This window comes from Mesoplodon bidens, assembly GCF_964165515.1.
Source record: "Mesoplodon bidens genome assembly, contig: HAP1_SCAFFOLD_848, whole genome shotgun sequence".
Lineage (NCBI taxonomy): Eukaryota > Metazoa > Chordata > Mammalia > Artiodactyla > Ziphiidae > Mesoplodon > Mesoplodon bidens.
Window position 1 is genome coordinate 52,185 of NW_027671247.1, and position 72,089 is coordinate 124,273.

Here is a 72,089-nt window from a genome sequence, read left to right on the forward strand (position 1 = left end):
GGTTGTTGCTATGTAGAGTGGCCATGTGGGAGGTATATAGCATTTCCTTCTGAAGGTAGCTGGTCATACAGTGGTAACCAGGGTAGCTAAAGGTCATGCCCAGGGGCCTTGTCCAGAGTCTGTTGTCTTAATTATTTATTTCTAGGAGTGCATCCTTCTGCTTTCCCCAAGGAGGTGATCAACTCTTGCACAGGAAGAGCCAGAGCATTCCATTCCCTAAAGGTGTAGCATAGAGGAGATACTCAGCATTGCTAATTGGGTTGTGAAAAATTGATGTTTGTGATAGACCAAAGAATTCCCAGGGCTCTTAGCAGCTCTCTCTGGGTTTCCTGGCATACCTACTGTATGATTTTTATCTGGCCTGTCACGTGATTGTAAAAACTTACAGAAGTGCTCTATGTTGTTATTCTGGCAGTGCAAGGCCTCTGCCCAAACTGGCTGAAGGTTCAAGAATTTTAGACAGTTGACTCTGATGACGGCTAGAGGTTATAAAATTTCCCTGTCACCCCAAATCTGTCTTCAACACCTTGGTATTGTCCTACCCTAGATTCTCTTAGGAAATCACAAGAAGGAAAATTAGAGTCCTGGACCTCAGTAGAATGCGCTTTCAGGTCTTTAGAGCCTGTTCCTCCCCCCACAACATACACACACACACACACACACACTCATCTGCGAGTGGCAGAGTCAACTCCTCCCCTCCTTGCTATTTCATTCAGTTTAACTTAATAGGAACTTATGCTTAGACAGCAAATGATGCTCACCAACAATAATGGCTCACATTGAGCTTTGTAGATCTAGTCTCTTTGAGATTCAGAGTCACCAGAACATGTCAGATGAACTAGAGGGGTCCTGACAAGGCTCAATGACAGACAGTTGTGACAAGGCCACTGAAATGACCTTCACCGTAAGACAGTAGTGACCTAGGGCCTGGAGCCCATCATAGGGGTGAGTTGGCTCTGGGAAGGGCATGAGGCTGATGCTGAAGCCTCCTTCCAACCCACCTGCCTTGACACTATGGGTGTGCCAAGGGAAATGGCCATGCACTCATCAAGTGAAGAACTCGGCCCCTAAAGAGCTATACCACTGGGAGCTAGTGGCATGCCTGAGACTGAGTATAACAAATTGGGGGGAGTTGGGGAGGGCACAGGGAGGGCTGGGGAGAATGTCTGCTCTTGCCCCCTGGAGCACAGCCAGGCTTCAGCAGTGACTGCTGATGAATGTAACCAGGACTGACCCTTTGGACTGGGTCAACATCATTGAGAGACTTGGCCAAACCAGATGGAAGACTGAACTCCTTGCTAATCTACTCATGGAGAAACTTGGTGTCTTAGTCCATTTGGGATGCTATAACAAAGTACCATAGACTGGGTGGCTTATAAACAACAGATATTTATTTCTCACCGTTATGGAGGCTGGGAATTCCAAGAAGATTTGGTGCCTGGTGAAGACCAACTTCTAAGTTCTTAGAAGGCCATCTTCTTGCTGTGCTCTCCCATGGTGGAAGAGACGAGGTTGCTCTCTGGAGTCCTTTTCATAAAGGCACTAATCCCATTCATGAGGGCTCCACCCTCATGACCGAATCACTTTCCAGAGGCCCCAGCTCCTGCTACCATCACATTGGGGGTTAGGATTTCAACATATGAATTTGGCAGTGGGGCGTGGGGACACAAATATTCAGTCCATTGTCCTCAGTGTCATTGGGATTCCAACTTTAAAAGAGACTTGGTCCCTTTAGTTAAAGGCTGAAGTACAGGGACAACTTTGAAGAGCAGTTATTCTTCAAATAATATATACCCTTCGAGGGAAATAAACCTTCACTATCTTTTCTAAGAGAAAAAGCTAGTGTTTTCTTCATTTTTGAATCAGGGCTACACACTTATCTAATGTTATTTTCTTTTAATGAGTCTTCATGGTCTTTTTGTTTTGGGAAGAACAAACACTGGTTCCTGGGTATATTCCTGGCTGGTTGAAGAGAATGTCCTCCTTGGATCCCAGCTGACAGTGCTCAACACTTAGCCATGATGCCCTCATCTCTTTTCCTGCCTTGTCCCAGATACATTCACTGTCATCCACCCCAGCCATCAAAGAGACTACAGTACAGTTACTTTAGGATTGGAGGACACAATGATCCAAACATTCATCTGGCTCCAAAATCCCCTCTTCAGGCAGAGCTGGAGGAGTTCTAAGTCTGCAGAATGAAGGTAGTCCGCCTTCAACACTGACTTACAAGCAGCTTTGCAATCTGCCTTTGTGGAATTTTCAGTGCAAGAATTTATGGTAAACTCACGAAGGACATCTTTAGCTGCAAACTTTATTTCTAAAATTTTTACTTCTAGTCAGAATAAATGCACAGAGAGGAAAACAAGGAGAAATAAAAACCACCAGAAGATGCTAGAAATCTTCTTCATGAGAAATGTATGGTTGTTCAATATGGGAAAGGCTGACATTCTTGGGGCTTCACTATCTGAATAAGAAAAGCTGCCCCCAAAATGCAAGGTAAATCAGCGCCCAAGGAAAAAGATTAAGATCACTGAAGCCTCCCACAGCAGATGTAACAGGCTGGGCAGTTAAGCCTGTGATGGGAGAACCACACCAGGGAGTGATTTGCTAACAGTCAAAAGTGGGAGAACATAGCAGCTGCTGTCAATGTGAGCTAAGAGGCAATTATAGATTCACTTTCATTCAAGATGGTAATTCTTAACTTCATTTTTTTAAATGTAGGACCGTAGTCTATATCCTGAGGATTTTTTCCCCCACTTCTTTCCTCCTAAAGAAAAGCATTCTCATAAACTGTCATGTAGGTTAACTGGTGGTGCTCAGAAAAGTCATAAATCTTATGGGCAAAGTGGCATGTAAAAGGTGAATGAGAAAAAAAAAAAACCCATCACATTTAAGTCTGGCCATCGCAGGCTGGATTAATCACTCAACCTCTGTTCTCTCGGTGCATGGCTCTTACTTTCATTCAGGAATTTATCATGTTGTGATGTCATGGACAATCATCGGCTTCTAGGACTCCTCCTTGCCTCAGGACTCTGAGCTACCTGAGGCCAGGGCCTCTGTTTTATTCTTTCTCATAAACTCCCTTGCCACTCAATATATGCCCAGTGTACAGTAATGCGCAATCAGTGACTACTGAACAAATACCCTCCAGGTCCTATACTAGTTCCAGTGGCATATATGAAGTGTAAACTCATTTTGTACTTACTGTGATGGAGATTTGAATCCAGATCCAACTGAGTCGAATACCCTCAGTCTTAAGCCCTTTGTAAACCTGCCTTTCCTGAGATGGATTGATCAGTAAATGGGAGAAGATATCAGCTTTCCTGCTCCCCAAATGGCTTCTCCTTCTCCATCACCCTGCTGGTTCTTCCTCATCCCCCACCCCCCGCCCCTGAAATTTACAAGCCCCCAGGGTTCAGTTCTCAGGCTCCTTCTCTGTATTTACACGTCGTGATCTCATTCAGTCTCATTCATATGCTGACCACTCCCATTTGGGCATCCTGGACTCTCCCCTGAATCCCAGATGTGCATGCATATTTGACTGCCTCCAGGACCTCTTCACTTAGATGTCTAATAGAAACCTCAAATTTAATGTGTGATTTGAATGATCTTGACATTATTTTTTTTTGATATACCAAAGTGATAAATGCTGTTTATGACTTCTTTAAGTTTACATAGTGCTCCAACATATTAATACCCTCTGAGCTTCAGAAAACCAAGTACATTTACAGTAGTATTATCAGTCATCAAAATGACAGGTAAGGAAAATTTACCTTGTGAGAATGCACAAATGTCCTCATTAAGGCAGCTTTGACCCACACGAATATTTATTTATTACTGCCATAATAGACAAAATCAGCTGCCACTTGACATGTAAAAGTATTGTCTTCAATTGGCAATATGTTCAAAGCAAATATTGCTGGTAATTTATTGCTGGTAATTTCTGTATTGCTTCCACTACTCGAAAGAAGCACTTGTCTTTTCATTGGCAATGGAGTCACTAGTACATTCAAGCTCAAAACCTTATTCCAGAGTCCCATCTTGAGCATCTTTTTCCTGGGATTACTCATGCAGGACAGGAAATCTGCTTCAGGAAGTTTAGAAAGTAGTTTTTAGTAAAAGGAGCTTGTTTCAAAAGTTATAAAAGCTGGAGTCAAATGAAATAGGAAGGCAACCTAGAGTTTGGAAAGACTGAATCCCCTAAGCAGAACTGTAATGAATGTAGAGACTGCTGGTGGGTGCTGGGAACATGGAGGGAGAAGCCCTTGAGCAGGAGGAATTGGACGCATGAGGGAGACGAAGCCTCAGTTGTATGTACAACTCAAAGAAAGAGGTCATTCTGGGTTCTCCCCTATCCCCTTCTTCCAAACTCTCACCAGTCCTTCCTTTACTCAAAATTAATTGGAAGCTAGTTGTCAGTGAATCCTGGGAAACCGAGATTTCAGGAGTCAGTCCTCTAAAATAAAAATCAGAGCTGGAAAAAGAGAAATAGTCTTTAAAAATTATTAACACAAATATGCCATCCCTTTTCAATAACTTCTCACATTCCAGTTCACTTGTTCAAATACCCCACCACTATGATAGTACTTTGAAGCAGGTCTGTTTACTCCCTTGCTTTCTCCTGATACTGCCTTTGTATCTCTCCTTACTCTCTTACATTCCAATGTCCATTATCTAATAGTGTGTTTGTCCCTACCCCGTTCCAGTGTCTTTTAATTATGCTGGACCAACCCAAACCATTGCTTTCTCTTTTCTTGATCTCCAGCTTTCAAAGTCTTCCCAAGTAAAGTGTATAATAGTTTAGATTGTTTCCTTTATAAATTCATGATCACTAACCTAAAAGATCCTTTAATATTGCCCTTTAATTCTGCTACATTAATCTGGACCCATCATTTCCCACTCTCTACAGTGCGTTCTCTCTCTCTGCACTATTCTTTTTTTTAAAACATCTTTATTGGAGTGTAATTGCTTTACAATGTTGTGTTAGTTTCTGCTGTATAACAAAGTGATTCAGCTATTGCACTGTTCTTAAATGGCCATGTCCCCACCATTTGCTATAATAGCAGGAGATAATCTCTTTTAATTCACAGAAAAGAAAAGAAAAGACATTAGGAGAACTTTCCTCTTAATTAATATAATAGAATTACTACATCTGCTCCCATCTTTGTCTCCTTTGGTAATTTAACAGAACAGAAGCTGTATTCCTACTGAACCCAATTCCCTTACTCGTGATTTGGATTGTGTCACCTTCCACTCTCTAAGGATCCTTATTTTGTTCAATACCTTCTCTAATCTGGATCTTTTCCACTATCTTTTTTAAACATTCTAAAATCTTCCAAATTGGGAAAAATAATAAAGAAGAGTAAAGCAAAAAAGAAAAGCAAAACCAAACTCACCTTTCTCCACCTGACTTCTGTTTCTAATTACCACACTATCTCTTCTTCAAAGGCACAGTTTTTAAAATAATTCTTGAAAATGTTTTTCTATATCTTGGCAATTGTGAATAATGCTTCAGTGAACATGAGAGTGCAATTTTGAGATCCTGATTTCAGTTCTCTTATACATATATATATACACACACACATGCATATATATACATATATATATATATATATATATATATATATATATACATAAATCCATTCAGAGGTAGGATTGCTAAATCATATGATAGTTCTATTTTTAATTTTTTGAGAAGCCTCCATACTGTTTTCCATAGTGACTATATACCATTTTGTATTCCCACCAACAGTGTACAAGAGATCCAATTTCTCCATATTCTCCCCAGTACTTGTTACCTTTGTATTTTTGACACTAACCATCCTAACAGGTGTGAGGTGATATCTCTTTGTGATTTTGATTTGCATTGCCCTGATGCTTAGTGATGCTGAGTACCTTTTCATATACGTTTTGGCCGTTCGTATGTGTTCTTTGGAAAATGTATATTCAAGTCCTTTGCCCATTTCTTAATCGAGTTATTTGGTTTTTTTGCTACTTAGTTGTGGGAATTCCTTACAAATTTTGGATATTTACCCCTTACCAGATACATGATTTGCAGATATTTTCTCCCATTCCATTAGTTGCCTTTCCATTCTGTTGGTTGTTTCCTTTGCTGTGCAGGAGCTTTTTATTTTGATGTAGATCTACTTGTCTATTTTTGCTTCTGTGGTCTGTGCTTTTGGTGTCATAGCCAATAAATCGTTGCCAAGATCAATGTCAAGAAGCTTTTCCCAAAATGTCCATCGACAGATGCATGGTTCAAAAAATGTAGTATATATTTACAATGGAATATTTCCAACTTTAAAAGAAGAGGGAGGTTCTACCATTGTGGCAACAGGGATGAGCCTGGAGGACAATACGCTGAGTAAATAAGCCAGTCACAGAAGGACAAATACTGCATAATTCCATTTATATGAGGTATCTAAAATAATCAGACTTCACGGAAGCAGAGAATAGAATGTTGGTTGCCAGGGGCTGGGGAAAGGGAGAAATGGGGAGCTGTTGTTCAACAGGTATGAATTTTCAGCTATACAAGATGAATAAATTCGATAAATCTGCTGTACAAAGAGTGTCTGTAGTTAACAATAGTGTTAAGCACTTAAAATTAGTTAAGAGGGTCGATTTCGTGTTAAGTGTTCTTACCACACACAGAAAAAATGGGACACAAGGAAGCTTTTGGAGGGGACAGATATGTCTGTGACCTTGATTGTGTTAATTGTCTCATGGGTTTATGCATATGTCCAAACTCATCAAATAGTATACATTAAACATGTGCCATTTTTTGTGCATCAGTTGTACCTCCATAAAGCTGTTTATAAATGTTTATCTATATTTGATATCTTCACTTTATTACTTCCTTCTCATGCTTCAACCCACTCCCAAATTACTCCAATAAAAAGGTACTTCATCGGGACTTCCTTGGTGGTAAAGTGGATAAGACTCTGTGCTCCCAATGCAGGGGACACAGGTTCGATCCCTGGTCAGGGAACTAGATCATCCCACATGCATGCTGCAACTAAGAGTTCGCATGCCACAACTAAGGAACCCGCCTGCCGCAAATAAGACCTGGTGAAACCAAATAAATAAATTTAAAAAAAAAGGTACTTCATAAGTTATTTCCAAATCCATGGATGCGATGTGAAAATTTTATCTCCTAGTTACTTGACCTGTAAGTAGGATTTGCTTCTGTCTTTGAGACTTGATTTTCCTTGACCCCAAAACTCCTCTGGTTTTCCTCTAATCTCTGTGGCAGTTCATTCTCTATCTTCTTTGCAGGTACATATCCTTCTCCTCAGACATTAAATGTTGAAATTCTTCAAAATTCGGTTCTAGGCCATTATGTCCTCTCACTCTAGAACTCGTAATATGATTTCACAGAAACACACAGCTTCAGTTACCAACTCCATAAAGTTTGGACATTTGTGTACCTGAGACCTCTAATCTGAATTCTGTAAATCCAGTTGCCTATTTAACATCTAAATCTGTTCATTAAAAATATACATAAAGCTAAATACTCATGGTCTCCCTAAACTGCCGAATCTCTCCTCCTTCATTTTCATTTGTCTTAGCGTGTAGTGACACCATTCACCCAGTTGTATAAACCAGGCACCTAACAATAATCCTTGAGTTCAAGCTCTCACATCAGCCTATCCTATCCATTATCAGTCTTATCCATTTTACCTCCTAGATACTTCCTTAATCTATCTAATGTTCTCTATCTACTCATCATTGTAAGTGGTAAATTAATGCATGAATATAAATTTCCCTGATTGCTTTGCTTGGTACCTATAGTTTTTATGGCATAAAAATTTATATAAAAAAACCCCGTTCATCTTCCCAATTTCTTCCCTTCTGTTCCTCCATCCTCCTGTCCCCATGTCAAGCAAGTATACAGGACTCCCTAGAAACCTCTTCCTCAGGAAATATGCCATTTCTAAGCATCCAGGTGTGAAGGAGGAGATTACAAGGCAGTTGGAGGATTAAAAGCCAGTGAGTACAACAAGCACTGCCTGACACTACCTTGTTACTGGATAGAGCCTTGGAGCTGCACCAACTCATTAGAGGGATGTAGTTGAGAGAGATATGGGGAAGGCATATAATACGCATGGTGTATCTATCTCATGAAATATTTCAGCATCCCAAACATTATACAGGAACATTTATAAATGGGACATGAAGGTACGGGTGTCCCGGTCTCAGAAGACCAGAAGGACCTCCACAACACTTTCATGTTACAGGGTTTTTATACCACTGTGGCTGTATAAGGTATATCTAATAATGGTTGAGTCTAAATTCTCTACCTGCTCAGTTATTTAAAGAATTAAATTCATTTAAATCAAGGGAAGAAACAGTAGGTTTATAGCAGCTCATAACTGCTTACTTTTTAAAAAAATTTTATTTATTATTTTTGGCTGTGTGTTGGGTCTTCGTTGCTGCACGTGAGCTTTCTCTAGTTGCGGAGAGTGGGGGCTACTCTTCGTTGCAGTGTGCGGGCTTCTCATTGCGGTGGCTTCTCGTTGCGGAGCATGGGCTCTAGGTGCGCAGGCTTCAGTAGTTGTGGCGCATGGGCTCTAGAGCGCAGGCTCAATAGTTGTGGCACACGGACTCTAGATTGCAGGCTCAGTAGTTGTGGCGCATGGGCTTAGTTGCTACGCGGCATGTGGGATCTTCCGGAACCAGGGCTGGAACCCGTGTCCCCTGCATTGGCAGGTGGATTCTTAACCACTGCGCCACCAGGGAAGCCCCTTAACTGCTTACTTTATGTAGAAAAGCTGTCACCAGTATGTGGCAAGAACTTTGCTTGTATAATTTTCACTAACTGGTATAATACACCTTCTACAAGAAAACTGAAAAAGAATGAATTAGGGAGCAAAACATTTTTATCCTTTGAGCCATTCTGTTTTTAAGGGTTCTTGTAAGTTCCGATGTTTTATCTCTGGGAGAAAGAAAAAAATTTTTTAATTGGAAATTTAGAAATTTTTATTTAAACCTAAAATGAAAGATCTTGGTAGTAACTGAGTGTATAGTATTGTGTCATATGCTTTATCATTCAATTTATAGAACTAATTGCCCATGGGTTCCTATGACAAGGGAGGAAAAATAACGGTTTTAGTCCCATTATAGATAGTGCATGATAAAAGGGGAATGATGACCATCTCCATTTCCAAAGGGAGAACAGGGATTCAAAACATGCTATGCCATAAAACGTTTAATTCAGCATTTTAAAATATTTTGAGCATTTTGAACTCAGTGTTTTTGTAACTTCTAAAAAAGTATAATGTATATACATAATTTCCACACATTTAAAGTGAGTCGTTAAATTGTTAAGACCTGACTTCTTTCTCAAAATTAAGGTATGGTAGTCAGACCTGAGAATAGCCTCCAGAGGGCGACCAAGTTTCATCCCTGCAAACAACTGCATCAAAATTTAACATTGCTTCCAACAAAAGCAAGGACTTTCTAAAGTTAAAATTTGAAAAGCCAGTGATAGTAGTTAATCCTTGAAAAAATACCATGACCCAAAGTCTGAATAGCTCTGCAAATATTGGTTGTTTAAGAAGGAGACCACCGATAGTTTGATGGTTTAGGAGAGCAAGGGCCTTTGAATCTAGACAAATCTCACAAAGCTACTAGATCAGCAGAACTTGTCATCAGTTCACGCATGCTCTAATTTTCCTGCTCACTGAAGTCTACCTATTCTAAGCACCTTGTATTAGCAGGGTTTGGCTCTTGCATTTCAACAGACGTAAGGCCTTAAACTCAAGGGTCAGCTCTACAATTGGTTGATATATTACTTTGTAAACAGAGTTTCATCTACGGAATGGGATAAATATCTTCCTTATGTCTCATTGTTTTGTGAGTATTAAATTAGATAAATATATGAAAACACTTGACACAATGACTGGTAGGTCAACTTACTTTCTGCCCATTTCTTTTGCCCTTCCTTTTTTTCTCCTTAAATTGAGAGAGATAGGATCTTATTATGACATTCACTTCAATGTTTTAGTGCTATATCACTCTTCCGTTACTTTTCCCCAAAGTATATTTTTAAAAATCTCACAGAAATAAAGTAGTGATTAGGTTTAAAAAATTATTTCTCAATCCCTAGACAGAAGTATATCTAATAAAAGTAGGTTTGTTAATCCTTGACTGATAATGACTAGAAAATAAAGAAGTATTTCTAATTGGGCAATCCATCCAATTGGCTCTCACCGTGTACCAATGGATTATTTTTTTTCTACGTGTTTCATCTTTATTAAAGCTACAACACAGAGAACATTAGTTGAGTTTACCTTGTAACTGCCCTTTCTCATTATTCCTGACCTGTATCTACCTAGCAGACAATTACTTTTGATTCTTCTGATAAAGTTTCTAAAGCATTGCTTTTCTTTACTCCTATAGATCATGCCTTTATAAAATAACCTTCCTGAAGGTAATGTTAATTTTAACTACTGATCAAGATGGCCTTAATGTTTCCCTCAGTTTGGCTAAACTTCAGACAGGTTTTTTCTTTACCATAGGCCCTTAACCTCCCTTTTCTGAAAACATTTACTTTAAGAGACTTGAAATTGTAAATTCTTTCTCTGCCCCTTTGAGATGTAAATTTTCTCCTAGTCACTTGATAATTTTCCAACCCAGAAGTGTCTTTCTCAAGGACCTGGGAGTCAGCTCTTTGAAATATAACCTTCAAGAAAGGTACGGCCCCTAGTTCCCAGTCTCTGTGGGGAGTATAGGAGCCTAACTTTGATAAGAGCCAAAGCAAACAGAGATGGTCTAATTATATTGACCAACCTCTTCCCCAGCATCCTCTACTATTTTTCCTACAGCTCATCCTGGCATCTAAAAACTTCTGTGCCTTTTGTTTCAGCAGAACGGAGTTTAGTCTCTCTCCCCTATTACAGAATCATCTTGAGTAAAGTACTCCTTGCCTGTTTAACCATCTGGTGCAATTTTTCTTTGACATCACTCCATCACATACTCCAAACTGCCTACCACTTTCAGATTAATCTTATAAAACTTTGTATATGTGCTGCTGAAGTGAGCACAATCTTTATAGAACTTTGACTCACTCCCTATTTCCTGTGGCATGAAGCCCACCGTTCAAACTTCTCCACAGTCTTATACCTTCCAAACTCATTACTGTTATCTTCCAATTCCTGAATTCTCTCCTCCAATAATATTAGTACATTTTCTTCCTAAACGTGGCTAATATTTCCCCATTTTGAGATTTCATGTCTATTCTAATTTTTTTAATATTTGGAAATTTTATTATACTGTATTTGCCTATAACAAATAAAATAGAAATTGTTTCAAATCTTTGCAAATAAATTTAGTACAGGGTATTAAGAACACCAGTGATGAAACTTCTGAGAAGTAAAGAAGGGCCACCTAGATAATGAAGTGATTAGTAGGAACAGGAATTTACTTTTACCCCTATGCTGGAAAGGCAAAGTTAAGGAGAGGGTTGTAAAGGAGTCCAGGGCCAGGTTAAATGATCATCAATGGCAGACCATACCAGTTCTGTCTCATTGGAGTTGGAGCCGTGGAAGTTACACAGTTGCTGCTGGAGAATCTTCACAAAGTAGAGGAAGAAAGGGAGAAATCTCGTAGCTTATCCCTAAACTCCCATATACCATCAGTTGCTTCTTTTTGGCTGCGCCTGATCAGAAGTAAGCTGCCTGTATGAGTCTGCTATCATGTGATACAAAACAGATTCAAGAAGGAACAACGACTACATTCAAGAAAAAGCAGTCCAAAACTAGTATTTTTGCTTGAATGTTGTGCAACAGTCTGTTTTCTGTATTTTTTCTAACTTTATTGAGATGTAATTGACATATGGCATTGTGTAAGTTTAAGGTGTACAACTTGTTGGTATGTTACATGTTGTGAAATGATTACCACAGCGGAGCTAGTTAACACAACTCCATTACCTCACATAAATACCATTTCTTTTTTTCCATGAGAACATTTAAGATCTACTCTCTTAGCAACTTTAAAGTATATAATACAGTTCTGTTAACTGCAATCACCATGCTGTAGATTAGATTCCCAGAAATTCATCTGCTAACTGGATATTTTACCCTTTGGTCAACATCTCCCCATTTCCCCCAACCCCAACCCCTGGCAACAACCATTCTATTCTCTGTTTCTCTGGGTTTGGCTGTTTTAGAGTCTACAATTTAGTTATATCATACAGTATTTATTTTTCTCTCTCTCACTTATTTCACTCATCATAATGCCCCAAGGATCCATAAATGTTGCAAGTGGCAGGATTTTCTTCTTTTTCATGGCTGAATAATATTCCATCTATGTACATACCACATCTTCTATATCCATTTATCCATGTATGGACACTTTGGTTGTTTCCATTTCTTGGCAATTGTGAATAATGCTGCAATGAACGTGCAAGTGCAGATATCTCTTTGAAATAGTGATTTCATTTTCTTTGGATATATATATACCCAAAGCAGGATTGCTAATATATGCTAGTTTTCTTTTTAATTTTTTGAGGAGACTCTATATTGTTTACCATAGCGGCTGTACCAATTTACACGCCCACCAACAGTGCACAAGGGTTTCCTTTTCTGCACCTTGTCAACATTTGTTACCTCTTAGTCTCTTTGAGGTGATATCTTGTTGTAGTTTTGATTTGCATTTCCCTGGTGATTAGTGATGTAGATCATCTTTTCATGAACCTGTTTGTGATTTGGATGTCTTCATTGGAAAAAATTTTATTCAGTTCTTCTGCCCAAGTTTTAATTGAATTGTTTGAAAATCTATCTATATCTATATCTATATCTATATCTATATCTATATATCTATATATCTATATATATAGCCATTGTATGAGTTCCTTATATATTTTGGATATTAACACCTTATCACATACATGATTTGCAAATATTTTCTCCCATTCTGTAGCTTGCCCTTTCATTTTGTTGATTGTTTATTTTTTCTGTGTAGAAGCTTTTTAGGTTGATGTCGTTATATAACAAGTTGTATAACAAGTTGTATATAACAGGTTATATAACAAGTTGTATTTCTCTTGGTGATTTTAAGATTCCCTTGTTATCTTTAACGTTGACATTTTAATTTTGATATTTCTTGGTATGGATCTCTTTAGGTTGATCTGCTTTGGAGCTCTCTGGGCTTCCTGTATCTGGATGTCTGTTTCTTTCCCCAGGTTAGGAAAAGTTTTCAGATATTATTTCTACGAATGTTTTCTGCCCCCTTTTCTCTTCTCCTTCTGGAGTTCCTATAAGGTGAATGTTATTCCATTTGATGTGCCATAAATCCCTTAAGCTATATTCATTATTTTCATTCTTTTTTCTTCCTTATTCTCTGATTGGATGAGTTCCTCTGACCTGTCTTTGAGTTCACCTATTCTTTCTTGTGCTTCATCTACTATATTTCTAAGTTCAGTTATTGCATTCTCCAGTTCTGTGACTTCTATTTGGACCTTTCTTATATCTTCTGTTTCTTCGTTGAAGTTCTCACTGTTTTCATCCATTTTCTTCTGAGTTCAGTGAGCATTTTTATGACCATAACTCGGAACTCTTTATCAAGTAAATTACTTATGTTCATTTCATTAAGATTTTTTCCTGAGGTTTTATTTTGTTCTTTTTTTGGAGTATAGTCCTCTCTTTCTTCATTTTGCTTGACTCTCTGTGTTGGTTTCTATGCATTAAGTGAAATAGCCACATCTCCCAGTCTTGAAGAGCTGTGTGACAGATGAACCTTGTCATTTAACCCTGTCTACTCTTGGTTGCCTTTCAAACCTTTGTGATTGTCTAAGCAGTTTATTTTTTTTTTTTTTTTTTTTTTTTTTCTTTTTGCGGTATGCGGGCCTCTCACTGCTGTGGCCCCTCCCGCTGCGGAGCACAGGCTCCGGACGCGCAGGCCCAGCGGCCACGGCCCACGGGCCCAGCCGCTCCGCGGCATATGGGATCCTCCCAGACCGGGGCACGAACCCGTATCCCCTGCACCGGCAGGCGGACTCCCAACCACCGCGCCACCAGGGAGGCCCTAAGCAGTTTATTTTTAATAGACATGGCACACCATCCCAGCAGTTGAGGGTGTGCCAAGACAAATAAGCATCCCAAAGGGGAGGATCTCAGGCAGCACCCAGATTCAGGTTGATAGGAAGCCAGAAAATTTGGTAACAGCTTTTAAAGAATGCAAATATATTCAGTCTTGTGAGATTGCAAGTGTAAGCCCTGCTGGGCCCCAGAAGCAAGCAAGCTGAAGGTGTTCCCTGGGGAGCAGTCACAAGAAAACAGCGCTTCAGATAAGTGTACATGCTCCATTCTGGGAGATACCAGTGAACTGTAGTAAGGCAGAGTGAGGGTGGAAAGATGGTACCCCCAGGCTACCTTCCCTGAGAGCACATCCGTAGCCCCTAGATGTGTGCTGAACCTGAAGCCTGCTCTTAAGTCTTGTCCCTACTAGCAAATAGGCCTTTTTCATGTAAAGGCTGGGGCTGTGTCTCAGTCTAATTTGTAATGGTACATCCTGGGGTGGTATCCTGCAAAGAACTGTCTCTTCAATTGTTACAGTCCCATGGGACCCAGAAAAGAAATCCCTGCTGGCCTCCAGAGCCAGGTGATCAAGGAGCATCCCCTGAGTGGAGGCCACAAAAACGGGATCTCCCGTCTTGGAGATTCTGGCTCTCTGGAGCACATCAGAAGGAAAGTGTGAAGATGATGCTTACTGGCTGGAGTGAGGCGGTGGGAAGAGTGCAAAGATGACACCATTTGAATAAAGGGAAAGAGGGAAAAGAAAAAAAGAAAAAGAAGAAGGAAAAAAATATATATATAGCAAGACAGAGGAAGAGCAGGGAAGAAGGAGCCAGATGGCTGGAGCACAAAGTTGTCACCTGCAGGAAAGGAAAAAGGGGAAGAAAGATGGCACCTTTCAGTTTTATCAAGGCAGAGAGAGCGCAGGAAGATGGCACCCGCCAGCCTCTGTCCCTGGGGAGTATTCCAGCAGGCCCCTGTTTCTCAGATTAATGCTTGAAAATTGGGAAGTGAATCTCTTTCACAAAAAGTCAGAGTGCTTTTCAAAGGGCTGCTTCTGCACTTGGCCCTCGGGCAGGTGAGTCTGTGCACAGGCCCTTTAAGAGCTGTTCCTCAGTTCACCACAGCCCTGTGGGTCTCATGGGATGTGCCTTGTTGGTCTTCAAAGTCACATGTTTTGGCCGTCTATCTCTCAGGTGCCAGCCTTAAAATTTGGAGTGCCCAATGTGGGGTCCAAACCCTTCACCTCTCAGGAAGAAGCTCCAGGTTTTGAGTTCCTTCCTAATTGTGTGTCTCCACACCAAGGATGGGGTTTATGGCAAAATTGTGTCTCAGCCTTTCCTACCTGTTCTGATGTGGTTTCCCTCTGGTTTTCCTGATGTGAAGGGGTTGCTCCACCATCTTTTAGTTTTCTTCAGAGGAAATTTTTCCATATGTAGCTGTAGATTTGGTGTGTTTGTGGGAGGAGGTGGGTTCAGGATCTTCGTCTGTTGCCATCTTGAACTGGAACCTATTTAATATGTTTTAAATTTTGGTTTTCAATCGTTCAGTTTGTTACTAGTATATGGAAATATGATCAATGTTGTGTATTAATGTTTATGTATTGATTTTATATTCTGAGATCCTGCTAAAGCAAGTGACTATAATTTATTATGAGTCTACTTATACATTCCTTGGAATTCTCTATGTAGACAATTATGTCATCTGTAAAGAATGACAGTTATATTTCTTCTTTTCTAATATGTATGCCTCTTTTTTTCCTTTTCTTGCTGTACTACACTAACTAGAATCTAAAGTGCTAAGTTGAAAACTAAGATAAGAGTGGACATTCTAACCTTGTTTTTGAACTCAGGGAAAAGCATTCATTCTTTCACCATTTCATGTGATGTTAGAAGTAGGTTTTTTGTAGATGTGCTTTATTAGGTTGAGGTAGTGCCCTTCTAATCCTAGTTTCCTGAGCACTTTTAATATGAAGGGGCGTTGACTCTCGTTCAGTGCCTGTTCTGTGTTAACACTTGTGACAGTACGTGTTTCTTCTTTAGACTCAATCTGGTAGATTACATTGATGAGTGTTTACCATTGAACAAGGCTTGCGTCCCTGGAATCAATTCCACTTGGTCATAGTCTGTTATTCATGTGGATTCTGATGGTAGGTATTCTTGTGGATTTCTTCTTGTAGGGTAAATTATGGTTCCTCAAAAACGTCCGTGTTTAACCCCTCCTATAACGATATGTGAACGTTACCTTGTATGGAAAAATGGACTTTGCAGCTGTGACTAAGTAAAAAATCTTGAGATGAAGAGATGATCATAAATTTTTTGGGTGGGCTATATATAAACACAAAGAGCTGTATAGGAGGGCCACAGGAAGAGTCAGAGTTGGAGAGACTATGTGATGAGGGAAGCAGAGATTAAAGTGATGCACTTTGAAGATGGAAGAAGGGACTAATTCCAAGGAATGCAGGCAGCTTCTAGAAGACAGAAAGGGAAAGGAAACAGATTCTCCTGTAGGGCTTCAAAAGGAACAAGCCCTGAGACACCTTGACTAATATCAGACTACTAAGCTGCAAAAACTTTCTTTCACAAAGGGTCAAGGAGGGCTGGGAGCACATATGTGCTGCCCACCTGGACAGAGAAGGACCTGTGAGGCTGACCTACAGATTCTGTGGAGGTGGAGAGACATGAGCCCCTTTCTTCTCCAAGCTCTTTGCAGGGTCCAGCAGAGAGTCAGGCCACCTGTGAAAGCCTGCGGCCCCAGTATTGCATGCTGGTGGTGTAGGGGTCATGTTCAGGGAGTCTCTGTTGTCCTAACACCTGCCTGGGTCCTGGGGAAGGAATCAGAACTCAGAAGCAGGAGAAGAGCCTTTGGCCAGCAGGGAAGGGGGGGTGAGGCCCAGGGCAGGTCCATAAAAGATCAGAGCATCTCAGTGCTTTAGGAGGAAGGGGCTTCAGAGGTGGGCCAGCACAGGCTGTGACAGAGGCTAAGCAGACTGGGAAGGGAGGCACTTCTGGGAGACAGCAGGGGTCTACTCCCTGCCCCTCATTGTTTGCTCGTCTCACTCTAATGAGGGGGCCAGTTCCCCTGCTCTGATGATTCGAAGTCTCTGCCGGCACCCACAGGACGGTGACTGAGGCCTCCACACTCCTCAGCATGGATCCCAGCTCCCACTCAGATCTGGGGCCACAGACACCTCTCCCACCCCCTGCTGCCCCTGTGAGCAAGCTGTTCTTGTGAAACGTGGTCATAGTTTGTTAGGAGGATCTGTTTTCTATGGGGATACAAACCAGTGTTGATACCGATACACACACACGTCCAGCCATGGGTGGAAAGGGAAGGGACAGTAGTTCTGGGGTGTCTTTGCAGACCCGGAGGCCCCGAACGCCAGTCCCCACAGCCACAGCCACATGGGTCCTCCTCCCTCAGTTGAACGAGATGCTGCTGCACAGAAATCCCACAACTTCCACAAAGGGGCCCAACTGTCCTTTCCCTTATACACACCTTTAACGGGTGCCCCATGAATCTCCCCACACCCATTCCCCTTGTAGCACCCTCATTAAGATTAAGAGGTAGCGGCCTCCACCACTCTCCACATTGCAATAATCCCAGTGGGACTAGAGGATGCTCCCGCTACGATGAGGCAGACAGTCCTGTCCCCGTGGCCAAGACTTTTCCTCTCTGGTCAGGCCACCCACACAGGAAACCCTGGATGAGCGGAGGGTCATCCCAGCGCCGTCGCCTGGCCACTTCAGGGAAGCAGAGAGAAGCTCCATAATGACAAGGGCTGTCTCCAGGCTCCATCCTAGAAACTGGTGAGTGTCCAGAGGGCGGAAAGGCACAAAAGCAGCTCTGCCTCCCCAGAAGGTTCAGGGATGCAGCAGATGGTACAGGTGCCCCAGAAGGGCCCTAGCCAAGCAGGCGTTAGAGAAGGGCATGATGAGGGGATCCCTGGGGCAAGTGAGAGCTGTGCGTTCCCAGGAGCAGCCTGAGGAGTCCTTGTCTATGTGGAGGAAAGGTGTGGCCACCTGTAGATCCAGAGGTCCTGTGACCTCCCTCATCCTTCCTTCCTCTCAGGATCGCTCTCTGTGGAGCAGCTCAACACCAACAAGATGACAGTGGCCTGAGAGCATTTCCCACGAAAACGATCTTTGTTCACAATTTACATACATCACTCCAAAGGTCCCCCTCCCACCCACACCTGGCCACACCCACCTCCCCCACCTCCCTAACCCCCCACAATCCCGCTCCCCCTCCCCACCCTGGTGGTCCTGCCCACCCTCCCTTCCCCCCACATCATCCAGGATCAGCACTGGGAGGAGGAAGAGCCCTAGGCTCCCCTGGAGGGCTGGCCCAGCTGTTCCCTACTGGCTGCAGTGCTTCTTCTTCCTCCACCCACGCTTCTCTGTGACAAACGGGTCACGTTTTCTCTTTCTGGGCTGTGAGGGGCGAGCCAGCCCCAGAGCCAAGGCTGGCCTCCCAGAGACGCCGAGGCCAGCCCCGGGGATGGGCAGCTTCTCAGCAGCGGCTGGGTGTCCACACAGAGCCCACTTCCTCGACTTGGGAGCGGCTGGTGGAGCTGGGCTGAGGCCTCTTCTCTGAGAGGAGGGGGCCTAAGGAGCACTCTGGGCCCCCCAACCTCCAGGGGAGGCCAGGCCTGAGGCACGCACAGGACTCTGCGACAGCCAGAAAGGCAGCAGGCTCTGCAGAGAGCCAGAGAGGAAGGCCAGGCTGGAGAGCTCCTCCTCGTCCTCACTGGACCCGTCCCTGGGCCCTCGGGCCTCCCGAACAGGAGAGGCCTCTCTGAGAAGAGATGCATCCCTGGGTCCCAGTAGAGGGCCAGTGCGCCTTTGATCCTGGGGAGGGGAGGGCCGTCCGGCCCGGAATGGAGAGACCTCCTGATGTCCTCGACAGGGAACAAAGACTTTGGGCCTACAAAGGTCAGTGTCTGTTTCGATGAGCCTATGAAGAGCCTCAGAATCAATCTCTGGTGGGCAGGCTTCATCACTGACCCCTAGATGGGGGTCTTGGTCGTGCCTGTGGGCACCTTGGCCGGCGTCAGACTCAGAAGGACTTGAGCGCATTCCGGGTGCACTGTGACTCGGGGCTGCCCGCACACCGTCGTCCTCTTTCAAGGCCAGGAGTCGTTTCTGCACCAGCTGGTAGGAGGGAGGAGGACAGTGACGGCTCCACACACACGTGTGAGAGGAGGAGCACTGGGCAGTGGGACAATGGCCCTGGGGGGGAGGAGGGGACGGGCGACCCCAGGACTCGAATCCAAATACAGACACTGTGGCAGTCCTGCCATCCTCCTGCACCTTATTCCCAGCTTTGTGTCTTTCCCACCCCTCCCGGATCCCCATCCTCTCCTTCCTTTCACCCTGCACTGCACCCACCCCAGAACGGGCCCTTCCCCATGCCAGGCGTCCCAGGCAGGGGAGGGATGGACAGTGCTATGTGGCCCTCCTGTTCTGGGGCCCTACCTCTCCCCTGTTCACTGGGGTCCCTCTGTGCCCTGGTCTTCCTGGGTGTCCCTTGTGTCCCCTGTTCTACCGGGGATCCCTCCCTCCTCTGGCTCCCCTGGGTCATCTGGGTTCCCCTGTCCCCTGGATCACCTGGGGCCCCCCTCCCATGGGGTCCCCTGGCTCCCTGAGTGTCCCTCTCCCTCCCCTGACTCACTTCTTCCGGGGTGAGCCCTTCCTCCTGCTCCAGCTCCTTCTCTAGGGCCAAGAGATCCAGCTGTGGGTCTGGGGAAAGCAAATATGCCAGGAATCCAGGGTGAATGACTGCCTCCACCTAGAACAGAAAGAAGAGGCTGTGAGCATCCTTGGCCAGGAGTGGCCTGTGAGGCAAGAAGACCAGGAGGGAAAGTGAAAAGCAGAGACCCACCCCACTCTCCTCCACAAGGCAGGGATGGTCAGCACACACACACACACACACACACGCAAACATGCACATACACAGTCACACACAAAAGAGCACATATACAGAGGCACAAACACAGACACAAAGGCATACACACAGATAGACACAAACATATACACACAAACATCTGCGTAAACCTCCCCTAACACCAGGCTCAGGAACAAGGAGCTGAGCTTAAGTCCCAACGGCCTGAGCAGAACCCAGATCTTGGGTGCTGAGTGTTCCATGCCCTGGCATCTTGTAGACCCCAGTCTCCAGGCCTAGCCTACTTTGGTGACAAAGTCCTCCTGGGAACACAGCTTGTCAATGTAGCTTAAGAGATCCGGGTCCGAGTAGGTGCCGTCCTCTTCCTGCTGCAGCTCATTTCCGTCCTCTCCCCATTCTCCATCTGAGTCGCCTGTGGCTGAGTGGACGGGCCCCACCAGCGCCTCCATGATGTCCATATACTCCCTCACAGCCTCAGGTGGGATCTCCTCGGGTGCCTTGGGCTCCGGGGGTCGCTGGGACCTGTGTGGCTTCGGGCGGGAGGGCTGGGCGCTGGGGCCGGACATCCTGGGAGCACAGGCTGAGGCAGAGCAGGAGGAAGGGAAGGAAGGTGAGGGGCTCCCGGTCCACCTCCTGACCACCGAGCGCACGCTGGTGAGGGCATTGTTGGGGGACATTGATGTGGGTGTGGGGGTTCAGGGCCACCTGAAACCTCATGCACAGTTGGAGGGGGGAGGTAAGGGGGGGCATCTAAGAGAGTCACATGTGAGGAAGTGGGGAACCTCCAATTTTCCAGGGGTGTCCCCATCAAGCCCACTTCTTAGGCAGACTTGGTGTGCAGTCCTTTGACAGGGAGGTGTGAGAGAAGTTACAAAATTGACCAAGTCAATACCCCGTAGTGACAAAGGGCATCTGAGACCCCACCCCCGCACCCCCCGCCTCGGTGGCTGTTTTGCTTGAAAGACCAGTGCCCCTGTCTTGAAGGAAAATGATCCACATGGGAACAGTGGCCAACCCTAGGCCCCTGTTACCTGTGCGTTCAACTCCAGTGGGAACCTGGGTGGCTGGCTGAAGGCCCACTTTCGGGGCTGGGGGCCCCCGAGGATCCAGCTTCGGTGGGGCTGGAGGAGGCAGGCCCTGCGCGCACTGCATCCACTGCAACTGCTGAATCTGCATCTCCTCCTCTGCCTCAAATTGCATGAACCTGGGGGGTGACGGAGGCACAGGCCAGCCTGAGAAAATGGCCTGGGTTCTGGAGCCCAACAAAGGCAGCCAAGAATGAGGGATTGGGAGAGGATGTGCCTTGGCGCTGTCAAGGCCCTGCGAGGTGCTGTCCACAGCAGAGAGCTGCTCCTGGAACTGATACAAGACCTGGGACCCTTCCTGCCTCACCAGCACTGGAGAGCATTCAACAGCATAGACCCAGGTCGCTGCACTGAACCAGGTCACCGGGACACATGGCTGACCCAGGGGGTACCCTCCTCATGCCCCCCTGTACCCATCCAGAACCACATGAAGGGCTGACAGCCAGAGGCTGGAACAGGCATGTGTTCCCCACAGGGGTCCTTGCCCGAATCCAGGACCCTGGGTTGGGACTGAGAGTCCTGGAACATAGACCTGGAGACAGGGCTCAGGACAAGCTGGACGATGTGGATGCTGAGCTTAGAGGACAGGCCTTCCTTTCCTCTGAGAGGCGCTTGTTTGTTTGGTTTTGTTTCTTAAACCAAGGGGATTACCGTGGAGCAAACACTGGAAGGGCCAGAGACCTTTGGGCTGACGACAGCTGGCTTCCCCAGCCCCTTCAGGGATGCCAGGGTACCCACTCAGGCCACTTTTCATGAGGAGAGGGGGTCCCAAATCTATGTCAGTGGCCGCCGTCAGCCACCATTAAGGAAGCAGCAGGCTGGCGGGTGGAGCTCTTTCCCCGGCCCAGCCCATATGGCCGGAGTTGGACCCCTACTGGACTCACAGCTTCACCCTGCCCCGTCCTGAGACCTTCATGTCAGGGCAAGGGTAGGTCAAACTCAGGGGAGGGCAGAGCTCCTGGTGGAGGAAGGACAGAAGACCCAAACTCTCAAGGTGAGGGAGGGGTTTCTGGAGGACTGTAGGGCCTCTGGGCTGCGGGGTCCCTGTTCCGAGCGACAGCCCTTCTCCTTTGTCCTCTCTGATGAGCACCCCCACGGCCAGACCCTGCCCTCACCCACTCGCCTCACCCTCCACGCAGCCCCTGGGCCCAGGACGCTGACTCACTTTTGCGCCATCTCGTAGTAGATCATCCGGGCAGAGTTGCTAATGTGCTGCCATTCCTGCACGGCCCTGCACAGTCCCTCCTCCAGTGTCATGGTGGGCTTCAGGCGGGCCAGGGATCGAAGCGCTGGGCTGTAAGCACTCGGGGTCAGTCTCTGTGCCCAGCCCAGTCCCCACCTGCCTGACCCCACCCGCCAATGTGGACCACACGTCGCTCAACACAGCATGACTGAGCCACAGGAGGGTGAGAGGCAGGTGTCTGGGATGTGGCAGAGACAAGCCTTCCCGGCTACTGCCGTCACCGCCTCACACTCCCTCGAGGATGACCATCCACTCCCAGGCTAGAGCTGGGACACTCTGCCTTGGGGAGCTCTTTTCCTCTTCAAGGCTGCCTTTTCATAATAAAAATCACCATCATCAGTGAGGCGTGGCATGTGCCAGGCAATCTGCTCACACTTCATAGATTAGCCCAAGGAGTCTTCTGCACGGTCCTCTGAGTGAAGTGTGATTGTCCCCTTTTTACGAGGGACCGCAGGTTTAGGATGGAAATGCCTGCCAGGCTCACAACTCTAGCGGGAGAGAGCCCACGCCCTTAGGAGAGCTCTACCATCACCCAGTTCTTACTGGAATTCTCCACAACAACGAAGTCCAGGCGTGCATGAAGCACATACCTGGGCCCCGCCCTCCTCCCCCTCCTCCGAAGTGACCTCCCCCGGCCACGTACACTCAAGTCCTGTATGAAAGGAGACGTCAGCACAGGAGAGTGTGGCATCCACTCCTTGGCTCCTCAACTTACACCACGACCCTCTCTGACTGCAAGTCTTCAGGCCATATTACATTGAGAATCATGGAAGAGCAAGCTGGCTAGACTCACAGGGGGGTGGGGTCAGTCGAGATAAGGCACATGTCAGTCATGATGTCAGGGACTGGCAGGCTCGCCCGTATGGCCGACAATGTGCCTTCCCATGGCATGGACATCGCCCTCACACCTTGCTTCCAGGATCCCTAGAAACCTAAGCTGCGAGTCCATCCCCAGTTCCTCTTTATGTAAGAGCTCCGATAAGCTCACGACCCCCTGAGCGTTCACTCACATGAGAAAGCAGGAAAGAGCTTCTGCATCAGGACTCTGGGGAAGGTGTCTCCGGGCCAGTGGCTTGAGGCGCTGCCAACGTCGGAAGTTACTGTACACGCTCTGGTGGTTAGAGCAGTCCTCCTGCGAGGCGTAGGGCTGGTTGGTGTCCAGGCTGCCCTCCCTGGAAGTGCCATGTGGCCATGGCCCAGAGTTCACTGGGCGAAGGTTAGGGGCCATCTGGGCAGCTGGTGGTGGAGCTTGAGGAGGAAAGCCTGGGGTCCAGCCTCCCCTGCCAGCCTGAGTAACTCCAACAGCTGGAGCAGTCACAATGGTCTCCATCGCAGGGGTGGCTAAGAATATGGGTGCAGGACATGCAGCACTCACTCTGAGGGCCCCTGGAGTGCTCAAGTTGAGGGGGCCCTGAGGAACGATAAAGGTCTGAGTCTGGGGGGCCTGCACTGGCCTCCCTTGTGACCTGACTTGTACAGTGAAGTTGCAAGCCCCAGGGGCACTGGGGCCACAGCCACCGTTAGCCACCAAAGGCATCCTGGGGAAAGCTGGCAGCCGCAGGCTGCTGCCAGGAGGGAATGCGGGGGCGATGAGAGGTGGCAGGTGCTGCTCCCAGGGTGGCCGGTGCTGGGCGCCAGGAATGGGTGGAGGAAAGGACACTGCCATGAAAGTAGACAAGGAGGCACCGGGGTTCATGGTGACATCCGTTCCCAGCACTGCAGATGCTGTTGAGGCAAAGGAAAGGAGTGAATGGAGGAGGAGAATGCGCAAGTGGGACTGAGGCTTTCTGCGGCATCAGAGTGTAAATCACAGATGAGAGACACTTGGACAGGGGAAACTGCAGCGGGCAAATGTCTTCAAGTGATTTTCATGCCCTGACCTCCAGTTGAGAATTATTCCACTGGTGACCCCACGCCCATCCACCAAGCTCCCTGACCCCTGCCTGCCGAGAAGAAATTGCCTCAGCAAGCACTCACTTGGAGAGCCTCCCTAAGGCACACCCTGGCACCTAAGCCTCACAGGCTGTCTCCCAAGACCTGGAGCTGTGTGGACATCCGCTCTGTGAGAAATGCCCCTCAGCCGGCATACTAGCAGGTAGGGGCCTTCTGCAAGGTAAGTTCTAGGCCCCCAAAGGCCCTTTGTGGACAGGCACTGTGTAAAATATTAGGGCCCCACCTCCTCCTCAGTCCTCCTTTTCCTGATGCTCAGTATAAATCCCCTCTTTCTTTCCTAGCCTCACAAAACAAAATGCTGGAAAATATCTCTAATGGAATCCTGATACAAACCCATGACACTGGCCCAGAAAGCACCTGCATCTCAGAGCAACTCACAGCAGATACGTAACATGGGCCAGGTCCTGCCACCCCCTCCCCAGTGCCCAGAGTCACTGTCATCAGTCAGGAGTTCTGTTCCTAGGGGCTTGGGGTGGTCTCAGAAGTAGGCGCGTGTCCCTTAGATTCTGTCATTTCACAGCCAGTGATGGCTGCAGAGGATTAAACAAGGGCTAGGGAATTGTCATGTTACATTGGTCGTGGGAGTACAGACCGCCTGTGGTCCTTTCCCTTCCAGCTCCCAATAACGGAGAGACAATCTGAGATGCAGGCATAAGCCAGATGCCATGGCGATCAAGTTGTCTGAAACACATCCCCGTTCAGGAGAACAAGGTACACACCACGGTGCACCTAACGAACCAGAACAGATGTCATAGGACGTTTAACAGTAACACAGAAGATCATCTTCCTGATGCTGGGCTACATTCCTTCCCCCTTTAAAAGAGGAAGCAGACTTCATAGACATTCCACCCGAACCAACCCCACTCCACATCTGTTCCCTGTCCATGAAGGAGTGACATGAAATAGGAACAAACTCTTCCTCTCAAGGCAGCCTGAGGGTCCACCATGAGATACTGGACAAGATGAAGTAGGTCTGAAGTACTGCCATTCCACAAAAGGAAGAACAATTCAGAGCAACTCAGAACCTGAGCCCTCTGTTGCCTGAAGTTACACGTAACGGTTGCCCATCCCCTGTTGAATCCAAGGCAACAGTTACCTGAACTGAGAAGTGAGCTCTGGGCTGGGAGGAGTGGACGAGGTGTGGGCTGCGGCAGTTAGAGTAACCCCCTGCCTAGCTCTCGGAGAGGACACTTCACTGCAGCTGTGGCCACACACAGCCCCATTGAATAGTTTTCTCACCAAGACCATCTCTCCCCACGGCCCCCTGAGATACGGTATGCTCCTGTTTAAATCCCTTTGAAAGATATGGTGAGGCAAGCTTCAGGTGCCTCAGGAACACAATACAGCTCTAGGCTTTCCTCATGACCCTCCCTGTGTCACCACCAGGACATCACACACATCCTTACACACACGTTTCAAAGTGGCTTGTCTCCCTTCTAGAAAGAATCAAACTGTCTGCTGCCATCCTTTCTCCATAGCCAGGGCAATTCCTCTTGATCCACCTCCAACGACCCCTCCTCCCCAGGGCAGTCTCAGGTTTCTTCAGGCTCCCCAGTCTCCCCAGGTGAAATGTCCTTTGTGCGTCCAGTGCTCTCTTCTCCCTCTACTTCAGTCCAACTATGTGCCCACAGTTAAGTGTAACGTGTGAACCCGAAGGATGTGAGGATGGCAGGGTCTCTGAGAACACACCCCCAGCCTATAGGCTTACCTCCTATTGAAGCCATCCTGCAGGCTTGGGCACGGACTACTGCTGCCTGGAAGCCTCAATGAGCAAAGTCAAGACCAGGAGCCAGAGAGCGACCTGCTTCAGCAAACGCTCGGGATCCAAGTCAACGAGGGACACGTTTGAAAGTAAACAGGAAGATGCGGGCTGAACCGTTCTGCGGTGGGGGAGGGGCAGAGGGCACGTGGGTCGGGGTGGCGTGCTCTGGGGGGACATTCCACGAGGGATCTGGCAGGTAGGCAAGAACCGGAAGTTCCTTCCACCTCCCACAGTGGCAACACAATTGGCGTGTGCCTCTTTAGGCAGTTTATAAACTGTGGTTTTGATTCACGGCACCGAGGTTGAACATGACAGTCCCTTCCTTTCACGTCTTTATCCATCAACCTAGGTTTTTTGTTTTTTGTTTTGGTTTTTTTTTTTGGCGGTACGCGGGCCTCTCACTGTTGTGGCCTCTCCCGTTGCGGAGCACAGGCTCCGGACGCGCAGGCTCAGCGGCCATGGCTCACGGGCCCAGCTGCTCCGCGGCATGGGGGATCTTCCCAGACCGGGGCACGAACCCGTGTCCCCTGCATCGGCAGGCGGACTCTCAACCACTGCGCCACCAGGGAAGCCCTGGAGCTTTTATAATGAAGGAAAACTTAAATGATTTGCAACCAGTAACTTCATACTAGAGGAATGGTGAGGCAAAATATTGTACCCAGGCACTCGAGAAAGGCAGGCTTCCTTGTTGTTTCCTCCCTTTGTTCAGTCATTCAACCAATTATTTACAAGATTCTCACTCATAATTCTGATACAGTATTTGAAGGACTCTTCTCAAGGTCACTGATACAAAAATTGCACCGTGCAAAAATTAGCCAGTCCCAATTCTGCAATCACTTTTGTAATACTTCAAAATCCTACACCCCACAGACAGAGATAATCAAATTAGACCAAATCTAATTTGGGAAGACCAGTCACAGAAGGGAGTATCTAAAAGTCCTTTGGATCATGATCTCTGACTATTCCTGCACAGAATTTGGGGGCGGGCATTGACTACTGAGAAAAAACATCTCTGGACATGCATCACAAAACTTAGAAGACAGTTCATTTCCACTCAATCACGAAACATTAAAGAAATGAAGAGATACCATGTTTGTGTCTTGTGGAGTTTTCAAGTCTGCACCTGGAGGCGCTTAGTGCTGTTACAGGTGAGGGGTCTTCAGAGGCATCCTGTTGAGTGAGAAATGCTCTAATCTTGCATTTGACCAGAAAGCGGATCTGATGATTGAAGTTTCTTTGGGAAGTATTACAAAGTCAGGTCAGTAAGTTGATCCCGCTACTATTTTTGTTGTTGTTGTTGTTCTTGTTTTATTGTCAACTGAAATTCTGCAAGATATTATAAAAAAGGAGGGAGGGAAAGTCAAATTGTTCCCATACTACCTGTTGAAATTGGCCCAGATTGTCAACTCTTTCTCAAAATTATTTTTTAAAAAACCCCAAAACCGTACAAAGGAAACACCTGTGAACACTGAGAAAAAATATTCCAGTAGAGTAAATGCGTTGGAAAAACTCTAGGAACGGAGTCAGGAGACAGTATCATAAGAGTGTTTCCCAGGTCTGAAATTCTTTGCTAGCATTGTTCTTTAACGGAAACTTCAGGTGTGCTAGGGAAAAGGACCTACTGTTTTTTGAAAGGCATTAACAAGAACCAAGGAACTGCAGTCCAAAGGGCATGAAAGTACTTGTACAGCGGAGCTCTCCAGAACTCTTTGTAGCTAAGTGCATGGGTTTCACGAGTGCACATTTCACAAGAGCTGGTTTTAAGAAGAGACCGTCACGAAGGTTCCCAGCGAGGAGCGTCACCAGAGAAGTTCCGCAGCTTGCCCGACCCTCTGTCCATTTCTGTCCTCTCCTGCAGAGACCTCCTAGGCCCGCGCACCCCGCGCCTGCACGCCCGCGCACGCCTGTGCACGCCCACTGGGGCGGGGCTCTCGGGCACGCGGACCGCCGTCCTGCAATGGCTCCCGGCGTCTGTTGGGGCAGTTTGCTCCGGAAGACAGGAGCGCATGCGCGAGCGCGGAGGGTGGGGCCCCAATGGCTGTCCGGCGGGGGAGGGGCCTGTCATGGCGGCCTCTAGAGTCAATTACAGGAATCCTGAGGTAAGGGGTACGGGGACTTTTCACCCCTCAGGTGTCACCGCTCTGCGCTGTTGTTCACCCTGTGGGTTATTTGTGCCCTTGTCCCTGGAAGGAGACTCCCCACAATGTGGATTCACGCCCCCATAGAGCTCGATTCCCTTGAGATGTTTACCCCAGGATTATTGGCACCACTGGGGAGCCGGCTGCACGAAGGGTTCAGTGATTGCGGGGCCTACAGTGGGGGGTAAATAGCGTGTGCGAGCTATTAAACAGGTGCCGTTCTAGTCTGCGCGTTGTGAAGAGTACAAAAGCTAGAGGGAAGTTCTTGCGAGTTGAAAACCCTCATCTGGTTTCGAAGGTGTAGCTCAGGTGATTGGAAAATGAGTGAAGATGGAAGGAACACACCCATCGTTTCACTAGTGTCTTCCTTCTTATCAAAAAAACATCAGTCAACACTTATGTTCAAACTGCATTCTTTTGTCAGTGATGCGAGCAACTTTGCTGAATGTGGTAATAAACATGTATTTGTAGTCTGGTGTCAAATCATGATTGATTTGCAAGCATAGATGGGGTCTGTACATATTTAATTGGTTGGTGGGAATCTGATAGGTAGTCAAATGTGTGGGTTGGTTTTGTCCGTGGATATTTGTGTTTGAAGGGAGGTCATGCCTGTGTTTTTGTGAAAGTGTGTAAGAGTGAGTGTTGTATTTGGAGGGTGTTGAGATGTGACGCAGGCATACTCAAGGAGTTGGTGGTTAGGTGTTTGTAATTTGGTGTTTGGGGAATATGTTTACATGTGTTTTTTTCACCCATGATTTTGGGGATTTGTGTGTGTCTCATGGTGGATTTGGAAGGATTATCTGCATATGCATAAGGGCAATGTCAGGAAAAGTAATGGTGTATATTACTTTGGGTGTCCAGTCTGTTTATTTTGTATATTTGGGGAATGTAGGCTGATCATTTGTGTATTCAGGGCATGTTGTATGGTTATGGGGTGTTTGTGGGTGTGCATTTTCAGGAGCTGTCTATGAAAATTTGGATGTGTAGAGGGCAAGTCTGTGACTCTTTTATGGGGCTGGTGGATGTTGAATGTGTAGGTATGTTGTGTTTGTATGATCCTGTATTCTGCAAGATGGCAGAGTTAATTCTGTGTGAGAGGTTGGGAATGTAGGGTTATGTATACGCCAGTAGTGTGGTACTGTATGTGTATTTGGAACAAAGGGCCTATAGGGTGACATTATTGCCTATATGTAGTGTACTGGGTAATTGTGGTTCTATTTGGGACTTGTGGAGAGTTGTGTGTTAAATGAGTTTGTGTGTGTATTCAAGGGGCATGGCCACTTGGAGGAATATTTGCTGAGGCTGTGCATTTGTAATTTTCAGTAGGAGCCTCTTAGGCTTATGTATTTTGGGAAGTGAGTATATGTGTATCTGATAGAGAGGTGGGGTTCTATGTTTCTACAGGGAAGATGGACAATTGCATTTATATGTATTAGAAATATGTGATACGGGTATTTGTTAGTACTTGCATATGTGTGAGCTGGCTCCTGATAGCTAGGGATAATTTGATATATGGAAGTTGTTTCATAAATGGTTTGCTGGAGATATTTCCGTGTATCTTACTTGTGTATTCTAATCCGTGTGCGTGTCCGTCATCAGGTGCATGCATTATCAAAGTTTGATCATAAGGTATGGAGTTGTTAGGAGTATTCAAAGTGTATTTCTTTGGAGAACGCTAGGGTGTTTATACATGTGTTTGGTAGGAGTAAGAGGTGGTCTGTCTATATATTCAGGGTGAGGGTAGAAATATATATATACACACACACATATACAGTTTATATGTTGGGGTAGTGGTGGGGAGCTTGTATTCTGGAGAGGTAGCATAATGTATAGTGTTTGGGAGGGGATCCATATGATCAGGGGTTAGGAATATTTGCATGTGTGTGTCCATAGGTGTGTGAGAATTGTGTATGTATATTAGTAAGAGTGCAGAGGTTGCCGGTGTTTTTCTGTTTTGAGTGTGTCTGAGCATTTGGGGTGTATACTCATGAGTAGTTTGTGGGTGTGTGTATTTGTGATTTGTGAGTGTATCAGGAGGATTAGAGTCCTCTATGTGTCTATTTCAAAAGGTAATGCCTGAAGAATTTAGTGGTGTTGCTTGTATGTGTGTTCTCAGTATTAGTGAGGTGGACTTATATGTACAGTTGACCCTTGAACAACACGGGTTTGAACCACACGGGTCCACTTATAGTGGATTTCTTTTTCAGTAAATACTACAGGACTACTACAGGATCCATGGATGCAGAGCCACTGCATGGAGGGTTGGCGCCCTAACCCCCAAGTAGTTGTTCAAGGGTCAGCTGTATTTGATAAGTACAGGTTATTTGTGTCTGTGTGTGTTTTTGAGATCCTGGGGCTTTTTGGGTATGTATTCTGCGAGATGTGAGAGTTTAGTTTGTGTGTTTGGAAACAAGTAGACTGTGTAGGTTATGTGTGTGTGCAGGAATCCTGGAGTCTATGTATTTTAGGGCTGTGGGATTGCATATGGGTCTTTTTTTGGGTTGCACATGAGACAGTTGTGTACTTGGTGAGCCTGTGTGTTTAGGTACTCAGTGTGTACATCTGGATGGCATATTGGTTGCACATGTTTGTTTTCAGGCCCATGTTGTGTGTGTATATATAGTTGTAAGAGTGGAATGTGAATATCCAGGGTGAGTAAGGTTTCATCTGTAAAAATGTAGGTAGTAAGAGGTGGTCTGTTTGTGTATTTATTCAGGGTGAGGGTAGAAATGCACGTGTGTGTTCAGGATATATATATATATATAATATATATATATATATGTATATGTACAAACACATATGTATATCTGGTATCTTTTTGGTTATATATCTGTGGTGGGAGTTGAGGGTTCTACTTGGGGTGTAAGTGGATTCTGTGCAGATATTCACAGGAAAAGGTATGGGATGTGCTGGAACTGGTTCATAGTATCTTGGGAGAGTCAATGGTGCATATCTCTTCCCAGCTCTGTGTTTAGTGATGTCAGGTGGGTAGCTTGAAATTGGTCATGCTGGGAATATTTATACCATGTAGATACCATAAGTGAAGTCTTTCCTGCCTTTCTCGGAGAGCTTTTTATCAATCACTTGCCAGCGTACCACTGATATGCATGTTTGGATGTATGTATGTATGAAGCAAGAATATTTGGGCATCGGTGGGTATGTATGGGACACTTATGTGAATTGTGAGTGGGGCATCTGGGGCTATGGGCCTTTGTATATGTGCATTGACCCTGGTAATTGTGAATCATTGCATTGCTCCTATCAGGTTGGTCTGTTCTTTAGGGCCAGAGAATCCCCATAAATGTTGTTGATTCCCAGTAGAAATCATGCATATGGATACAGGGGTGTCTGTACCTTAGTCAGGTGGACACTCCTTCAGCATTTGTGTGGTTCTAGCATCTGGGTCCCTAGAAGGAGGGGCCTGGTGGACAGATGGCCATGCAGAGCAGAACCTTCACAGGTGTGTTGTTGGCGTGACAGGCAGCAATCAGAAAGTCATGGGGCTTCCTGGCTAGGAGGTCAGATGACCAAGGGCTCTCCCAGGAAAACCCCCTGAGAATCAGTTGGACAGCTACAGGCGTTACTGGCTCTTCTGTGGCACAGCTGACGTACAAGGACACCCTCCACATGGGGTCCAGAGCCATGTGTCCCTGAGCCCAACTGCCCCAGGGTGGTGGGAACTGTTGCGTATCAGGCTGGTCAACTGTATCACTAGGTCTCAACCAACCTGTCTCATGGAAACCTAAGACCTCACGGATAGGCAGGACCTCTAGGGATCACTGAGCTTACAAGGACAGAGGTAGGGAGGCTTTGTCACTGAGGGAGAGTTGGGGACTGAGACCTGGAGAGCCTGGGGCGTCCCACTCTGAGGAGATATGGCTCTGATGTTCCCAAACCCTTTAGACATGTTCTCTGTTCTTTTCTGAAGGCTCAAGATGCTTCTAGCAGTGGGAAGCTTATCTCAGTTTCATGTTTCTCTGATAGGATGAACTGACCCTTTTATTCACTATTCTACATCAAGCTGCAAACCCATCAGAGGGAACCATGTGATCACTGTAGCCACCAGCTGACCCCACAGCCACCTTGTGCCTCCCTTGGACCCACCCAAGCATTTCTGCGCCTTCTTTATGGTGAGTCTTGTGGCCTTTTCTCTCTCATTGTGACTCCTCCTGCCAATAAAACATGCTGTGAATGTTAACAAAAGGAAGCCTCCACTAGAATTGGAGTCTGGAAGGCCCATAGAGGGAGCTCCCATGCCGTGTCCCTCATCATCAATTACCCCCACAGGAAGAGGTCATTTACTGACCCCAAAGAGGAAGTGCAACCCCTTTACTACCCCAGCTGGAGGAGGGAAGACTTCCTTCCTGGCCAGCAACAAGATATAGAAAATAGAAATAGCTAATAGAAAATTCCGCAGTTTAGCCAATGAGACGCCATTGTCACCTGAAGTTTTACTTTCCTCCAGTGAACTTTCATTTTTTCCCTTGATGATGACTTTCTTTCCTTGTCCCACCCTCCTTACTATACAAGCTTTCTGGGACTTCCCTGGTGGTCCAGCAGCTAAGACTCCACGCTTCCAATGCACGGGGCATGGGTTCGATCCCTGGTCGGGGGAACTAAGATTTCCACATGTCATGTGGCATGGCCAAAAAAAAAGAAAGCCTTCCATGTTGTGTAACCCGTTGGAGTATCTCCCTTTCTATCAGATGAGATGCTGCCTGATTCATGAATGGTTTAATAAAGCCAATTTATTCAAAATTCAAAGTAAGTCTTCCAATTTACTCAGTTAAATTTTGTTTTTTAATACATTGGTGGCATGCAGAGGTGGCCACTAACAGTTTAATATGTATCCCTCCAGAAATGTTCTGTATAAAAATATGTATGTGCACTTTTCTTGGGCTTCCCTGGTGGCGCAGTGGTTGAGAGCCCGCCTGCCGATGCAGGGGACACGGGTTCGTGCCCCAGTCCGGGAAGATCCCACATGCCGCGGAGCAGCTGGGCCCGTGAGCCATGGCCGTTGAGCCTGCGCGTCCAGAGCCTGTGCTCTGCAACGGGAGAGGCCACAACAGCGTGAGGCCCACATACCACAAAAAAAAAAAAAAAAAAAAAAAAAATATGTATGTGCACTTTTCTAAAATCCACTCTTATGATTGCTACTGCTAACAAGATGATTTTATGATTAAATGCTTATCTTTTTAAAAAGAGAAAGGTAAATATATTGGTGGCAGTGATGGGATCTGAAGCAAATTTCTGATAACATTTGGGACAAGGAGAAACAGGTGTGGTGCCCACAACTCCTTTGAGTTCACTGTCTTTCTGGCCATTCCTGAAGGTTGTTGGTAAGCTCCTCTTGGTTTGAGCTCCATTCTCTTTGCGTTTGTGCTCCCAATCTAATTGGCTTTCCTTTACAGGGCAGGTCAGTTTGGCTGGTAGAGGATTCTCCCTGAGGCCAAACCCCTAGCCTTTCAGATGGAAATTCCCAGGACACAGTAACATCTCTTGGTTATTGCCAGTATATTTTTGAGTGGTAAACCGTAGCCCCTAATTTTGTTCCCTGGATTCCACACTGGGCACTGCTGACAGTGTAGTCTGCACTTGCCCATCTGTTTGGAATCAGCCCCCAGTTTCCATGCTTGGAGCTGTTGGTGGCAGCTATAGTTCTCCATTTTGTTTGGAATCAGTTTGCAGTCCCCATTCCTTGGGATTTGCCAGTTGGATCTTTTTCCTCCGTTCAAGGATCCCTGGGAATTGGTGGTGGTGCATACCAGGCCTTCTTTTGTCCAGGACATAGTAACATCTCTTTGTTACTGCTGATATATTAAGGCACAGTTTTCTTGTGTGTTCTTTTGGGTTGACAAAGGCTAGCTAAGGAAATGAGATCTTTTATCGCCAAAGAGTTGAGAATGCCAGCTTCCGGCACACCTGCTTATTTTATATTTAAGAACTATGGTCCTGGAGGTTGTAGATATTTAGAAAGATGGCAAAATTATACTAATATTAATCTAGAATTACAGTGGTCATTGTGGGGCATGTTCCAGTTAGACAAGATTGTTCATTTAAGGAAAACACTAGAGAGCAAGGGTTCACAGATTGCACAGGGAGAATGAGATGCCTGCTTTACTTGGTATGTAAAAGTTCACAGAAGGTTTCAAGATTCCAAAATAGCTTCGTTTAGAGACTTAGAACAAAAAGCTAATGCAAAATTAAAGAGACAAGAGGTACCTGAGACAAAAGACCGTAGGACGGATGTGACTGCAGACGTACCTCCTACTGTCCCCCCCTTTCCGTTCTCACCCGAGGACTCTTGTGTTACTCATTTCCTGTCTGAAATACTTTTCTGTCCCAAAGAGAATATTTAACAATTGCCATTTAAAGTAAAACTACCTGAGGTTGCAGGTGAGCCCCCTCAGGTGTCCTTTACCCCTTGGTCAAAGACTGAACTGAGAGCTGTAGTCAAAGAATTCTCTAAACCTAGGGAGGAACCCCCAACATTTTTTGAAGAATTTAGAGTCACTGTCAGGGCGTATGTCCCCAAACTGCTAGATCTTTATCCGCTTGTACACATGTTGGTAGGACTGGGTGAAATCCCAGAATGGATGTGGGAAGCAAAATGACATAATCCCTAGGATGATATTCAAGATCCTCAACGTAAAAAGGCTTGCAGAATAACAACTAACCTTTTATAAGCTATTCCTAAAATCTTCCCTGCTCACACTTGGTCTCTTATTAATTGGCCTAATAATGATCGATCTATTATTCACTCGTACAAACAAAAGAGGGGTGAATCTGTGGAAGACTTTAGAGCCAGTTTGGCAGCTCTCTTTTTACAGCAGTTGGTGTTCCAAGGAATAAAAAGACCACTCAGCCTGCTTTAACTGCCCTCTTTGTAAATGGATTATCTTCTGAGATTAGTGGATTGATAAAAGGGCCGAAAAGAGGGTGGGAGGCTCTAGGCCTCACTGAACTCGTGACTATAGCGGAGCATTTTGAAAGGACCCTGGAGCAAGATCACAAACAGAAATCCACCAAGCTCATAGCCTTACAGTTACAACAGCTCTAAGGCAAGGGACACAAAATAACACCTGGGCCTCCCCCATTACAACCTCCTAGGGGTCCATGATCAATTCGATGACCCAAAGTTGATGTTTCATTTGTAATCAGTGAGGACACTGGAAAAAGAGGTGTCCTCAAAGGTCCTATGCAAACTCTTCACAAATGCTCTCATATCTGTCTCACAGGGAGGGCCCCCCATGACCCTCTCCCCTGGTTGGCAGAACTCCAGAGGTTCTCTGGTCAACTGTTACCAGCAATGACCTTAAACAGCCCAGAGGAAAATATAATGAAAAACTGCCAAATTTTAGTTGATACTGGAGCTATGCTTTCTACTTTAAACCCCACTCTCATATTTTACTTTGAAATCTACATTAAACTCTAACCCTAACTGTAAACATAATTACCTAACCCTTTAACACCCTACCCCTAGCCCTATCCAGAGCTGTGCTTTCTACTCTAAATCCCACCCTCAAAGAACAACAGGTCCCTCTGAGTAAAGAGGATGTTTCCATAGTGGGAGTACCTAATACAGTTCAGAGAGAATTTTTATCTCAACCAAGATTCCTTTTTGCTATGCAATATAGCCCCAGTTAATCTGTTCGGTAGAGATCTCTTTTCTAACTTAAAAGGGTCGGTACATTTTGCCTCCAGTGGAGATCTCACCTCAAAGTTTCCTGATCAGCCTGAACCTGATCATTTATGTTCCTTACAATCTGTCCTGGACATAAAAGCGGAAGTTCAACAAAAGTTCCCTAATTGGATGGAGATGCCTGCAATTTGGGGGGCTACTTCTGACAGTGTTAACATCAGAAGAATAAAAAAATGCAAACCTATGAAGATTCAGATAGATGTAGCTAAACCTCTCCCTAGGTTTCCTCAACAGCTATTAAAGCCTGCGGTCATACAAGGTCTCATAGCTATTGTAGAAGACCTAATTGCCCAGGAGGTAATCATTCCTGTACTCGTCCCTGCAGCATGCCAATCTTGCCTGGTTGGAAACCTGGCAGGATGGCGATTTGTCCAGGACTTGGGAGCTGTTAATAAAAATAGATTTTCCCTGTTTTCCTGTTGTTCCAAACCTAGCCACCGTTCTGTCACAAGCTTCAACTGAGTTGAAATGGTTTACTGTTGGAGACCTTTGTTCACCTTTCTTCAGCATCCCGGAGGCCCAACAGCCAATATCTACATGCCTTTACTTGGAACAATCAACAATATACCTGCACTTTTATGCCTCACTGGGACCCCTTCTTTTTTCCTCCCAAGTACTTCACCAAGATTTAAGAACCCTCTAGTTCCCTGAGAAATCAGCCTTTTTACCATATGGAGATAACCTCCTGCTGTACTCAGCTACTGTAAAGATTCCATAAGGCTTTCATAAAAGATTCCATTTATTTGCTGCAACAGTTAGCTGAGAAAGAACACAAAGGAAAAATTACAATTATCCGTAGACGCTGTTCATTACCTAGGACGTAATCTAAGCACTGAAGGAATTCAGCTATCTCCAGAGAGAATTAGGCTGATACAGGAACTTCCTAGACTCACAACTAAGTGCTAGCATTGTGGATTTCTAGGTTTAGCTGGTTATTGCAAGCTCTGGGTTCCAAATTTTTCTGTTACCTCTTCCACTCTATGAACTTGTTAAAGATTTAGTTCCTGAACCCTTTGCTTGGGAAGATAAACATAAGCAGGTTTTTATAAGGCTAAAACAAGCACTGCAAGAGCTGCCTGCCTTAGGGTTACCCAAATGATCAGGTTCAGGTTGATCCGGAAACTTTTTTTTTTTTTTTTTTTTTTTTGCTGTACGCGGGCCTCTCACTGTTGTGGCTTCTCCCGTTGCGGAGCACAGGCTCCAGACACGCAGGCTCAGCGGCCATGGCTCACGGGCCCAGCCACTCTGCGGGATGTGGGACCCTCCCGGACCCGGGCACGAACCCGTGTCCCCTGCATCGGCAGGTGAACTGTCAACCACTGCGCCACCAGGGAAGCCCGATCCGGATACTTTAAGGTGAGATCTCCACTGGAGGCAAAGTATATTAGCCCTTTTAAGTGCGAAAAGAGATCTCTACTTAATAGATTAACTTTAGGTTATTCAGAACCTTTTACTTTATTTGTGCATGAAAGGCATAATCAGGCCGCGCAGAACTGTGTGAGCATGGTAGTAAACATAGACCTATTGCCTGTTATAGCATACAACTTGATTCAGTTGCTTTTGCCTGTCTCGGTTGTCTTAAGGTTATAGCCACAACTGCAAGTTTAGTGGCAGCCTTGGCAGATTTGACTCTAGAAAATGAAGTTTATTTGCAAACTGCACACATTGTCCACAGTCTTCTTAACGCTGAATTGACAACATTTCTCTGCAAGTATCACTAGATTAACTTCCTGTGAAATCCTGCTTTCACCACCTAACCTTTAAACGTCACACCGTTCTCAATCCTGCTACACTACTACCTCTGTCTCACAAAGGTGAGGGCCATGACTGCAAGGTAACAGTGTCCCATGGGAATTCCCTGGTAGTCCATTGGTTAGGACTCCGAGCTTCCACTGCAGGGAGCGCGGGTTGGATCTCTGGTCGAGGAACTAAGATCCCACGAGCCACATGGCGCGGCCCAAAACAAAAACAAAACAAACAAACAGAAAACAGTGTCCCATTTTGTGATACCGTGTCCTGAGTAAAGATGTTACCAAGTCCAAGCTTGCTCTGCTTGCCGCACGACAGGCCATAAATCGGAGATGAGGTGTTGAGGCAAGGAATATGACTTTATTCGGAAAGCCAGCAGACCGACAAGATGGCAGAGTAAAGTCTCAAAATCACCATCTTATCGGGGTTTGGGTGCCCGTTTCTTTTATAATACAGAGATGGGGAGGAGATGAGGAGGTAAAGTAAGAAGGCCATAGGTTTTGTGAATAGCCCCTCGAATGGCCAGCCTCGGGGAGGAGATGTGTTAATTTCTTCTTAATTGTAGCCATCCACAGGTGGAAGGAGTCCATATGTTTCCCTGAACAAAGGCACTTTGGTTTAACATTCAGACAGAGCGACAGGGTTCCCCGAGGCAGGCCATTATGTACAGGTACAGACAGTATCCTTTTAGTGAACAAAAGCAGCAGAAGGCAAAGGTTAAAGTAAAAGGAACAGATCCAACGTGTAGTCAGATTTGGCTCTTCCCTGTTACAATTCCCTACTGTCAATGTCCATCCCACAGTCTTGTGGATAAAAGGGGGTGACGGCCCTTCTAATTGCTTCGTCAGATGAATCTTTCCGGGAGTGTCCACCATTGGTGCCAATGTTCCAAACGTTGGGTTTTTGTTTTTTTTGTTCCTCTCTGGAAAGTGTGTCCTTTACACCTGTAGCCTTAAAAAAATATTCTCAGCCTAAAAGTTGAGAGTTATGATCGCTTTGATGGGAATTTTGAGGGCTTCAAGCCTGGGAGGCAGCATCTCAAGTTAAGGAATTTAGCACTTTTCTATGTACGGGAAGATGCAAGAGTCTGGGCTCACTGAAATCAGTCATTTGATATGTACCTCAGCTATCCGGGGCCTGTATCCTATATTCTCATACCCTGAGTTTCGTCAGGGCTCACCGGCTCACGTTGGGGGGCTGTAGTCGCTAATGACTGATGTGTGAGGAAATATTCCATTTCTCAGATCCTCTCCTCTTGGTCAGGATTTTTTTTTTTTTTTTTGCTGTACGCGGGCCTCTCACTGCTGCGGCCTCCCCCGCCGCGGAGCACAGGCTCCGGACGCGCAGGCCCAGCAGCCATGGCTCACGGGCCCAGCCACTCCACAGCATGCGGGATCCTCCCGGACCGGGGCACGAACCCGTGTCCGCTGCATTGGCAGGCGGACTCTCAACCACTGTGCCACCGGGGAAGCCCTTGGTCAGGATTTTGACCAATATTTGGGAGACATTTGAGGATCAAATTTTGTCCCACGGCGCTGGGAGGCTCATCCCAGGTCAGGGGAGAATTCTTGTTATGCCACTCCAGGTGCTAGTTTTTGGATTAGGCCCTATTGATAATTAAAGATCTTCTGGATCCTCTATCTAATTATGATCCAGGAGACATTTTCCCTTGTTGCTTTCTCTTGTACCTAGAATCACACTATTACAATTATTTCATGTTATAAATGTGGTCTATTTCCTCAAGATGTTTAGCCATTGAAGTATTGTTGGAGGCCTGGTTACATACTGGGTAAGAGACTGGAAGAGACACCAATCTTATAAAGTAGACAGGATATAAGTAATGCAGCTAGTACCGTTAACAAAGACACAGTACAGCAGGGAGACACAAAGAGCAAACAATCTGGAAACAAAGAACAATGATCAGTATAACTACTTGTAATCCAATAGCAATAGCGAGCGACCAGAGGTACCATAACTGATTTAGTGAGCCATCCGCTGTTTCAGTGTACCAGCAGTGCGTACTTAGACATGCATGGCTTAATCTTCGAGACAAGCATATGCTACTGGCAGGACCACCCATGTAGAGAGAAAAAGATAAATGTTTCAATTCTGCTTACAAGGGTATAATTTAACAAATTACTGTAAGTCATAATTAGTTTAAGGGGAGCGTTTTGCTTACACCTGGAAAACACAGATTTAAAACAGTCATTTTTCAGATAGAAACCATAAAAATTATAACCAAAATTATAACCATAATTATAACCCTTTTACCCAGGCATGTGCAACTAATCATTTTTGTTAACAGCTTTATGAAGCCATCAGGTTTCCCATTAGAATTCTTCAAGTTCTTACCCAGTTCACCTTTATGGTTTGAAAATCAGAAACTTGTATTTATCCAAAGGTCCTTTCTATAAATCTTCTTGAAGAGGAAGCATTTTTGCAAAGGCATCAGAGTGAAACCATAACTGTCTACAATGGCGAAAGACTTAAGAAGGCACGTTTAAATCTGATGACAGTGCAATTGACAAAGTAACGTGGTTACTGCGGTGACATGCAACACTTTCAGATAATAAAGAGAATTCTGACTGGTAACATTTTACCAGGACATACCAAATTTTAGGAACTCCATATAATCTGTAGAATACCTGTGTCACTTGGCATACAATATAACCTAAGAAGATTTATTGCTTATTTGACAACACTTCCCGTGTAATTCAACCTAATTAGTTAATATCTCTCTTTGGGGTGTTTCAAGGGCCCTTTGAAGCACCCCAAAGTTAGCTAGAGGTCAAAGGAACTTCATTATAATTTGATTTGGGAAGTTTTGTCAAAAAAATAAGAAAAGAGTTTAAAACAGTCAGATAGGGTCACATGTCACTGTGAAACAATAGTTATTCACTTAGCCAAAGTAACAATAAAAGATTTCAAAGGCAAGTACAGAACAGATCTCTTAAAAGGTAGAAAAACTTAAAATCTGGTATCAAAGGCAGTCCAAAATCTTAAGAAACCTTGTCTTCTTAACAGAGAGAAAAGCGAAATTCAAGTTGTGCACCAGCTTACTTTTAAAATGTATTTACTCAATTAAACTTATTTTAAACTTAGTCCTGACCACGTACAGAACTCTTTTTTTCAGGGTCCACTTTCCATAAACGTCCTGTCACTTACTTTAGCACAATTCTGACTTTCAAGTGGTCAAATACCTGGAGAGATTAATTTTAGATAGATCTTCCTAAAAGATAAGTATTTTAAAAAGTTCACCTAAAGCTCTTATCTCATTTGCCTTTTCTTTCCTTAAAAGTTTCTTCACATCAAGTTATTTCCTTGCTGACAAATTTGCAACAAATATAACAAGATTTTATTTAGCTTATATTAAAGCTAGGCACACTAAAAGTATTATACTTAATGTTGATGACTCTAACAGTATGTCTATATTAATTAGATCAACAAATGAACGTTAATACCAGGTCTTAATTAATACTGAATATTTCCCAGTTCACATGAACCTGAAGGTCATTTAGCTCAGTTTCTCTTGTATTTAGAATAGTTTGGTGTGTAAGTGCATACTTTTCTTTAAGCCAATTAAATAGAGCTCATCCACAAATCAACCTCAGCAATGTTATCCAAAGACAAAGACACATACAAGGACACAAACATACAGAGACGTCATGGTTGTCATTTCAGAATTTCAGCACTGAGTCAGGTACAGCCATGTGAAGCCCATCAGTTTACAAAGAGAGGTTGGATTCAAATTAGGTTTCTGGCAGATGGAACAAATCAAACTCACTTGTCTAGATGGCTGAATTTTTACAGAAAAGACACTTAGGTTTTTTTATTTATCCTTGATAAGTCAGTTTCTAAATTACTTTACCCTCTTTCAAAAAGGTGCATTTTAAAAAGATGGCAGAGATGAGAGTTCCTGAGAAGACCAGAAAGGACGTTTGCATCTCAAAGATACAGGCAAGTTTTTCCTAGGATGACTTTGTTTCCCCTTTGTTTAATATTTACAAGCCTCTTAAGATAAACAGGGAGGGTTTGGGGAGTGGTATCTATTGGAGAGTCAATCAACTCGTTCCCCACTGTCAAAGTTCCCTGGGGCTCCTGTGGGGCAGTTAGAATCGGACGCCTCAAGTCCAAGGGAGTCCCCTGGCCTCTTATAGGATGTCCGCACAAGGGAACTTGCCCTGCCGTGGATGTGGCTCCCGGTCCAAATTGGGTGGCCTGTGGAGTCTTCGATGGTGATACTAAATCAGGCTCCTGTCCTCTGGGGGTTAACACAGAAACTTCTATTTGATCCCCGTGGGTAGGGGAAACAGGAGGTGGTGAATATGATGGCGGCATGGGGGGAGGGTGGGCAGTTGGAAGAACTGCCGGTGCAGCTTGCTGTTTTGCAAAACACTTCTAACTTTAGCGAGATCCTATAAAAATTGAGTGAGCCATTTAGGGGCTACCGCCCTTCTGATCCTATATTTTGGGTCCACACCCTATTACAATAGTATACCATGTCTTTCTTAGTCATAGGCTCAGGGCTATGTTACACCCATTTATCTACTATAGGCCCCAAAGGGCTCTCCTTCAGGGTAGATGGAGTATTTCCCATTTTGTACTTCCCATTTTGTACACCAAAACGCAAAAGACGCAAACAAATTCTGGCATCAGTGCACACAAAACCAAGACCAAAACCAACGAACCAGTTCCCAGATCGGTTCTGAGGGGGTGTAGTGGTGTAGAGAGCAGCCGTCTGGTGCAGAAGCCCACAGGCAGCTAGGAGGAGCTGTGTTAGTCCAAAGGCTTCGGGACACATAGTCCATTCTCAGCCCAGAAGGAGCAGCCAGGGGGAACCAGTGGGAGAGCTTGACTAATTGAGCTTTGTGCCTGCTATAAAGCTTATTGTTTAGCTCTTCGCCAGTAAACTATGGAGGGTTTGTACATGGCTGCATAAATGGGTCTAAGAATGATGGACAAGTGTGGTATTTGTTGCCTCCAAAGTGTGGAGAGACCTAAGTAAGCCGTGTTGGGCTTGCTATAGTGTGTTGGGGGGCTGAATAGTTAACAGCTGAGGTTTAGCTGCAAGAGGAATTTCCTGGCTTTTAGAGGATCAGTTAATGCCCAGAAATTTAATAGTTGTGGACAGCCCTTGAATTTTATGTGGGGCAATAAATAGCCCACCTGTATGTTATAGATGGGTCACCAACCATGTTAGGGCCTTGTGCACCAGTCTCCTGAGGGGCTCTGGATTAGAACATCAGTATAGTGCCAGACGGTGCAAGGGGACACCAGGTCTTGCCATCAAAGACTGTGGGCAATAGCTGGGCTGTTAAGATAGCCAGTAGGCAGACAGGTTAAAACATACTGGGTGCCTTCTGAAGTAAAAGTAGACTGCAGCTGGGACTCCTTAATAACTGGTACTGAATAGAACATAATAGCTAGATTGTCACAGCAAAGTAATTCCCTGGAGCCCTTTGGATATCCTTAATGAACTGGACAGTGTTGGAAATGGGAGCCTTAAGAGTGGGGATCAGCATTTATATTTCAGTAGTTGATTATAAGGCACCACTCATTAATAGCAGGCTTTAATAGCAGCCAAATGGGGAAATTGAAAAGGAGAAATGGTGTGTTTAATGACTTCTTTTCTTCATAAATTCTGAATTATGGGCTGCAATCCCATAGCCCCCTGTCATACATGTTATTGGGGGATATTTACTGTCCTAGGTGGCAGTCTTATGGGCTCCCAATTTCAGCTTCCACCAGGAAGGCCAGGAATTTGGGTTTGTTCCAAATGGCGTTGCAGTATATCAAGGCATCCATAGCTGTAACGGGAAAGGGTGGGGCCAGAGGGGCTACCACCCCTAAAAGATTTTTAATAAAGATTGTTTCAGTAGTGACATTCAATGGAAGTTGAATGCTTTCTACTCCCCTGACTACTATGCCTTGTAATCTAAAGTGTGGCCCTTGCTTATAATTGGAGGGGTTCCCAGGAGGCACTGTAATTTGAGCTCCAGTTGCCAATGAGAGCCATAAGAAAAGTTGTTGATGTGTGTCCCACGGATAATTAGAGAAGTATATGGGCAAGTGTGCCAGAGGAGGGCCACGCTCCAGGGATCTGCCAGGTCCCTAAGGCACAGGCCTTGGCAGAGGTCAGGGTACAGGATTCGGAGAGGTGCCAGCTGCCCATCACTCCAGTCTCCTGAAGAGTCTGCAGCGCCTGAGCAAAAATTTCCAACGTGTGCTTGGGCGGTCTCGAGTTTACGTCATTAGGGACCCCCGATCTCCAGAGCTGCCAATACAGCGAGGTCTGTTAGTCATCTCATGAAGGATGGAGCTGTGTGATGGCACCACCCCTTGGTGGAGACCGGTAAGGGTCCCAGAAGTCCCTATATCCCTTAAGCGTCCTCTGCTGGGTTCCTGGCCAATGGGGCAGCGGGGCCCATGTGCGAGATTTGGGGCTTCAGAAAAATTATCTTTTTCGTATCCAGCTACAACATGGATGCAGCCCCATGCCTGTTGGACTGTATCTGACGTTTCTTTGAATTGTAACAGCATGGCTTTATAATTAGGGGGAGCACCCTTCTCCCCCTTCCCTTGGACAAATTTTTTCTAGAAAAATTTGCCTTTCTATCATGGTATAGTTACATGTCTCTGTTTCTTGTTCATGCTGGTCATCCGATGTTTCGGTGCAATGGATGGTGACAGGGAACACCTGGAATGGAGTTTCCTCTTCCTGACTCCTATGCTGCCACTTCCTGTTTAGGGTGTCCCAGTCAGCCTGGGTGGGGTCAAGGGATGATTTGCAACAGCAGCAAGAAATGCAGCAACATAGGAGGCACTTACCTCAGCGGCATTTGCCCGTTCAGGGTACCATGATGCCCCTGGTAGAGCTGCCTCTATCATCGGTTAGGGCTGTGTGGGGAACTCTTGGATGTATGTTTAGGGTATAGGATGGTTTGGGGTAATAGTAAAGCGGTGTAGAGACTGTGTATGTGTGATCTGGGGAGAGATGAGGGGCATGAGTGACTTTGTGAGTGTACGGTTGGTGTAGCATGGTGTGGCTGGGTGGTGGACTGCTTCTGGGTGTTTTGAGGCTATGTGTGCAGGCATTTGAGAAGAGGTAGGGGTATGCATTTTAATGCTTTGTGTGTTGGATCTGTGTGTATTCAGAGTGCAGGGGTTATACACATGCTCATCCTGTAGGGTAAGAGTTCAGGGAGTGTATTTTTTTTTTTTTTTTTTTTTTTTTTGCGGTATGTGGGCCTCTCACTGTTGTGGCCTCTCCCGTTGCGGAGCACAGGCTCCGGACGCACAGGCCCAGCGGCCATGGCTCACGGGCCCAGCCGCTCCGCGGCATGTGGGATCCTCCCAGACCGGGGCACGAACCCGTGTCCCCTGCATCGGCAGGCGGACTCTCAACCACTGCGCCACCAGGGAAGCCCGGGGGAGTGTATTTTTGATGCGGAGGAATTTGCAGAGATTGGGGTTGTCAGTGTAAATTGGGGCTGCCAGCTGTGTGTGTATAATCAGGGGATATGACAGAGGCTGTTTATAGTATCTCAAGAGGGAGATGGGTGTATGTTTGTATTGGGGGTGTGAGGTCATGATGTGTTCTGGGGGGAGTATTTAGGAGAAGGTTGGAAATGTTGTGTCTCTCTGATGGTATTTTGTGTTTGTCTCAGCTTCTGAGGCATTGTACATACGTGGATGTTGACAGCTGTGTGGGGACTGTATGTGTTCTATTTGGATTTTGGGGGCTGTGTCTTATATTAAGAAGTATGTGAGTTAGGTTTGAATATATTTGGCTATTGTTGAAGGGTTTGTGTGTTTGCATTGAGGGGTTATATGGGGTTGGGTGGATTTTTGTGGGGTATGAGGATTTAGGTGTTTGATTATCAGGGGCCGTTGGGGGTGAGTTTTTGTATTCAAGACCGTGGCTGTGATTTTATTGGGGTTTGTAGTGCATGTATATTGGAGCAGGAGGGTTCTGGGCACACAGTCAGGCATCTGCTTATAAGTAGGGAGTTTGTGTGTTTGAGGATGTTTGGAGCTCTGTGGGGCTGTGTGATGGTGGCACAGGCGACTGTGGGCAGGTGGAGTGTGTGTTGGGCTGGAAGGGAAACTCGAGGGCCTGTTGGGGACTGTGAGGCGCCCATGTGAACACCCACGTGGACTGACCTTTGTTCCTTCTGATCTTCTATGGCTTGTACGCATCCTGATCTTCTGTGGCAGCTACTCCCCTGGAATGGTCAGTGATACTCTGCTCATTCTTAGCCAGATGAGTCAGGAAATGTCACTTCCTCTGGCAGCTGGATGTGCCTCTTGGAAGTGAGTGGTCCTGGGTCCAGGGTGCAGGACTGGTGGACAGATGCAGAGTGAAGCTGATTCCCCCATGAGCCCTCTCCTCAGTGAGGTGGCCAGGAGGTCAGGGCTGTATCTCCAGAAGGTCAGACATGGCCAGTGCTCTCTAGAATGTGCTGGAGAGGCCAACTCGTTGAACGCACCCTGCCAGGACATAAACAGACCCCGAGGACAATTCCTAAGGGAGAAGTCTATACCTGCCCATCTTCCACTTTCTCCTTTGGATGGCCTCTACCACAAGGTAAAAGCTAAGCCCCCTCACACGGCCTTTCTTGGCCTGGTCTTACTGACCGGCCAGTCTCTCCCCACATCCTGGCTCACTATGGGCCCTCTGGTGATACCAGCAAGAGGGCCCCCTGCATGTCAGTTCTCACCTCCTTCCCTTGGCCCATGCTGCCCTTGCTGTTTGTCCTGCTCTTACTCCCCCAAGGCTGTTAAGTCACGCTGTCCAGGTGGGAGGGATCCATTGGAAATGCACATTTGAGTAATTACTGCATCACCTGAGTCTCCAGCATGTGCCAGGCACTATGACGCTTGCCAAATCCACAAAAACCCCACAAAGCGGATATGCTATTAGTTGCACTTTGCAGGTGATGATGCTGAGGTTCAGAGGTGAGCAACCATGACCAAGTACCCTGTATGTACCAGAATATCAATCAGACTGGTCAACGTATCCAATAAAGCCAAACATTAGTCTGATCAGGACACCTAGATGCAAGGCTGTAAAGGCGCAAAATATGTCCCAGCACGAGAAAGAGCAGTGCCAAGTACCCCAGCAGAGAAGCAGTGTTCATATCTTGCTTTCTTAATTGAAATAACTGCACATCAACCCACAATTTCCTACTCTGTTAATAGGAGAAAAATACCAATGTGCGTTGTCCTGTAAAACTACCTCAAAAGAATATGTATGATCCCAAATGCTTTAGTAATGACCCCAAATCATCATCATGAAGTTGGGATACTTCTTAAAACACTGCAAGTCTTACACACTGGCATATAGAATCTGTAAAGTCAGTTCTTTGGGTAATGATGGTAGACAGAAGTGGCCCAGAAGGACAGAAGACAGAAAATAGAGCAGAAACTATTTGTCCAGAGGTGACAATGGGTCATAGCCAAGGTTCAAGCATTGCGAGGGAGGTGGTGAAAATAGTAATGGGCATAGAGTGTAATAAGTCAAGGATATCTAATGTAGTTTCTAATGAATGTTTGTGAAAGACATATAACTAAAAAGATAATAGGCTGGGAGGTGAAATAATACAAAACATTTGATATATTTTTTACAAGGATAAAAGAAGATAGAAATGAACATTAAAGAAGTAGGTCTTTAGAAATAGAAAATAGAAAAACTATAAGATGGTTAATAACCTCACAACATGATGAGGCAACTTAGATTTATTTTGTTTAAATAAATTGGTAGACTATATTTACAGTAGTTTTAAGTTTAAAGAGAATTTTTGAGCAGAGTATAGAGTTCCCATACACCCCCTCACATCTATTCCCCAAACCACAGTTTCCCGTATTATTAACGTCTTGCATTAGTGTGGGGGCATTTTTTTTACAATTGATGAGCCAATGTTCATACATTATTATTAACTAATATCCATAGTTTACATTACAGTTTACTCTGTTGTATATCCTATGGGTTTTGACGAATGTATGACAAGCATTGACCATTACAGTATCATACAGAATAGGTTAAGTGCCCTACGTTTTCCAGGATGTCATATAGCCGAAATCATACAGTATGTATCCATTTCAGGTTGGCATCTTTCATTTAGCAATATGCGTTTAGGGTTCCTCCATGTCTCTTCCATTTAGTACTCTTATAGCTCAAGGTGCCATAACATAATACTATAGGCTTAGTGACTTTAACAACTCACAGTTCTAGAGGCTTGGAAGTCTAAACTCATGGTGCTGGCCAATTCAGTGCCTGGTGAGGGCTCTCTTGCTGGCTTGCAGACAACTGTCTTTTCACTGTGTCCTCACATGTTGGAGAGAGACAGAAAACATTCTCTGGTTTCTTCTTATAGGGGCACTAATAGAGCCTAATCCTCAAGACATCATTTAATCTAATTACCTGCCAAAGGCCCCATCTCCAAATACCATCACTTTGTTAGAGCTTGAATGTATGAATTTTGGGGGGACAGAATTCAGTTGACAGTCTCATTCTTCTAACAGTATAAAATATGACTAATAAAGAAAGCTCATCATTAAATTATCTCTTTTCTAGCAATACATAGATATTTACTTACTTTTTTAAACCATTTATATTTTTTATTTTTACATCTTTATTGGAATATAATTGCTTTACAATGGTGTGTCAGTCTCTGATTTATAACAAAGCGAATCAGTCATACATATACATATGTTCCCATATCTCTTCCCTCTTGCGTCTCCCTCCCTCCCACCCTCCCTATCCCACCCCTCTAGGTGGTCACAAAGCACCGAGCTGATCTCCCTGTGCCATGTGGCTGCTTCGCACTAGCTATCTATTTTACGTTTGGTAGTGTATATATGTCCATGCCACTTTCTCACTTTGTCACAGCTTCCCCTTCCCCTTCCCCATATCCTCAAGTCCATTCTCGAGTAGGTCTGTGTCTTTATTCCTGTCTTACCCCTAGGTTCTTCATGACATTTTTTTTACATATTAATTGGAGTATAATTGCTTTACAATGGTGTGTTAGTTTCTGTTTTATAACAAAGTGAATCAGCTATACATATACATATGTTCCCATATCTCTTCCCTCTTGCGTCTCCCTCCCTCCCACCCTCCCTATCCCACCCCTCCAGGTGGTCACAAAGCACCGATCTGATCTCCCTGTGCTATGCGGCTGCTTCCCACTAGCTAGCGACCTTATATTTGGTTGTGTATCACAGCTTACCCTTCCCCCTCCCCATATCCTCAAGTCCATTCTCTAGTAGGTCTGTGTCTTTTTTTTTTTTTTTTTCGGTACGCGGGCCTCTCACTATTGTGGCCTCTCCCGTTGCGGAGCACAGGCTCTGGACGCGCAGGCTCAGAGGCCATGGCTCACGGGCCCAGCCACTCCGCGGCATGTGGGATCTTCCTAGACCGGGGCACGAACCCGTGTCCCCTGCATCGGCAGGCAGACTCTCAACCACTGCACCACCAGGGAAGCCCCAGGTCTGTGTCTTTATTCCTGTCTTACCCCTAGGTTCTTCATGACACTTTTTTTCTTAAATTCCATATATATGTGTTAGCATACGGTATTTGTCTTTCTCTTTCTGACTTACTTCACTCTGTATGACAGACTCTAGGTCCATCCACCTCACTACAAATAACTCAATTTCATTTCTTTTTATGGTTGAGTAATATTCCATTGTATATATGTGCCACATCTTCTTTATCCATTCATCTGATGATGGACACTTAGGTTGTTTCCATCTCCGGGCTATTGTAAATAGAGCTGCAATGAACATTTTGGTACATGACTCTTTTTGAATAATGGTTTCCCCAGGGTATATGCCCAGTAGTGGGATTGCTGGGTCATATGGTAGTTCTATTTGTAGTTTTTTAAGGAACCTCCATACCGTTCTCCATAGTGGCTGTACCAATTCACATTCCCACCAGCAGTGCAAGAGTGTTCCCTTTTCTCCACACCCTCTCCAGCATTTATTGTTTCTAGATTTTTTGATGATGGCCATTCTGACTGGTGTGAGATGATATCTCATTGTTGTTTTGAGTTGCATTTCTCTAATGATTAATGGTGTTGAGCATTCTTTCATGTGTTTGTTGGCAGTCTATATATCTTCTTTGGAGAAACGTCTATTTAGGTCTTCTGCCCATTTTTGGATTGGGTTGTTTGTTTTTTTCTTATTGAGCTGCATGGGCTGCTTATAAATTTTGGAGATTAATCCTTTGTCCGTTGCTTCATTTGCAAATATTTTCTCCCATTCTGAGGGTTGTCTTTTGGTCTTGTTTATGGTTTCCTTTGCGGTGCAAAAGCTTTTAAGTTTCATTAGGTCCCATTTGTTTATCTTTGTTTTTATTTCCATTTCTCTAGGAGGTGGGTCCAAAAGGACCTTGCTGTGATTTATGTCATGGAGTGTTCTGCCTATGTTTTCCTCTAAGAGTTTGATAGTTTCTGGCCTTACATTTAGGTCTTTAATCCATTTTGAGCTTATTTTTGTGTATGGTGTTAGGGAGTGATCGAATCTCATACTTTTACATGTCCCTGTCCAGTTTTCTCAGCACCACTTATTGAAGAGGCTGTCCTTTCTCCACTGTACATTCCTGCCTCCTTTATCAAATATAAGGGGACCATATGTGCGTGGGTTTACCTCTGGGCTTTCTATCCTGTTCCATTGATCTATATTTCTGTTTTTGTGCCAGTACCATACTGTCTTGATTACTGTAGCTTTGTAGTATAGTCTGAAGTCAGGGAGCCTGATTCCTCCAGCTCCATTTTACGTTCTCAAGATTGCTTTGGCTGTTCAGGGTCTTTTGTGTTTCCATACAAATTGTGATATTTTTTGCTCTAGTTCTGTGAAAAATGCCAGTGGTAGTTTGATAGGGATTGCATTGAATCTGTAGATTGCTTTGGGTAGTAGAGTCATTTTCACAATGTTGATTCTTCCCATCCAAGAACATGGTACATCTCTCCATCTATTTGTATCATCTTTAATTTCTTTCATCAGTGTCTTATAATTTTTTGCATACAGGTCTTTTGTCTCCTTAGGTAGGTTTATTCCTAGAAATTTTATTCTTTTTGTTGCAGTGGTAAATGGGAGTGTTTCCTTGATTTCACTTTCAGATTTTTCATCATTAGTGTATAGGAATGCCAGAGATTTCTGTGCATTAATTTTGTATCCTGCAAGTTTACCAAATTCATTGATTAGCTCTAGTAGTTTTCTGGTAGCATCTTTAGGATTCTCTATGTATAGTATCATGTCATCTGCAAACAGTAACAGCTTTACTTCTTCTTTTCCGATTTGGATTCCTTTTATTTCCTTTTCTTCTCTGATTGCTGTGGCTAAAACTTCCAAAACTGTGTTGAATAAGAGTGGTGAGAGTGGGCAACCTTGTTTTGTTCCTGATCTTACTGGAAACGCTTTCAGTTTTTCACCATTGAGGACGATGCTGGCTGTGGGTTTGTCATATATGGCCTTTATTATGTTGAGGAAAGTTCCCTCTATGCCTACTTTCTGCAGGTTTTTTATCATAAATGGGTGTTGAGTTTTGTCGAAAGCTTTCTCTGCATCGATTGAGATGATCATATGGTTTTTCTCCTTCAGTTTGTTAATGTGGTGTATCACGTTGATTGATTTGCGTATATTGAAGAATGCTTGCATTCCTGGAATAAACCCCACTTGATCATGGTGTATGATCCTTTTAATGTGCTGTTGGATTCTGTTTGCTAGTATTTTGTTGAGGATTTTTGCATCCATGTTCATCAGTGCTATTGGCCTGTAGTTTTCTTTCTTTGTGACATCCTTGTCTGGTTTTGGTGTCAGGGTGATGGTGGCCTTGTAGAATGAGTTTGGGAGTGTTCCTCCTTCTGCTATATTTTGGAAGAGTTTGAGAAGGATAGGTGTTAGCTTTTCTCTAAATGTTTGATAGAATTCACCTGTGAAGCCATCTGGTCCTGGGTTTTTGTTTGTTGGAAGATTTTTAAGCACAGTTTCAATTTCAGTGCTTGTGATTGGTCTGTTCATATTTTCTATTTCTTCCTGATTCAGTCTTGGCAGGTTGTGCATTTCTAAGAATTTGTCCATTTCTTCCAGGTTGTCCATTTTATTGGCATAGAGTTGCTTGTAGTAATCTCTCCTGAGCTTTTGTATTTCTGCAGTGTCAGTTGTTACTTCTCCTTTTTCATTTCTAATTCTATTGATTTGAGTCTTCTCCCTTTTTTTCTTGATGAGTCTGGCTAATGGTTTATCAATTTTGTTTATCTTCTCAAAGAACCAGCTTTTAGTTTTATTGATCTTTGCTATCGTTTCCTTCATTTCTTTTTCACTTATTTCTGATCTGATTTTTATGATTTCTTTCCTTCTGCTAACTTTGGGGTTTTTTTGTTCTTCTTTCTCTAATTGCTTTAGGTGCAAGTTTAGGTTGTTTATTCGACATGTTTCCTGTTTCTTAAGGTAGGATTGTATTGCTAAAAACTTCCCTCTTAGAACTGCTTTTGCTGCCTCTCCTAGGTTTTGGGTTGTCGTGTCTCCATTGTCATTTGTTTCTAGGTATTTTTTGATTTCCTCTTTGATTTCTTCAGTGATCACTTCGTTATTAAGTAGTGTATTGTTTGGCCTCCATGTGTTTGTATTTTTTACAGCTCTTTTCCTGTAATTGATATCTAGTCTCATAGCATTGTGGTCGGAAAAGATACTTGATACAATTTCAATTTTCTTAAATTTACCAAGGCTTGATTTGTGACCCAAGATATGATCTATCCTGGAGAATGTTCCATGAGCACTTGAGAAAAATGTGTATTCTTTTGTTTTTGGATGGAATGTCCTATAAATACCAGTTAAGTCCATCTTGTTTAATGTATCATTTAAAGCTTGTGTTTCCTTATTTATTTTCATTTTGGATGATCTGTCCATTGGTGAAAGTGGGGTGTTAAAGTTCCCTACTATGAATGTGCTACTGTCGATTTCCCCTTTTATGGCTGTTAGTATTTGCCTTATGTATTGAGGTGCTCCTATGTTGGGTGCCTAAATATTTACAATTGTTATATCTTCTTCTTGGATCGATCCCTTGATCATTAGGTAGTGTCCTTCTTTGTCTCTTCTAATAGTCTTTATTTTAAAGTCTATTTTGACTGATATGAGAACTGCTACTCCAGCTTTCTTTTGGTTTCCATTTGCATGGAATATCTTTTTCCATCCCCTTACTTTCACTCTGTATGTGTCTCTAGGTCTGAAGTGGGTCTCTTGTCGACAGCATATATATGGGTCTTGTTTTTGTATCCATTCAGCCAATCTGTGTCTTTTGGTGGGAGCATTTAGTCCATTTACATTTGAGGTAATTATCGATATGTGTGTTCCTATTCCCATTTTCTTAATTGTTTTGGGTTCGTTATTGTAGGTCTTTTCCTTCTCTTGTGTTTCTTGCCTGGAGAAATTCCTTTAGCATTTGTTGTAAAGCTGGTTTGGTGGTGCTGAACCCTCTCAGCTTTTGCTTGTCTGTAAAGGTTTTAATTTCTCCATCAAATCTGAATGAGATCCTTGCTGGGTAGAGTAATCTTGGTTGCAGGTTTTTCTCCTTCAGCACTTTAAAAATGTCCTGCCAGTCCCTTCTTGCTTGCAGAGTTTCTGCTGAAAGATCAGCTGTTAACTTTATGGGGATTCCCTTGTGTGTCATTTGTTGTTTTTCCCTTGCTGCTTTTAATATGTTTTCTTTGTATTTAATTTTTGACAGTTTGATTAATATGTGTCTTGACGTGTTTCTCCTTGGATTTTTCCTGTATGGGACGCTCTGTGCTTCCTGGACTTGATTAGCTATTTCCTTTCCCATATTAGGGAAGTTTTCAACTATAATCTCTTCAAATATTTTCTCAGTCCCTTTCTTTTTCTCTTCTTCTTCTGGAACCCCTATAATTCGAATGTGGGTGCATTTAATGTTGTCCCAGGGGTCTCTGAGACTGTCCTCAGTTCTTTTCATTCTTTTTTCTTTATTCTGCTCTGCAGTAGTTATTTCCACTATTTTATCTTCCAGGTCACTTATCCGTTCTTCTGCCTCAGTTATTCTGCTATTGATCCAATCTAGAGTATTTTTAATTTCACTTATTGTGTTGTTCAAAAAGAGGAAAAGGGGAAAAAATCATAAATCTTGCTCTCAAAGTCCACCTCCTCAAGTTGGGATGATTCCTTGTCTATCCATGTATTCCACAGATGCAGGGTACAAGTTGATTGTGGAGCTTTAATCCACTGCTTCTGAGGCTGCTGGGAGGGATTTTCCTTTCTCTTCTTTGTTCTCACAGCTCCCGGGTCTCAGCTTTGGATTTGGCCCCGCCTCTGCATGTAGGTCGCTGGAGGGCGTCTGTTCTTCGCTCAGACAGGACGGGGTTAAAGGAACAGCTGCTTTGGGGACTCTGACTCACTCAGGCCTGGGGGAGGGAGGGGTACGGAGTGCGGGGTGAGCCTGCGGCAGCAGAAGCCGGCGTGACGTTGCACCAGCCCGAGGCGCGCCGTGCACTCTCCCGGGGAAGCCATCCCTGGATCCCGGGACCCCGGCAGTGGCAGGTTGCACAGGCTCCCCGGAAAGGGGGCATGGACAGTGGCCTGCGCTCGCACACAGGCCTCTTGGCGGTGGCAGCAGCAGCCCTAGCGTCCCACGCCCGCGCCCGTCTCTGGAGCTCCTTTAAGCAGCGCTCTTAATCCCCTCTCCTCGCGCACCAGGAAACAAAGAGGGAAGAAAAAGTCTCTTGCCTCTTTGGCAGGTCCAGACTTTTTCCAGGCCTCCCTCCCGGCCAGCTGTGGTGCACTAACCCGTTCAGGCTGTGTTCAGGCCGCCAACCCCAGTCCTCTCCCTGCGCGCTCCCGACCGAAACCCGAAACCCGAGCCTCAGCTCCCAGCCCCGCCCTCCCCGGCGGCCGAGCAGACGAGCCTCTCCGGCTGGTGAGTGCCGGTCGGCACCAATCCTCTGTGCGGGAATCTCTCTGCTTTGCCCCCCGCTCCCCTGTTGCTGTGCTCTCCTCCGCTACTCCCAAGCTTTCCCCCTCCGCCACCTGCAGTCTCCGCCCTCGAAGGGGCTTCCTAGTGTGTGGAAACCTTTCCTGCCTCCCAGCTCCTTCCCACTGGCGCAGGTCCCGTCCCTATCCTTTTGTCTCTGTTTATTCTTTTTTCTTTTGCCCTACCCAGGTACATGGGGAGTTTCTTGCCTTTTGGGAGGTCTGAGGTCTTCTGCCAGCGTTCAGTAGGTGTTCTGTAGGAGTTGTTCCACGTGTAGATGAATTTCTGGTGTATCTGTGGGGAGGAAGGTGATCTCCGCGTCTTACTCTTCCGCCATCTTCCCCCAGGCCCCTAAAGAGTTTTATTAGCAACTAATCAAGATGTTTTTTCACAAGGCTCCCGATTAGCTGTTGGTATACTAAGAGTGACTCAGAGTTAGCGTAGTTTCTGATTTCTTTTACATTGTCAATGTGGATGATCATATTTTTACTGCTGGGGGTGGTGGTGGTGGGGAGTGAGGGAATGTTCCTTTCCTGCTCCTGATGTTTCAGTCCTGTCAAGAGAGCTCGTAGGGTCCTATCAGCGCTGCTTCTTTACTGACTCTGCCCCAGGGTGATCAAGTGACTTATACAGAAAGCTTGAAAAGAATTAAGCGTGCATGCTTGCCTTGACTAATTCTGTTCTCTCCCTTGAGAGTGTGAGTGAGTGTCTTCTGTTTCTCTCATTCTGTGTATTACTAGTTAGTAAATCTGCCCAATTCTGCGGTTCAGTTATGTGATCATTTCATTCCAACTGGATTCTCAAGCCAGGGTTATCAACAGTAACAGGAATATTCGGCCCTCCATCTTTTTCTCTTTTCTCTTATTTCCTAATTTATTCCAAACCAAATGGAATGAAGGCATTGTACTTGCTGGAAGGTAATTAGAAGTCCCTAACACTTGGTGCATTACCTGGGAACACTGAGAAATGAAAAGAAAGGAGCTGACATTTTGGAGAGGAAAATGTGCATGTGGAAAATCTTTTGTTACTGCCAAGGAAGGTAGTCTACTGCCTTGGTCTTTAATGTATGGTGGGATGTTGAGGCCTTTGACTGTTTGAAAATATTTAGGTTTGTGCAGTAAACTGCTGAAGCTTAGAAAACGTTTAATGCATGCTGTATAAATGTGCCGTGCTTGCTGGGAGACTAATAAACTTGGAGGCTGAACACAATAGAAATTTACTATCTCACAGTTGTAGAGGCCAGAAGTGTGCTGTCAAGGTGTCAGCAAGGCTGCTCTCCCTACTGATGCTCTAGGGAAGATTCTATCCCTTGCCTCTTTCAGCTTCTGGTGGTTGCCAGCTTCCTTGGCTTGAGGCCACGTCACTCAGTTTTGGTCTGTGTCTTCACATCACCCCCTTTCTGTGTCTGTATCTTCTCTTTTGTGTGTCTCAAATATCCCTCTGCCCTTCTTGTATATTAAGGACAATTGTCATTGTATTTAGGACCCATCCAGCTAACATAGGGTGGAAATCCCATCTCAAGATCCTTAATGATATTTGCAAAACCTTTTTTTTCAAATGAGGTAACCGTCAAGGATTAGGACATGGATATATCCTTTTGGGGGCCACCATCCAACCCACTACACCAGCCATAAGCTACTTTGATTTTGGCTGATGGCTGCAGCTTATGGTGTGGGAGAGTGGCTGTTTCTTTCAAGCCACTTAAGTAAAGGTCTGGCATAAAGAAAAGGGGCGTTAGGGAGTTGCAGGTGACTGAGCAATACCTGGAGCGGAATGAATAAGGCACCTGGAGGGTCTTTAGTATACAGAGACCTTTACCTGGCACTTGACTTGAGAGTGTGCTGGAGTTTACAGGGCAGGAAAGTCTCAGGCAGCCGTCCACCTTGCCTTACTCTTCAGGTACAGTTTTTCCCAAGCAGGCTTGACTGAGACAAAGACTCAATTGTAAGGAAAACATGTTTTATAGAACTTGTCGGCATTGACACATATGGTCTACCGTAGGCTCAAGTGACTCCCAAGCTGACACTGGATTTGTCAATTATATTGGAGAAAGAAATGTTCTCCTAAAGGCAGCCGCCTTTGGTCTATGTAGTTCCATAGCAGGAGGCAGTGAAAATGACCATGGCGGCATAGGACTGTCAAATCTACGCCTCAGACCTGGAGGTGTAATGTTACTCGACAGAACCCATAAACAGTTCAGTACTGCAGTGTAAACAACAAGGTCATCAAAGAGGAAGGCTAACTCAAGAGTCCATGTGTGACAGATGCTCAGGGCTGTGCACTGCACATGGCAAATTCATAGTGACAAATCAAGGTCAAGCTAAAAGTTTCCTCCTGGTTCGAAGTTCGCAGGTCAGAAATTTCAGTTAAATGGCATAGACTAATGGACATTCTAGTGAGGCTAAAACCAAAGAGACTTTATCTTTCTCTCAAATGCCATCGAGTTTCTGCTATGTTCTTTGGTCAAAGTCTTTACTGGATTCCGGGAACAAAAATGTGCCTTGTTTCACTCTTCTAGGAGTGGGGGATTGGCTTGCTTTTGAGATTGTTTTTAAATTTGGGGGATAGTGCTGTAAAATCAAATTGTATCTTAGCAACTCTTTAGACTCTTTAAAAGCATGGTTCATGAGAGGGTTGATAAACTGATAAAACAGCCAAGGCCCTGAGAGACCCACACCTGTGTCAGTGACAGAAGTCCAAGCTACAGATACTGAAGGAGCCCTCAGTCCCATTCAGGCAATGAAAGCCCTGTCACTGAGAATGAACCAAATGTACATTTGGGAGGATTGTTTATGGACGTTTAGGACTTTGGATTTTTAACCCACAGTAACAAGGAAACTTGATTTCAAAATTGGGATTTAATACTTTGGAACCTTAATTCATAAGAGCATGTAATGTGTGCCCTTTTAATTTCTCTGTGAAGAATTTGATACTGGCAAAGGTGTACTTACAAATTTGCAACATTTCTATGATTTCTGAATTGTATTACTGGATGCTTTTATGTATTTAATCTTAGTTTGTCATTTGACCTCATCAAAGGTCTATGGTTAGCTGTGTTGTGGGTGGCTGGTAGAACAAAAAGTTGTTTCTGATCATTGGATATGCGTAGCCTTGGAGTTCATTTGAATTAATGCAATTTCTCACCCATATCAGAGACTTCTGGGTTGAAACTCTAAGGCATCCACCAGCAGTTCCTGGAGGCCACCCAAATGAGTAGCCCCATAAAAGTGTGAGCAGGACTGTCCTGATAAAGGTCTATTCTTTTTCCTGAAGGGAGAGCCATATTCCATTAATTATAGGCTTAAAAGCATCGTTGAGTGGGTTAAGAGATTGAAAAAAACAGGGGAGCATTAGTGACAGTTTCCCTTCTTGTTCCTACGGGTACCAGCATGTGAAGGGAATTTGATTAGTATAACTTTTAACCTCCCTGCTCTTATGTTCACTGACACTGGCTAGGTGAGGTGGCCTACCTGACGGGCAAAGTTGGGAAGAATAACTGGCCATGCTTTGCTCAGTTCTTCTTTCCTTCATCTTGGGAGTGAGTCTGGTGATAGAGAGACAAAAGTTCTCTGCTCCACTGTGGACATGCCCCTCTCACCTGGGTTTGCCTGGAACCAACTTGCTGCAACAAAGTGGGTAAGTCTGGAGAATTCTAGAATTCAGTTGACAGACTCACTTGGCTATGTCATGAAGCCCCATTTTCCAACATGGGCTCTAACAGTAACAAGTGACATAATGTGTGGGCTCCAGTGCAAAATGAAAATATAGTGCCTCTTGTTCAAACTGCAAAGAAGAAGTCTTGTTGAAAGTATTTGCACTGGGGTGCATAGTGTCCTCCCCAAATTCACGTTCACCTGGAACCTGTGAATGTGCCCAAGTAAATTCTTTTTTCAGATAGAATCGAGATAAGATGACATCATAATAGATTAGGATGAGCCCTAAATGGGTTCTGTGGGTTGTTCTCTCTTCTCTTTTTCATACATGTCATCTTTTTCAGCAGAATGTTTGGCTAATATTGGGAAGTAACACGAGTAAGAAAGGGTATGATAAGATTCCTTAGACATTCTTGTTTCTTAAAAAACAACGCTTTCTTTCTGTGTTAGAAGTAAGTTCAGATGCAAATGGAAAGCATGGCCTCCGGAGCTGTTAACACCTTCACTTAGTCTTGGATGTGACCAGTAGCACAGAATTCTGGTTGGAACACAGTAGGACTCCAAATGGGTACCAAATAAGCATGTCCTGGAAAGCACACCATAAGCAGGGTGAAAACTAGATGTGTGGGGCAGCAGGAATGGTGGCAGACACACATATTGCATGTGTCTCCTCTGCTCATGCGTATATTTTATTGTCCCATAAACTTTACTTACAGAACGTAAGTTCAAAGATAAAATCATTAAGAATATTAAGACAGCAATATCAGAGCATGAAACCAAGCAAGCGTGGGGCCCTTCTGAGCATGGTTCATCTGGGACTTGATAAACTGGTAAAACAGCCAAGGCTGTGAGATACCCACACCATGTCAGTGACAGGAGTCCAAGCTACAGATATTGAAGGGGCCCTCAATGCCACTCAGGCACTGAAAGCCCTGTCACTGAGAATGAACCAAAATATAAATTTAGGAGGATAATTTATGGACACTTAGGACTTTGGATTTTTAACCCGCAATAACAGGAAAACTTCATTTCAAAAGAAGGTGTGGGGTCTTCAAGTTTGCTTTCGTTATTGAGGGTCCTTTGTGGTTACATATCAATTTTGGAGTCGTTTCTTCTATTTCTGCAAAAATTGGGGATTTTGATAGGCATTGCATTAAATCTGTAGATAGCTTTGTGTAACATGGACATTTTAACAATAGTTCATGAACGTGGGATGTCTTTCCATTTATTTATGTCTTCCTTAATTTCTTTCAATACTGCTGTAGTTTTCAGTGTACAAGTGTTTCATGTCTTTGGTTAAGCTTATTCCTAAGTATTTTATCCTTTTAGATGGTATTGTAAATGGAATTGTTCCCCTAATTTCTTTTTCAGATTGTTCATTGTTAATGTACAGAAATGCAAGTGATGTGTGTATGTTGATTTCGTATTCTGCAAACAAACTTTGCTAAGTTGGTTTATTCTAATACATTTTTTGTTCTAATAAATTTTTTGTGAAATATTTAGCATTTTCTACATCTTTTTCAATAGTTTCCCTTTCAGCCTAAATGTATCCTTAAATCTAGGGGACATTTTGACCTCCATCTTAGGCTTTCATCTTATTTCTCAACTTATTCAGTCTTAGTTATTTAGTGTTCTCCCCATTGTTTGCCACTTTGGAGAATCCAACAAAATGTTCTACTCAAGGTGAGACGCCTTTTCTCTTCCGCCTCTGAACCTGAATATCACTTCTTACTTACTTCATTCTCTTAGCACTTAGCATTCGAAGTTTAACGGGTGATCTTTCTTAAAGGAGGCCAATATGCTCACCGAATTCAAGACCTCTGGTGTGTTGTGTCAAGTGTATAGGAATCATATTAACTTGTTGGCTGTTAGCACCCCTGGAAACATTTCTAAAGTGGCCTTTGACATTGATATTCAGGTATATTGGGCACCACATTAAAGAGTTTAAGAGAATAAGAGTAGGCTGGTCTTTCCTAAAGCAGAGTTTATTCAAGGGTGACCTTTTAGTAACCTGCATCAGGCTCATCCGCGTTGAGTCACTGAGTGCCCTCAACCCCCCTAAACTGTAAACTTTTTTTTTATTTCTTTTTTTTTTTTTTTTTTGCGGTACGCGGGCCTCTCACTGTTGTGGCCTCTCCTGTTGTGGAGCACAGGCTCCAGACGCGCAGCACAGGCTCCAGACGTGCAGGCTCAGCGGCCATGGCTCGCGGGCCCAGCCGCTCCGCAGCATGTGGGATCCTCCCGGCCCGGGGCACAGACCCGTGTCCCCTGCATCAGCAGGCGGACTCTCAACCACTGCGCCACCAGGGAAGCCCCTGTAAACTTCTTATACACAAGAATTATAGCTCTTGTTCCCCTTCCCTATACCTAAACATGCCTGGAATAGAAGGTGCCTCTACGAACAGGTGTTGCTTTAGTTTAAACTACATTAAGTACATGTATATGTTCCTTTCCCTCTGGGAAAGGAGGCTACTTTCCACAGGATTCAAATATCAAGCCTTTAAACTTCCTTGAACCCATAGATATATAAATAGTTGCATAACTATCCTCCCTCTATACAACTCTAAGATGATCATATCAAAGTATGGTCATTAATTGTTTTTAATTGCAAACAGATAATAAGCAAAGTGTAAGGAATTTCTTCCACCAAAGTAAAGGCCAAAGTTCAAAAAGTCAAATTAATATGGGATTTGTTACTATTCTAAATAGTAAAGAACACTGGCAAGAAATATCACAGTGCTGGTTGCTATTATCATCTTTTCATTTTCCATTACTGTTGTTTATATTATCTTCATGGGATTTCACTGAAGTTATCAAGGTTTTTTAATAGTCAAATTAAAAAACAAAATGCCTTGAAATGCCAATGCAAAGAAAAATGAGTCAGAACATGAAAAAATGTTTTAGACAAGTTGACGGCATATATTCTTTGCTCATTTCTCTTTTTGAGACAACTTTCATCTTATTCACACCCACATGTACAATACACTGAATAAAATACAACCCCATCCCTCGATGGTGATAAGAAAAGGAAAGATAAGCTGGTTCCAGAAAATCCCTCTATTCCTAGTATCTTGTTGCATCTGGCAAAAAAGAGCATTTTGAAATATCCTCTAAAGTTTTGTATTTTATTTTATAATAATTTGCTTATTTATCTCAATGTAAATATTAAAAACGCATGAGAAATATGTTAACATTTGGCATTTGACTATTCTTATCTATTTCCTTAATGTTTCCTTTGCCTCCTGTGATGATCTTTTGGGATAGACAGCACATACCACTCTCATACTCCCCAGACTCTACAGCCCCATACACATGCAAAATAGCTTGTGTGGGGATGTGTTAACATACCCTTGGTTGAGGCAGGAAGGCTGTAGAGTACATCGTTTTTACACCTCGACATTTTAAGAGTTTTTGGAAAGTAACCCTAGTTTGAGTGCAAGTTCCATCGATTTATCAAATGCATTTCAGGTATACCTCGGTATGTCCAGTCAAATGGTAAGGCTATATTACTGGGAGACTATTTACATGAGCAAGTGAAAAGAAATCAGTGAAAGAATATATTATAACCAAGAGTCAGATATAATAGGTCAATCAAACAGAATGTAGATCCCAGAAACATATCCACACATATAAGGACAATTGATTTTTCAACAGAGGTGCAAAGCCAATTTTGAGGAGAAAGGATAGTCTTCTTGACAAATGGTGCTGGAAGCATGTAGTACATGGATGTAGTGCCTAGGTAGCCATATGCAAAAGTATGACCTTTGATCCCTACTTCACACCATATAAAGAATTAACTAAATGTAGATCAAAACATAAATCTCTAAAACTTGGACAAAATCTTTTTGACCTTGGGTTAAGCAAAGATTTCCTAGAGATGACACCAAAAACAAGATCCATAAAAGAAAAAAAGTAACAAATTGGGTTTCATCTTTGGAAGCCATTATTAATAAAAGAAAAGCCACAGGTTGGAAGAAAATATTTACAAATTATATACCTGAAAAGACTTGTGTCTCTAACATGTATAGAGCTCTCAAAACTCAGTAATTAGAAAAAATTTTTAAATTAACAATATGTGTAAGAATATTTAAAAAGAGATCCTGCCAAGGAGGTGTACGGATGCAAATAAGCACATGAAGTTGCTCGATGTAATCAATTATTAGCTCTATGGAAATGAAAGCCCCAGGAGATACCACTACACACCTATTGAATGGCTAAAATTAGAAAAGTCCAACCACACCAAGTATTGGTGAGGCAGTGTAGGAACTGCAAGTCTTTTACATGCTAGTGGGAAGGAAAATAGTGCAGTCACTTCAGTCAGCAGTTTGGCCGTTTCTTTATAAGTTGAACGTACACCTACCATATGATCCAGCCTTTCTGCACCTAGATATTTATGCAAGAAAAATGAAAGCCTATGATCATACAAAGATCAATAAAACTAAAAGCTGGTTCTTTGAGAAGATAAACAAAATTGATAAACCATTAGCCAGACTCATCAAGAAAAAAAGGGAGAAGACTCAAATCAATAGAATTAGAAATGAAAAAGGAGAAGTAACAACTGACACTGCAGAAATACAAAAGCTCAGGAGAGATTACTACAAGCAACTCTATGCCAATAAAATGGACAACCTGGAAGAAATGGACAAATTCTTAGAAATGCACAACCTGCCAAGACTGAATCAGGAAGAAATAGAAAATATGAACAGACCAATCACAAGCACTGAAATTGAAACTGTGCTTAAAAATCTTCCAACAAACAAAAACCCAGGACCAGATGGCTTCACAGGTGAATTCTATCAAACATTTAGAGAAAAGCTAACACCTATCCTTCTCAAACTCTTCCAAAATATAGCAGAAGGAGGAACACTCCCAAACTCATTCTACAAGGCCACCATCACCCTGATACCAAAACCAGACAAGGATGTCACAAAGAAAGAAAACTACAGGCCAATATCACTGATGAACATGGATGCAAAAATCCTCAACAAAATACTAGCAAACAGAATCCAACAGCACATTAAAAGGATCATACACCATGATCAAGTGGGGTTTATTCCAGGAATGCAAGCATTCTTCAATATACGCAAATCAATCAACGTGATACACCACATTAACAAACTGAAGGAGAAAACCATATGATCATCTCAATCGATGCAGAGAAAGCTTTCGACAAAACTCAACACCCATTTATGATAAAAAACCTGCAGAAAGTAGGCATAGAGGGAACTTTCCTCAACATAATAAAGGCCATATATGACAAACCCACAGCCAGCATCGTCCTCAATGGTGAAAAACTGAAACCATTTCCACTAAGATCAGGAACAAGACAAGGTTGCCCACTCTCACCACTCTTATTCAACCTAGTTCTGGAAGTTTTAGCCACAGCAATCAGAGAAGAAAAGGAAATAAAAGGAATCCAAATTGGAAAAGAAGAAGTAAAGCTGTCACTGTTTGCAGATGACATGATACTATACATAGAGAATCCTAAAGATGCTACCAGAAAACTACTAGAGTTAATCAATGAATTTGGTAAAGTAGCAGGATACAAAATTAATGCACAGAAATCTCTGGCATTCCTATACACTAATGATGAAAAATCTGAAAGTGAAATCAAGGAAACACTCCCATTTACCATTGCAACAAAAAGAATAAAATATCTAGGAATAAACCTACCTAAGGAGACAAAAGAACTGTATGCAGAAAATTATAAGACACTGATGAAAGAAATTAAAGATGATACAAATAGATGGAGAGATGTACCATGTTCTTGGATGGGAAGAATCAACATTGTGAAAATGACTCTACTACCCAAAGCAATCTACAGATTCAATGCAATCCCTATCAAACTACCACTGGCATTTTTCACAGAACTAGAGCAAAAAATATCACAATTTGTATGGAAACACAAAAGACCCCGAATAGCCAAAGCAATCTTGAGAACGAAAAATGGAGCTGGAGGAATCAGGCTCCCTGACTTCAGACTATACTACAAAGCTACAGTAATCAAGACAGTATGGTACTGGCACAAAAAGAGAAACATAGATCAATGGAACAGGATAGAAAGCCCAGAGTTAAACCCACGGACATATGGTCACCTTATCTTTGATAAAGGAGGCAGGAATGTACAGTGGAGAAAGGACAGTCTCCTCAATAAGTGGTGCTGGGAAAACTGGATAGGGACATGTAAAAGTATGAGATTCGATCACTCCCTAACACCATACACAAAAATAAGCTCAAAATGGATTAAAGACCTAAATGTAAGGCCAGACACTATCAAACTCTTAGAGGAAAACATAGGCAGAACACTCTATGACATAAATCACAGCAAGATCCTTTTGGACCCACCTCCTAGAGAAATGGAAATAAAGACAAAAATAAACACATGGGACCTAATGAAACTTAAAAGCTTTTGCACAGCCAAGGAAACCATAAACAAGACCAAAAGACAACCCTCAGAATGGGAGAAAATATTTGCAAGTGAAGCAACTGACAAAGGATTAATCTCCAAAATTTATAAGCAGCTCATGCAGCTCAATAAGAAAAAAACAAACAACCCAATCCAAAAATGGGCAGAAGACCTAAATAGACATTTCTCCACAGAAGATATACAGACTGCCAACAAACACATGAAAGGATGCTCAACATCTTTACTCATTAGAGAAATGCAAATCAAAACTACAATGAGATATCATCTCACACCAGTCAGAATGGCCATCATCAAAAAATCTAGAAACAATAAATGCTGGAGAGGGTGTGGAGAAAAGGGAACACTCTTGCACTGCTGGTGGGAATGTGAATTGGTACAACCACTATGGAGAACGGTATGGAGGTTCCTTAAAAAACTACAAATAGAACTACCATATGACCCAGCAATCCCACTACTGGGCATATACCCTGAGAAAACCATAATTCAAAAAGAGACATGTACCAAAATGTTCATAGCAGCCCTATTTACAATAGCCCGGAGATGGAAACAACCTAAGTGTCCATCATCGGATGAATGGATAAAGCAGATGTGGCACATATATACAATGGAATATTACTCAGCCATAAAAAGCAATGAAATTGAGCTATTTGTAATGAGGTGGATAGACCTAGAGTCTGTCATACAGAGTGAAGTAAGTCAGAAAGAGAAAGACAAATACTGTATGCTAACACATATATATGGAATTTAAGAAAAAAAAATGTCATGAAGAACATAGGGGTAAGACAGGAGTAAAGACACAGACCTATTAGAGAATGGACTTGAGGATATGGGGAGGGGGAAGGGTAAGCTGTGACAAAGTGAGAGCGGCATGGACATATATACACTACCAAACGTAAGGTAGATAGCTAGTGGGAAGCAGCCGCATAGCACAGGGAAATCAGCTCGGTGCTTTGTGACCGCCTGGAGGGGTGGGATAGGGAGGGTGGGAGGGAGACGCAAAAGGGAGGGGATATGGAAACATATGTATATGTATAACTGATTCAATTTGTTATAAAGCAAAAAAGAAAAAAAAAAAAGGATTTATATCTTTTCTAAGATAGACCCAAACCAGAGCCCTGGGTCCATCCCACATGAGACACAAGCATCATTCCTTCATTCATCCTTCAGTAAATATTTATTCAGCACCTCTTATATGCCAGACAAACTCCCTGCCCTCATGAAACTTACTGCCTCCTACTGTTTTCTTTTATTCCCACTGAAGCCCTCTGTTTCAACCTTCCCATGTGTATCCTTCTACTATTGTGGCCCCATCCTATCCCCTACCCTAATCTATCCTAAGCCCCTTTGTGAGCTCTGATCGGTTTACTCTTCTGGTCAAAAACATTCTGTGATTTCCCAATGTTTATTGAATCAAGAAACTTGATTCACTCATCCAACAAATGTTTATTGCATGTCTACGATGGGTCAGGCTCTGTTCTAGGTGCTGGGGATACAGCAGTGAGCATGAGAAACAGATAAAAACTTCTGCTCTTATAGTGCTTATATTCTAGTGGGGGAGATAGACAATAACCAAGATAAACAAGTACCACAAGTAAAGCATGTTAGTTGGTGATAAGTTCTAAGAGCAATAAGGCAACAGGTCAGGAAGTGGAGGGGGCGAGGGAGAAGTAAAATTTTAGATAGACTAACCAGCAAGAAGAAGACATCTAAGTAAAGATCTAAGAAAATGAAGGAGGGAACCCTGGGGATAGCAGAGGGAATATGGGTCCAGAAAGAGAGGCTGGCAAGTGCAAAGGCCCTGAGGTAAGAGCACACTTTAAAGGATGAGCAGGGAGGTCAGAATGAGGCCCAGTGTCTGGCAGAGTGAGGAGTGAGGGGAGACGGCTGGGATGTGAGATCTGAGATCTAATAGCTGCAGCTTTTACTCTGAGAGAGATAGGGGGCCACTAGGGGCTTTGAGCAGAAAAGTGACGTGGGGTGACTTGTTCTGCAGGATCACTCTGGCTGCTGTGTTTAAAATAAAGAGAAAGGAGAAAATGGCCAAGCAGGGAGATGAGTTGGAAGGCCCCTTGCTGGCCCTATTCTGTTTGTCCAATCACATCTCTTACTATTCTGCTACCCTGTAGCCCTAACAGACTCTTCTTCCCTGAACACACTTGGCAGCGGCTGACCTATCATCCTTGATGAAGTGGCCTCCACTTCGAATAATAATAACAACTGGAAAAATAGCTGCTACTTATCCAGCATCAATAATTCCATTCAATTTTTTAAAAAGTATTGTCTAATTTCACTTACAGACATTATTTCATTTAATGTTTATATTTTGTCCCCACTTATTGGGAAAGCTGAGGCTTTTTACAAGTTGCCACCAATTGGAAGGTCCCTGGGCCCAACCATAAGATAAAGAACACTTGATTCCCTTTTGGTCTCAAGTGGACCATTTGCATCTTTATGGGTCTCCAGACCATGTGACCCTCTGGGCATTTCCTCACAGGAAGCCTGCACAAAGGGAGAGGGAGGTGTTTAGGATGACCCTTAAATGTCAATATTAATTATCTGGAGAGAAAAACAGAAACAAAGGACATTTTAGGCAAAGAAAATAGCACTGCACAGGTTCAGAGGTACCACATGGGAGGGTCAGGAAACTGCAGTTTACTGGTGTGTAGCATTTATAGGGATGCATTAGGCAGGAAACAGATCTGGAAGGCCTTGAATGGAATGTCATATCAAAGAGCTAGACTTTCTCCTATTTACAGTGAGGGAACATTGAAGGGTTTTAGGTAAACAAACAAGTAAACAAAAGTTTTGTTTAAGCTTTAACAAGGTAAGAGCGTCCGGGAATGTTGAGGACTGTGTCTACTTGGAAAGCATGCATTCCTTGTAAAGGAAGCAGCCAGAGTTCTGGCTGATGGTTGCTGTACAGAAAGACAGGCCCAGTTTTGCCACTGGGAAATCTAGATTTTTATATAAAGTCTTCCAGTTTTTTATATGTTTGCAACAAGTTTTTAAAATTTTTTGATTACGTATAAAATTTTAATTGTATATAAAACCCCGCATAGGAGCTGCCCTCTGGGGGCTTCTGCCTGGAGTATAAGTAAGCTCCAGGAGGACAGGGACTTTGTCTTATTTCCACTGTGTTCTCAGTGCTTGCCACAGAGCCTGGCACACAGTAGGTGTTCAGACATGTTTGCTAAATGTATATGTATGTGTTAGTTATTAGTATTCGTATTGTACGCTTGAGGAAACTGAGGCTCATGGAGGACAATAGATGACACGGGAAGTGGCCACACTCAGGTTCAAGTTCAAATCTCTGAACTTGGAAATAGACAAAACGTCTCGCAAGAAAGATGGATTAAGGTAGACTAAGAGTAGAAGAGTAGAAACAGCTCTTCGTCAGACCCTTACACCACCCCCATCCCCTATCCAGGATGTGGGGACGGCTCAGATGGCCTGTGTGTGGCTCCACTTGATTTTCACGCCCCTGGGAAACTTCTGATGCCGTCCTCTGGGACTGTTTTCCCTCTCTTATCTCACTCAGACCTAGGAATCAGAGATGAGGCAGCCCACTCGCCACCTGTCCCTCCCCAGCACAGTGACATCTGTAAAACGCTGAGTTGTTAGCAGCAGCAGTTCCTTCTGGGTCTTTCACATCCAAACAAGACCCACCAGATCTTGCTGTCCAGGATCCTGGATGACTAAATCCCTAGGGGTACCAGGTAGCTACCAGGCTTTTTCTGATCTAGTTCACTCTTTTACAAACATTATTAGCAGAGCTGCTCATGGCTGCTGCATACATAGAAATGAAAGGAGGGGGGCTGTACAGCAGAAACTAACACAACATTGTGAAGCAACTCTACTCCAATAAACATTAATTTTAAAAAAAGAAAGAAAGGAAAGGAGGTGGGAAAACAATAGAGCCAGTGAAGGGGGATTTGGGGAAATAGAATATCAGTGTTTGAGGCTTCTAACATCAGAGTCAGGATTTCTGCTAAGATCTACTCAGTTGCCATAAAATCAATCCTTCCTTCCTTTCCCTCTTTCTTCCTCTCTTCCTCCCTTCATCAAATCAGACAATAGTTTAGTCAGTCAAGAAACATTTGTTGTTCAGTGTTCAACAGACTCCCATAATTGGCAGGGAATGATTTGAATGATGCCCATGAACTGTGTCCCATTTTATTCATATATTCATACACTTTCAGTTTATTCAGAAAGGATAAGGAGAGAAGGAAACACTAGCATGTTTTGCCAACTATTACAATTCACAGGGGAAAGCTGTTGTTCCTCTCTACAATTCTGGGAGTAATTTACCAATTTCTGGACTCTTTCCAGAAGCTTGTATTTGAAGGCACAGTCATGGCTCAGTGCTCTGCTTTCTGTGCCGGAACCCCACGCACTGCATTGCTGGCCAGTCAGTTCATCTTGCGCACATTCATTTTCCTTAAGTGGATTTATTTTCAAGTCCATCGGGGGATTTTTCTTAAATTTAATCTTTAAAAGAGTCTTATCCAAGGTAAATGGATAAATTAGCAGCTGGTAAATGGTGAGTAGGAAGCTGGCCAGGCCCGATCTGCCTGCCCCTGTGTCCTTTGCATTAGGTCATGGAGGGGAACCCAAGCTTTGGAATGTTAATCTTGCCCACGGGCCTGAAGTAATATCCCAGGATGTGAATGTGCATGACCATGGGTCTGTCCTGGGGACGTGAAGAAGGCAAGATGCTCTGTCCTTGACCCTGACTGACTGAACCCAGGGGCTGGATCTGGAGGTTTAGGGGCCGGGGAACCTCTCTCTAAGTGCTTCAGTGTCTGGAGGCCCCAAGAGTTTCGCTGTTTCAGAGCAGGCAAGGCCAACTCCCAGTTGCTATTCTGCGCTGTGGCAAGTGCCAGCTTGTCTTCCCTTCCCGCCCAGCCTGGAAACCGGAGGCGTTTCTAGCTCAGGCCCAGACCCGTCCCGGTGGCCTGGATTCCACTGCCTGGGCAGAAAGCTCGTCTCAGCCCAGGGACCATTTCTCCCTGGGTTTTGTCACAGAGGAATTTCTATTCCAGCAGTTCAGGGCGATGGGGGTGGGTGGGTGGCCACGGGCTTCTTCTCCCTTAAGCTACAGAGTGGTGGGGTGCATATCAGTGTGTAGAGAAGGAAAGAGGGGAGGGAAGGGAAGCTTGAGACATTCCATCCCTGAGGTTGTTTCATCCCCAAATCCAAGGCAAATAAGGGAGTTGGGAAGACTGGACTGTCTGCCCAGCAGCCCAGTCCTGAATCCCTGAAAGGAGGACTTTCTCGCATTCCTACAGGTGGGTGGGAAAGAGACTGGGTTTGGGCAGGTCTGGAGAGCACCTGTTCCCTGTGGCTTTGGGGGAACACGTCCCGACTCACTGAGCTCTCAGGTAGGAGTCTCTGGGTAGGAAGCCCAGCTTCTGATTGCGCAGGGGCTGTGTGTGTGTGTGTGTGTGTGTGTGTGTGCAACAAATAATTGTTTAGTGCATCCGTGAACTTTTTGCTTATCTGAAATTCAAATTTAACTGAACTTATATGGCAACCCCAATATAGGGGGCAGGACTTGGTTGAACTGGACTGAGGCTGACACTCCATCCCCCTGCCTCTCCAATTTCAGGGAGGCAAGGGCCAGTTTCTGGACACATAACCCTGCCTTGACCTGCTCCCCACCCTGAAGCAAGAGAATTCCTTGGGCATTGCCTGTCCCACACAGCTAGGGCCCCTCGGACTGCAGACTTCTGTTCTGAAACTCCAGAGACTTTCATGTCAACCAGTAATGCTCCATCCTGGAGTCCCTTTGAAGATGAAAAGAACTCCTGAGAACTGAAGTGCTCTGTTATTGTAATTAACATAATTAACAGCACTTTTGTTCATAGCCCTGTAGGAAACTGGGGGACTTTGCTTTTTGTAAGAAATACCTACCTGACTCTCCCAGGAGATGGCCAACCTCTTCTAATCCAATACGAGGGTAGATGTCCCTGCCAGCCTGTGTCTGCTCCCACCTACCCTGACTTAGCCTTGTCTTTTTATTTGTTCAGATGGTTTTTCACTACAAGGCACCCGGCTCTCCAGGCCCAGTAGCCACCCTCTCCTGGGAGATGTCTGTGCCTTCTTGATGAATGGTAAAGCCTGGAGTAAAGCCTTTAGGTAAATGGTCTACCCTGGCTCTGGAACGGACAGAAGGGGTGCCAGCTGCTGCCATCACACTTCTCAACCCAAACGCCCTGACCACTAGGAGCAAACTCTTCCTTAATGCCAGGAATCAGGTTGTTGCTATGTAGAGTGGCCATGGGGGAGGTATATAGCATTTCCTTCTGAAGGTAGCTGGTCATACAGTGGTAACCAGGGTAGCTAAAGGTCTTGCCCAGGGGCCTTGTCCAGAGTCTGTTGTCTTAATTATTTATTTCTAGGAGTGCATCCTTCTGCTTTCCCCAAGGAGGTGATCAACTCTTGCACAGGAAGAGCCAGAGCATTCCATTCCCTAAAGGTGTAGCATAGAGGAGATACTCAGCATTGCTAATTGGGTTGTGAAAAATTGATGTTTGTGATAGACCAAAGAAGCATGTCTGCCTCTCTCTGGATTCCCAGGGCTCTTAGCAGCTCTCTCTGGGTTTCCTGGCATACCTACTGTATGATTTTTATCTCGCCTGTCACGTGATTGTAAAAACTTACAGAAGTGCTCTATGTTGTTATTACTGGCAGTGCAAGGCCTCTGCCCAAACTGGCTGAAGGTTCAAGAATTTTAGACAGTTGACTCTGATGACGGCTAGAGGTTATAAAATTTCCCTGTCACCCCAAATCTGTCTTCAACACCTTGGTATTGTCCTACCCTAGATTCTCTTAGGAAATCACAAGAAGGAAAATTAGAGTCCTGGACCTCAGTAGAATGAGCTTTCAGGTCTTTAGAGCCTGTTCCTCCCCCCACAACATAGACACACACACACACACACACACACACACACACACACTCACTCATCTGCGAGTGGCAGAGTCAACTCCTCCCCACCTTCCTATTTCATTCATTCCTATTTAATAGGAACTTATGCTTAGACAGCAAATGATGCTCACCAACAATAATGGCTCACATTGAGCTTTGTAGATCTAGTCTCTTTGAGATTCAGAGTCACCAGAACACGTCAGATGAACTAGAGGGGTCCTGACAAGGCTCAATGACAGACAGTTGTGACAAGGCCACTGAAATGACCTTCACCGTAAGACAGTAGTGACCTAGGGCCTGGAGCCCATCATAGGGGTGAGTTGGCTCTGGGAACAGCATGAGGCTGATGCTGAAGCCTCCTTCCAACCCACCTGCCTTGACACTATGGGTGTGCCAAGGGAAATGGCCATGCACTCATCAAGTGAAGAACTCGGACCCTAAAGAGCTATACCACTGGGAGCTAGTGGCATGCCTGAGACTGAGTATAACAAATTGGGGGGAGTTGGGGAGGGCACAGGGAGGGCTGGGGAGAATGTCTGCTCTTGCCCCCTG

General features: G+C 44.4%; 1 protein-coding gene and 1 long non-coding RNA gene across 3 annotated transcripts; one reads left to right on the top strand and one right to left on the bottom strand.

Annotated features, from left to right (window-relative positions):
- Positions 1 to 17,697: 17,697 nt before the first annotated feature.
- LOC308611673 lies at positions 17,698 to 41,511 on the top strand. 2 transcript variants are annotated; one of them, XR_014015001.1, is made up of 3 exons: positions 17,698 to 17,824; positions 32,085 to 32,230; positions 41,434 to 41,511. It is a non-coding gene; the product is annotated as an uncharacterized lncRNA (long non-coding RNA). The 2 variants fall into 2 exon arrangements; XR_014015002.1 differs by lacking the exon at positions 17,698 to 17,824 and adding an exon at positions 25,046 to 26,051.
- On the bottom strand, positions 19,709 to 21,339 carry LOC308611670 (NUT family member 2G-like). Its single transcript, XM_081260371.1, has 2 exons — positions 20,951 to 21,339; positions 19,709 to 20,499 (listed from the first exon to the last, which is right to left on the bottom strand). The coding sequence occupies exons 1-2, from the start codon at positions 21,117 to 21,119 to the stop codon at positions 20,195 to 20,197; spliced, it is 474 nt and encodes a 157-aa protein (XP_081116497.1). The 5' UTR covers positions 21,120 to 21,339; the 3' UTR covers positions 19,709 to 20,194.
- Positions 41,512 to 72,089: the final 30,578 nt, after the last annotated feature.

Coding starts and splice junctions, on each gene's coding strand:
- LOC308611670 (XM_081260371.1), bottom strand. CDS start 21,119: ATGCAATTTGAGGCAGAGGAGGAGATGCAGATTCAGCAGTTGCAGTGG. Junction 20,500..20,950: donor CACTGGAGTTGAACGCACAG/GTAACAGGGGCC, acceptor GCTCTGCCTCAG/CCTGTGCTCCCAGGATGTCC.